Source organism: Mesoplodon mirus, assembly GCF_964341445.2.
Source record: "Mesoplodon mirus genome assembly, chromosome: X".
NCBI classification, from domain to species: Eukaryota; Metazoa; Chordata; class Mammalia; order Artiodactyla; family Ziphiidae; genus Mesoplodon; species Mesoplodon mirus.
In genome coordinates, this window is record NC_138981.1 from 41,537,326 (window position 1) to 41,609,414 (window position 72,089).

Consider the following 72,089-nt stretch of genomic DNA (forward strand, 5'->3'; position numbering starts at 1 on the left):
CTATTATATATAGGATGGATAAACAACAAGGTCCTACTGTATAGCACAGGGAACTATGTTTAATAGCCTGTGATAAACCAGAATGGAAATGGTATGAAAAAGAATGAATATAACTGAATCACTGAATCACTTTGCTGTACACCTAAAACTAACACAACATTGTAAATCAACTATACTTCAATTAAAAAAAAAAAAGAAAAAACAATTCTTCCCAGTCTCTACTGCCTGGGACAAACAAATGCAAAAATGCTTTGGAGGCCTATAGCCCAAGTCTGAGATGGACAGGATTGCACAGATAAAGCTCCACAGATGTGGAGTTTAAATTTCAAATTATAAGACATAAGAGAGAAAGATTCCACTGAGTAAAAATGGGCACATAAACAGCAGATCTATATCCCTAATATACTTTAGGTACTAGAATAAACTAATGCAGAGGATAAAATAAGTATGTTTAAAATGATTAAGGACATAAAACCAGCACTGTAATCCATAAAAACAAGTCACTATTTAAAACATAACAAGCAGATTTTGAACCAAACTAATCTCCTAGAAATTAAAGATACAATTATTGAAATTTAAAACTCAGTGCACTTTTAAATTAGATTTAACATTGCTGAAGAGAATTACTAAACTCTCTGGTGAATATATCTGAAGAATTTACTCAAAATGCAACACAGCAAGATGAAAAGATGGAATATATGAATTATGGAGTATATGAAAAAGAGGTTATGAGATATCAAGGATAGAATTAGATAGTCAAATATATCTCCAAAAGGAACTCCCCAAGGCAAGAATAGAAAGACTTTGAGGCTAGGAGGGTGATGGAGAATCAATATTTTAAGACATAATGGCTGACAGTTTTTTTTCTGTATTCATTAAAGTCATAAATCTCAGTTGTAAAAAGTACATCCACACCAAGAAGGAAAAATAAAAAATAAACCCTAACCTAGACACATTGTAAAGAAACATCAAAATACCAAACTTTGCTATTTACCAAAGTGAAATAGAAGATCTTAAAAGCCATCAGTGAGAAATAACAGAGCACCTTAGAAAAACAACAACAACAATTAAACTGAGAAGAGATATTACAACAGCAACAGTACAGGCCAGAAGATAATGGAATAACATCTTCATGGGGCTGAGAGGTGATAGCTGTGAGGCTGGAATTCAATACCCAACTAAACCATCATTTAATCAGGACATTTTCAGACATGCTGAGAGAGTTTACTACAAACATATCCTTGTGGAAAATGAAGCAAAAAAAAAAATGCTATCAGAGATGAAAAGGGACATTTCATAATGATAAAGGGGTCAATTCATCAAGAAGACATACATCCTAAATGGATAAGCACCAAACATCAGAGCTTCAAAGGAGATGAAGCAAAACCTGAGGAAACTTTAAAGAGAAATAGACAAATCTACAGTTATTATTCAAGATTTCAACACTCCTTTCTCAATAATAATTAATAGATCAAGTAGACAGAAAATCAGTAAGGATGTAGAAGACTTAAATGCCATCAACCAACTTGTCAAAATTGACATTTATAGAACACTCTACTCAACAACAACAGAATATACATTCCTTTCAAGTGCACATGGAAGAGTCATCAAGACAGATTATACGCTATGCCGTAAAAAAGTGTCAATAAATTCAAATGGATTGGAATCGTACAGTGTGTGTCCTCTGACCACAATGGGATAAAATTAGAAATCAGTAATAGAAAGATAACTAAAAAATTTCCCAAATATTTGGATGTTATAAAACATACTTTTAAGAAATCCATGGGTCAAGGAAGAAATTTTTAAGAATTCAAGGTGAATAAAAGAAAAAATACCAAATTTCTGAGATACTGGCCATTTGCAACCACGTGGGTGGACCTGGAGAGTATTATGCTCAGTGAAACAAGTCAGACAGAGAAAGACAAATACTGTGTTATCACTTATATGTGGAATATAAAAAATAAAACAAACGAATGTGTATAACAAAACAGAAACGGACTCACATATACACAAAACAAACTAGTGGATACCAGTGGGGAAAGGGAAGTGGGAGGGGCAAGATAGGGGTAGGGGATTAAGAAATACAAACTACTATATACAAAATAGATAAGCAACACAGATATATTGTACAGCACAGGAAATTATAGCCATTATTTTCTAATAACTTCAAATGGAGTATAATTTATAAAAATACTGAATTACTATGTTATACACCTGAAACTAATATAGTATTGTAAATTAACTATACTTCAATAAAGAAAAAAAGAAAAAATAATGCGTGGGATGCTGTTAAAGCACTGCTTAAAGAAAAATCTATAGATATAAATGCTTATTTTAGGAAAAAGAAGGGTTCAAAGTCAGTTATCTAAGTTTCTACCATAAGAAGCTAGAAAAAGAAGAGAGGGCTTCCCTGGTGGCGCAGTGGTTGAGGGTCCGCCTGCTGATGCAGGGGACACGGGTTCGTGCCCCGGTCCGGGATGATCCCACATGCCGCGGAGCGGCTGGGCCCGTGAGCCATGGCCGCTGAGCCTGCACGTCCGGAGCCTGTGCTCTGCAACGGGAGAGGCCACAACAGTGAGAGGCCCACGTACTTCAAAAAAAAAAAAAAAAAGAAAAAGAAGAGAAAACTAAATTCAAAGAAATGAAGAAATGCTAAAGATAAGAATAGAGATCACTGACTATCAGTAAACAACTGGAAATTGAAATGTTAAAAAAATACAATTTACAAATAGCAACAAAGAAATGAGATAAATTTAACAAAATGCGTAAAACTTCTACACTGAAAATGATAAAACATGATTGTAAGAAATTAAAGAAGACATAAATAATTGAACAAGATAAAAATGATTATGGTTTGGGGCTTCCCTGGTGGCGCAGTGGTTGAGGGTCCGCCTGCCGATGCAGGGGACACGGGTTCGTGCCCCGGTCCGGGAGGATCCCGCATGCCGCAGAGCGGCTGGGCCCGTGAGCCATGGCCGCTGGGCCTGCGCGTCCGGAGCCTGTGTTCCGCAGCGAGAGAGGCCACAGCGGTGAGAGGCCCACGTACCGAAAAAAAAAAAAATGATTATGGTTTGGAACATTCAATACTGCTAAGATGTAAATTCCCAAATTGATCTAGCCATTCAATGCATTCTCAATTAAAATCCTAGCTGGCTCTTTTTAGGAACTGATAAACGATTATAAAATTTATATGAAAATGTAAGAAGACCAAGAGTATCCAAAACAATTTTGGAAAAGAGGAACAAATTTGGAGGTCTTACAGGACTTATGATAAAGCTACAGTCATCAAAACAATGAGATATTGACCTGAGGACAGACATATAGATTAATGAAACAGAATAGGGAGTCCAGAAATACACCCATACATACATGATCAATTGATCTTTGGAAAAGGTGACAAAGTAATCCTGGAACAACTGGGTATCCATATTTTGAAAAATGGACCTCAGTGCTCACTACATAAAAAGAATTAAATGGATGATGGATCTAAATGTGAAAGTTAAAGTATAAACCTTATGGAATAGAACATAAAAGGGAATTCCCTGGCAGTCCAGTGGTTAGGACTCTGTGCTTCCACTGCCGGGGGGCTGGGTTTGATCCCTCCCAGGTTCGACCCCTTGTCGGGGAACTAAGATCCCGCAAGCTGCATGGTGAAACTGAAAAAAAAAAAAACAAAAACAAAGGACGTAAGAGAACATTTGTGTACCTTGGGGTAGGATAGGAAAGATGTATTAAGACACAAAAGCACTAACCAAAATAAATAAATAAATAAATAAAATTGATAAATTGGACTTCATCAAAATTTAAAACTTTTGCTGTTTGACACACATTTTTAAGAAAATAAAAATGCAAACCACGAACTAGGGGAAAATATTCATGATTCATATATCCGACAGAGGACTTGTAGCCAGAACACATAAAGAACTCTTACAACTCAACTGTAAGAAGAAAAACAAACCACATTTTAAAATGGGTAAAATATTTAAATAGACAAGGAATTCGACTCCTAAGCATTTATACAAGAGAAGGAATACTTCTATACAATGCCTTATACATGAATGTACACACTGACTCTATTCATAAGTGCCAAATAACATAAACAGCTCAAATGTCCATTAACAGGGGAACAGATAAGCAAATTATGATATATCCATGCCCTGGAATACTACTCAGGAATAAAAAAGATGAACTACCCATACATAACATAGCATATATGAATCTCAAAATTCTTAGGCTGAGTGAAAATAACCAGACACAAGAGAGTACAGTTCTGTATAATTCCATTAACATAAAATTCTAGAACTGTCAAATCTAATCTATATTGACAGAAAACAGATCAATTGTTGCCTGGAGCTGAGGGTGAGAGGGGGATTAGCTACAAAGAGGCACAAGGGAACTTTTCGGGGGGGATGGAAATATTCTATAGCCTGATTGTGCTGGTGGTTACTGGTTACATGGATGTAAATCAGTAACAATTGTCAGAGCTCATCAAATTATACACTTAAAATAGGTGTGTGTTATAGTAAATTACACCTCAACAAAGCTGATTTAAAAAAAAAAAAACGATTTGTGGTGGGTTTGTCATTTGTCGACTTAGCTAAGCTGAAGTACATTTCCCAGTATTCCCCTTCCTATACGTTTCCAGTTAGAGTAGCCCATGAGAGAGGTTCTTGGGTGACATTTGGAGGGCAGAAGTGAAACGGCAGCCATTTTGTAATTCACACACATTGTCACTTGTCTTCTGGCTCACCTTGTTGGTGTGAGGCAGTGACAGCAAATGCTCCATCAAAGTCAGCAGCAACAAGAACTAACATGGGTTTCAGTCTGTCCTCATAGGCTTCCCCTTGAGTTTGTGGTTCCGTCTTGCTCTCCCCTGCTTTTCGTCCATTTTCCCTTGCTGACTGCTTGCCCTGTAAACTTGAATTTCCAGCATGAAATGTGAAGACGACAACCTTACAGAGTCTATTTTACCAGCTCCTGCGATTGCATAAGGTTAAATACCTGTAACAAAACCATACATGTAGATATATTCATTCCCCATGGTTCTGCTTCTCTGACTGAACCTTGACTGATAAAGCCTCTTTAGAAAAAAAAAAAAAAAAAAAAACCTCGCTCAGCCACTGTTTTATTGTTATTATGTATAATATGTTCCAAAGGGGGGGAAAAATGTAGTACCACTGTAAGTCTATATTAGAGAAAAAAGAAAATAAATGAGCTCTCCACAGCTGGTTACTGCTAGAATCATTATTTAATTTCTACTTTAACTCTTTCCCCACCAGAATATATGAATTGGTTAACAAAAAGAGACAAATGCAATAATGGGGAAAACACTTGAGAAAAAAGGGGAGACCACAACTATGTCAATAATAAGGGCCACTATGGGATGGATGAGAGGGATCTAAGCTCCCCGATAACTAAGACCCAGAGGGAAAAAAATATATATATATGGCTAATATATATAAACTTATACACATTAAAATAAGGAAAAAATACTCATAACTATTTATTTTACTCCATCAAGGTCAAGAACTGACACAGGTTGCAGAACTCTCTTTGACATAAATCATGGCACTGTTTTTTTGGATTTGTTTCCTAAGACAGAGGATACAAAAACAAAAATAAATAAATGGGTCCTAATTAAACTTAAAAGCTTTTGCACAGCAAAGGAAACCATTGACAAAACAAAAGACGACCTAGTAAATGGGAGAAAATATTTGCAAATGATATGACTGATAAGGGGCTAATATCCAAAATAAACAGTTCATACAACTCAACATCAAAAAAACAAACAACCCCATTAAAAAATGGACAGAAGACTTGAATAGACATTTTCCAAAGAAGACATACAGATGTCCAACAGACATATGAAAAGATGCTCTACATCATTAATCATCACAGAAATGCAGATCAAAACCACAATGAGATATCACTTCACACCTGCCAGAATAGGTATCATCAAAAAGACCACAAATAACAAATGCTGGAGAGGGTGTGGAGAAAAGGGAGCCCTTCTACACTGTTGGTGGGAATATAAGTTGGTGCAGCCACTATGGAAAACAGTATGGAGGTTCCTCAAAAAACTAAAACTAGAACTACCATATGATCCAGCAATCCCACTCCTGGGCATATATTGGAAGAAAATGAAAACACTAACTTGAAAAGATACATGCACCCCAGTGTTCATAGCAGCATTATTTACAATAGCCAAGAAATGGAAGCAACCTAAGTGCCCATCAACAGATGAATAGATAAAGAAGATGTGGTATATGTACACAATGAAATACTACTCAGCCATTTGAGTAAATGAATTTTGCCATTTACAGTAACATGGATGGACTTGGAGGGTATTATACTAAGTGAAGTTAAGTCAGACAGAGAAAGACAAATACTGTATGATATCACTAAAATGTGGAATCTAGACAATAAAACAAACTAGTGAATACAACAAAAAAGAAACAGACTCACAGGTATAGAGAATAAACTAGTGGTTACCTGTGGTGGGGAGAGGGAAGGGGGAAGGGCATGATAGAGGTAGGAGATTAAGAGGTACAAACTTTTATGTATAAAAATAAATAAGTTACAAGGATATATTGTACAACACAGTGAATATAGACAATATTTTATAATAACTATAAAAGAAGTATAACCTTTAAAAATTGTGAATCACTATGTTGTACACCTGAAACTTATATAATATTGTACATTAACTATACCTCGATTTTTTAAAAAGGAAGAAGAAAAAAAAAGAACTGACATAGGTTTCAGTCCACCCTTGTGGGCTTCAGCTTGTGCTTGTGGGTTCAGCGCTGTCCTTGATCTTCCTCCACTTGACATCCATCTTCCCTTCCCCACTGTTTGCCCCTGGACTTCAAGCTCCAGCATCTGTTGGGAGGACAGCAGCCTTACAGCTTCTACAGTTGTGTATGGTCAAATCCCTGTAACAAATACTTATCTCCTAGTGGTTCTGCTCCTCTGATTGAACTTTGACTGTTACATGAAACATTATAAATACTCCCTTTAAACTTAAGAACAAGGAAAAATCCCCACTATCACTATTTTATTTAATATTATATTAGTGATTCTTGCCAGTGAATTAAGAAAAGAAAAATAATTAAAATATATTAGAAACAAAACTGTTGTCACTTGCAGGTGACATGATTATCTCTATGGAATTAACAAACTATTAGAACTAATGAGATTGTTCAACAAATTTGTTGAGTATAAATTTCAAATATAAAACCAATTGCCTCCTTCTATACCATCATCAAAAAATTATAAAATATAATTTAAAAAAAGATAACATTTAAGGTAGCAATAGAAACTAAGTTTCTTTGAAATAAATCTAACAAATTCAGAGCACATTTATAAAAGAAAATTATACAATTTTAATGAGAGACATGAAAGATGACAAGTAAATGAGAAGGTATACTTTACTTGTAGATGGAAATTCTCAACATCATAAAGATATAAAGTATGCCCACATTGACATATAAATTCAATGTGATTTCAGTCAAAATCTCAATAGGATCTTTCATGGAACTTGACAATCTCAAGTTAAAATTCATAAGAAAGTTGGACTTCCCTGGTGGTGCAGTAGTTAGGAATCCACCTGCCAATGTAGGGGACATGGGTTCGAGCCCTGGTCCAGGAAGATCCCATGTGCCTCAGACCAACTAAACCTGTGTGCCACAACTACTGAGACTGTGCTCTAGGGCCCGCGAGCCACAACTACTGAGCCTGTGTGCTGCAACTACTGAAGCCCATGCTCCTAGAGCCTGTGCTCCACAACAAGAGAAGCCACCACAATGAGAAGCCCGCCACCACAACGAAGAGTAGCCCTCACTTGCCACAACTAGAGAAAACCCACACACAGCAAAGAAGACCCAATGCAGCAAAAACTAAATTAATTAATTAATTTTAAAAATAATAAAAAAATAAAATTCATAAGAAAGAGGAGATAGAGGACCAAGAATAGCCAAAGCAATCTTAAAGAGAAGAAGGGAAATTTGTCTTTCAGATGTTAACACCTATTATGAAGCTATAGTAATTAAAAAGTATTGTTAATGGTGCAAAGATAAATTCATCATGGCCAAGTATAGTTTCAAATTTGATATTTAACAAAAGTGATATTATAAATAAGTCTGGAAAGGATGAACTACTCACTCAATGGTGCTGGAATGATTTGCTAAATAAGGCAAAAAAAAATTTTAAACATTGTAGTCATATCTCACTGTATACAAAAGAAACAATCTCAGTTGATTAAAAACCTAAATGAAAAATAAAACTGAAATGTCATATTAGATCATATTAAAAAATTTAAACTTCTGTATGAAAAAGATACAAAAACAAAATGACAAATCAATCTGTATCATTTTTCTTTTTAAAGTTTTCACCTTTTAAATATACATACTGAAATATTTATGGGCAAAATGGTAATGATGTCTGGGACTTGCTTCAAAACAACCCAGGAAGTAAGAGGAGGAATTGGTGGGGGTTGGGGTAAGGCTGGGGAGCAGGTTGGGTGTAAATCAAATAAGATTGGCCAGGAGTTGACAATTGTTAAAGCTAGGTGGTGGGTACATGGGGGCACACTATTTTCTCCAATTTTGTATATATTTGAAATTCTCCATTAAAACAAATTTTAAAAGGAGAGGAAAAAAGAGATGATATTTAAAAACAAAGTCAAGACAGAGACTGGGAGAAGACTTTTGTAATCCATATAACTAACAAAGGACTGGTAATCTTAACATATAAAGAGCACCTCCATATCAATAAAAAATGACAACCCATTAAAACAATAGCCAGACAAAGAAAGACAAATATCATATGATATCACTTATATGTGGAATCTAAAAAAATGATACAAATGAACTTATTTACAAAACAGAAATAGACTCACAGACATAGAAAACAAACTTATGGTTACCAAAGGGGAAAGGGGTGGGGGGGAGGGATAAATTAGGAGGTTAGGATTAACATACACACACTACTATAATATAAAATAGATAAACAACAAGGACCTACTGTATACCACAGGGAACTCTACTCAATATTTTGTAATAACATATATGGGAAAAGAATCTGAAAAAGAATATATATATATATAAAACTGAATCACTGTGCTATACACTTGAAACTAACACAACATTGTAAATCAACTATACTTCAAAAGAAAAAACAATGGCCCAAAAGTTTTAAAACGCAATTCACAGAGGAAGAAACCCAAGTGGGCAAAAAACATATGAAATATGAAATATGTTAAAAGACCAACTGCTCTTATAATCAGGAAAATGTGAATTAAATACCTTTTTACATATAGCAGATAGGCAAAAATTTAACATGTCTGAAAGTCTGAAAACACTAAGCAATGGTGAGGATCTGGAGCCTATAAGATTCTTCAGATGAGTGATCTGGAGAGCAGGTTGACCATACATAACAAAGCTGATTATGTGTCTACCCAGCAACCCAAGATTCCACATGTCAGTATCCACCCTGGAGCAACTCTCCCACATGTGCCCAAGTAAACGTGTATGTGTTTATTGCAACACTTGCAGTTGTGGGAAAAGGTGGAAGTAAGTTTCACTTCAACCAATTTAGGGATCAATAAATAAATAGCTGAAGTTAGTCATTTTTCAGTGGATTTATATATGTACAAGAGCACTGCACACCCACTTTAGCATACTGATTTTCTTCAGGAATGGAAAGGAGAGGAAGGGAACAGGATAAAGACTTAGCTAAAGCAGAATCTTATTCTTTTTTATTTTATTTCATTTTATTTTATGAGAATAAAGTCAGCAAGGTCAATGTTAATGTTTGTTTTTTTGTAGTAAAGGGTATATAAGTGTTGATTATTCTGTCTCTTCATATGTTTTTAATGTTCTGTAATAAAATATTTTAAAACTGACAAATCTTTATTCTTTTTGATTTACACCATGTCAAATAATAAATGGGACTTTTTGTCTTGTTTCCCACTAAAATAACTATTTTGACATAGCATAAATAGGTCCAAAGTCACACATCAGCTAGAACACTTGAACATTGTTGACTATTCCTTTAAAAATAATTCATTTAATTCACTTAGAAAAATAAAGCTACGGGCAATATCTTACTTTATCATCATCTAAACATTTGTCTTGGCATATATAAGAGCCTAGAGTCTTGTGAATGTGTGATTATAAAACCTGCAGAGTTTCAGGCCTGGATTTAGCATCTAGTTCAACATCCAGACAGGTGAGGAATTTTCCCAACAAACAGACCACAAACAAAAATATGGTTTGGAAAAATCTGGGGTAGAGGGTAGGGTGACATTTGTGGAGGCTTCCACTTTCCTAGGGAAAATCCATTTTCTCATTGCTGTTGCAAGCAGTTCTAAGACAATGCTGTTATTTTAATATTACTTTTGAGTATTGTCTTGCTTTTATGTTAATTTAAGAAATAATTCATTAGAATGGCTAGTACCCACTTGAAGAAAACACCCATGGAGAATACTGGAGCCACAATACCAGGTCTTAAGACGCCTATAGACTGAAGTAGCTGAGAAGACAGACTTCCAATACAATTACTATACTGTACAAATCAGCATCCTCAGGTAGGTTTAATTACGATCCCCGGCCCCCCCCACAGTGGATGAAAGATTTCCCGCACTCCCCACAAGCCCCAGCCCCCCACATGAAAACATGTGACCTAAGCAAATTTTGGCTTTGCAATATCAAGATCAAAAAACCAATGGCTAGGCCATGAAAGCATTATGTAGCATCCTAGGAATATGTCTATTTGCATCAACAGAGTTTCCCCCAAGAGCTCAAACCCCATTACAGACAGTGGAGTTGTTGTAAAACATGAAATACACATAGGATTGGCAAGGAAATAAATGTATCACGGGTTTTTCCTGCTTCAGAATTAAAGCTCTAAGTTAGACGGGGGAAGACAAATGCGACACGAGCTCTGAATTATTCTTTTTTATTTATACACTTCAGCAGTTCATTGTTGCCTTATCTCCTGGAGGTTGAAACTAATGAGAGTCTGAATAATTTCATGTAAGTCAAGAAAATGGAAACTGGGTATGTTTGGAACAGTCGTTACATAAAATATGGTTGTTTTTATTGCTTTTAACTTTTGCTCCGTAGACTATCTTGTTAATTCAATAAAAAAATTTATGAAGGTGAATGAGTAATGTTTGTAAGTTTCTTTAAGCTTCTTGGATGAAAGGGGCTATTTAAAAACAAAGTATACTGTGCTGCATTATTATTTTATTTCATAAGCTCTGCAGCATAAAATGTTGAAAATAAAATCTCTCAAGGTTTTCAGGAAGATGAACATTATCTTCCTAGTCTTGGGAATAGATGTTCAGGCTTTTGTGAAAGTGGCAACTCCTATTTTTTGTTGCTGCTCAAGTTTTGTGTGCTCAGAGGCAGATATTGACAGGTGAAGTTTTGTTGAGGTTGTGTGCATGGAGTGTGTGTGTGTGTACTCAGACGAGAAAGGGGTCACACACAGGATGAGTCAGACATTTGATTAGGCATCAGTTTATGATCAATATTTATTTTGGGCTGCTAGTGTGCACTGTTATTCTGAAATTGGAATATTGTTTTAAAAAATAGACAATTTGGGGGGCTCATTTTCAAGGTCCAGAAATTGACAAGAAAAATTTGTGCCTTGTCATCTTGTGACATCAGTGAAATTTATATGTCATGCTCCAGAATTAAATCACTCAACAAAGATAAATTGAATGCCGTTATGAAATTCTCACATCATAATGGCAAGCTGTGTTCGGTGAATTAGGAAATTTAATACAAGTTGAATACCCTGACTGAGTTCAGGAAGTGAGGAAAGGAGGCAAAGCAGATGGACATCAAAAGTTAAATAATTACAGTAGATGCCATATGTCAAAAGTTGCCAAATGAGTAACATGAGTACAGGCTACGTGTTCAGAGGCAAAAATGGAGAAGCCGCCAAAGAATCCGGGCTAAATGGGACAGCAGAGTCATCAGAGGGTGGGACAGTGGGAGCTGAGGTTCTGGCTGGAATGCAGTTTTTAGGGAGGGAATGGCAGAGGTGAAATTGCACATTTAGCTTGATAATATATCACATTGAAATAATATCATAAATTGTTCTTCATTTTCTTCCTCAATTATAATTATCATCAATTATTTATTTCCATTAAGCTCTCTCCCTTTTCAGTTTTTGTCCTTAAGTCTCTAAATATGAATATGTATGCTGTGTCTCCAAGACACAGTTGGTCTTGCTTCTTCAATAAGTGCAAAAGAACAGGTGGTGACAAGCAATCTTGGTTGATGATGATAATGTTTAAAATATTTTATTTTACATTGAATGTTTTCCTGATTCTTCATCCAACAGGCTTATGACACTGTTAGCAGCCCTGAAACACTTCATATGTTTGTTATATCTCTTTCTAATTCTTTCCATCTTAATAGGCTGAATCTGCTGTCAGCAGTCTTGAATGTCTGATTGAAAACAAAATCAAACAGATATGGAGAAATCAGAACCCTCATACATTGCTGGTGAGAATGTAAAATGGTGCAGCTGCTGTGGAAAATAGTTCGGCGATTCTTCAAAATGTTAGACACAGAGTTACCCTATGACCCAGCAATTCCACTCCTAGCTATACACCCAAGAAAATGAAAACATACATCTACACAAAAACTTGTACATGCATGTTCATAGCATCATTACACACAGTAGCCAAAAAAAAAAAGCAGAAACAACCCAACCCAAATGTCTATGAACTGATGATTATTCAACCATATGAAGGAAGAAGTACTGATACATGCTATAACATGGATAAGCCTTGAAAACATGCTACTGAGTGAAAAAAGCCAGTCACAAAGGATCACATATTGTATGATTACACTTGTATGAAATGTCCAGAATAGGCAAATCTATAGAGACAGAAAGTAGAGTAGTGGTTGCCTAGGGCCGGGGGAAGAGGGGGTTTTGGGAGGAATGGGGGAGGATGACTGCTAAAGGGTTTCTTTTATGGGTAATGAAAATATTCTAAAATTAGATTTTAGTAATTGTTGCACATTTTTGAGTGAATATACTCAAAACCATTGACTTGTACACTTTAAATGGGTGAATTGTATATTATACGATTTATATCTCAATAAAGCTGTTTTAAAAATCAAACACAGTAAGATTTTTTAAAAACCTTTTCTTGCTTGGTATTTTGGCTCTTCCTCTTGGTAGTCTCGTCCTCCTGCTGATGGCCATACAATAGCTGCTATTTTATGCCACATAATTTCCTCTATAATTTCCCTGGATCACATATTTTGATTCTAGACCCTTCTGGAACATTCTTGGTAACCTATCTCAGGGTTTGGCTTCTCTTCTGCATCAAAGGATTAAAAGAAATAAAAGGAAACAACTGCACTTTTATAAACTCTTCTTTATGCTTGGAAATTGAAATTGGTTTCTTACCAAATGTGGTATCAGGGAAATGACATTATTTTCACAATAGAAAACCCAATACTTCTGATAAAAGCTAAGAGTTTATGCTTTAAATGAGATAAGATCATAAAATTATATGTGTGTTTTTTGAAACAAGCCCACTAGAATGTACACTTCTAAGAGGATCTAGCACCTTCCAGCTAGTCTTTTTATGAAGCTTTTTATTAATGCCAAGATTGATGAAATCATTGCTCAAACACTTTTGAAACTCTTATTTTGTTAGGTTTGCCTCCAAATCATGATATGTAATTTTTAAAATATCCTGAATAGCAATACATTTCTGTCGTTTAATGGTGATTTCATTTTTGGCAATAGTCAAAAGCCACCAAATGTTTGATAAGTAGGTCAAAAGACCAACCTGAACAATATTTTTTAATGTCAAAAATGAAATATGACTGTAGGGTAATGAAACTTTTCTTTCCCCCGTAACTCAAACTAAATCTGAAGGCACTTTAAGAATATGAGTTTCAAAAAAATAATTTGAGTACTGACAGTATTATTGGAATGAGCCTCTGGCTTCTCACCAGATACAATGTCAGGGACTTTACACAGATTATTCCAATAAATCCTTCCAATAGTTCTGCAGGGGAAAAATTATCCCCATTTTACGGATAAGGAAACAAGGTCAGGGACTTCCCTGGTGGTGCAGTGGTTAAGAATCCGCCTGCAGGGGACACGGGTTTGAGCCCTGGTCCAGGAAGATCCCACATGCCGCAGAGCAGCTAAGCCCGTGCACCACAACTACTGAGCCTGTGCTCCAGAGCCTGTGAGCCACAACTACTGAAGCCCGCGCACCTAGAGTCCATGCTCCGCAACAAGAGAAGCCACTGCAATGAGAAGCTCGTGCACCGCAACAAAGAGTAGCTCCCGCTCTCTGCAACTAGAGAAAGCCCGCGCACAGCAACGAAGACACAACGCAGCCAAAAATAACTAAATAAATAAATTTATTTTTTAAAAAAAGGAAACAAGGTCAGAGAAGGTAAACAATGTGTCCAAATAAACCCAGCTCTCCTGAGGCAGAGCTGGTCCTCAAATCTCCAACCTGCTGATTCTCCATGGGGCCAACTGGATAATAAATGCTCTCGTATTAGTTTTAAAAATTATTCACTTTACCCTCCTACACTGTTGGTGGGAATGTAAGTTGGTGCAGCCGCTATGGAAAACAGTATGGAGGTTCCTCAAAAAACTAAAAATAGTGTTGCCATATGATCCAGCAATGTCACTCCTGGGAATATACCCAGACGAAACTCTAATTCAAAAAGATACATGCACCCCTATGTTCATAGCAGCACTATTTACAATAGCCAAGACATGGAAACCACCTAAATGTCCATCAACAGATGAACGGATAAAGAAGATGTGTTACATATATGCAATGAAATACTACTCAGCCGTTATAAAGAATGAAATAATGCCATCTGCAGCAACATGAATACAACTACAGATTATCATACTAAGTGAAGTCAGAAAGAGAAAGACAAATACCGTACGATATCACTTATATGTGGAATCTCAAATATGACACAAATGAACCTATCTATGAAACAGAAACAGAATCAGGGACATAGAGAGCAAACCAGTGGTTGCCAAGGGCAAGGGGGTGAGAGAGGGATGGAGTGGGAGGTAGGGGATAGCAGATGTAAAATTTTTTTGTTTTTGCTTTTTTGCTTGTCACTGTCAGCTTTTTCATGGCAGACTTTAGTAAGGGAGTTTCCAGGGAGAAGAGTGAGCCATCCTAGCAATGACATTTAGGAAGAAAGAGGAGTTCCTGTGGTCGTTGGGCCAGCTAGCTATAGAAACTGGTCCCGAGTAGTCAATGGCTTGGAAATGGGGTAGATGAATTGCAAAATGCCCACATAATACAGTTAAGAAGTATGTGGATAAAAGTTCCTGGAAGCTGAAGTCTTCTTTATGGACAGAATCAACAGAACGTGCGTGGCAGAGTTGACCACAACGTCCCATCATAGCACATTCTGACATTCAAATTAGACTTATTTATATGTGCCTCCTTGTGATTCCTTCAACTTGGTACTATGTTGATTATCTGTACACAGGGATTCTAAATTGAAACAACCTCACTCACATCACCACTATCACTCAGTTTTTGGAAACCCACAGCTTGGTCCAAATTTTTAAAAAGGTAATAGGCTAAAAGACAAAAAAAAGTCAACTAAGCTATCAGGCCTAATCGAGAATGGCTTAATATCATTCATTCTCTTCTTCGAACATTTTACTTAAGTGTTTTGTTAGCGCTACTAGCTCAGGGTTCCCACCACATGCATCGATTTGTTTATAGGCTTTAGATTCAAGCTCTTTAAGAGTATTCCGAGTGTATTCAAAAGAACCTACTTTCTCAAGATAATGTACACAGTATTTTTTAATATCTACGTTTTCGGTTCTATGGTGCAAGATATTCTGCACCTGGGTGGTTTCAGGCCTCAACCAGGTAGCATGAATAGTAGGGAATGAGAACTTTCCCTCTGTTAGATCTTCACAAAAGCTTTTGTTTTCACTATATTCTTTGGAGTGTAGATTAACATAATCATCCCTAATTTGGAAAAACAGCCCAGGTGTATTCAGCAGTGGTTTAAATCTTCTTTATAATCAGAGAACAACTGCATGAGACCTACTGCTAATCCAAATAGTCCTCCTGTCTTTTGCAGCACCATTTCTGTAGGTATCTAGGCCTTGTCCCTGATGGAGTTCTAAAAGCTGGCGAGTAAAAAGCTTTACTGCATCTGGGTGGTCAAGGGTTAAGACTTTCTCTAGGTCAAGAAAATGTACAGAGTTGGCAGAATTGATGACAGATGGAATTCCATAGATGCTGTGTGCCACTGGAAAGCCACATCGGAGTTTTGAGCTGTCTTCGACATCATCAATGAGTAAACTGGCATTATGCAACATTTCTGTCATTCAGTGATAATCTGCAGCTTGTCTTTGGGAACTTTTAGCCAATGATTAATTGCCTGTGAAAGTTTGGTTCTCACTTGTTTACCTGGTAACTGAGGTAAGTACTTGTAAGGTTCTAGAAGAATTATTTGGGCTGTTTCTTGAGTCTTCTCCATTCTTTTTAAATTTCAAAGCTGATGGTTCGAGGATGATATCACAACTTTCACGCTGCGGGTCCAGGAGTAGCAGTCCCCAGCATCAACTTCCCACCTTAGAGTTCAGAACAAGGGTCCCCCGGATGCCTACATGAATCCCTCCCCTCACTTCACCATAGAACTCTCTGCCCTGCTCAGCCACCAGCGACACTGAATTACTCAGTGCAAGAAAATGCGCCATCCCGGTCACACTCCAGATGTAAGATTTTATATATAGGATGGATAAACAACAAGGTCCTAGTGTATAGCTCAAGGAACTGTATTCAATATCTTATGATAAACCATAATGAAAAAGAATATTTTTTAAAAAGAATATATATATGTATAACTGAGTCACTTTGCTATACAGCAGAAATTAACACAGCATTGTGAATCAACTATACTTCAATAAAAAATAAAATAAATTCTGGTTTCAATACTTACTAGGTATGTGACCCTGGACAAATCACTTAACCTACCCATGTCATGATCTCTTCACCTATAAAATGGGGATGATGATAATGGCATGTACTGTACAACTATGAAGATTAAATGAGTCAATACTTGGCACATAGGTACTACTATTGTTATTACTCTTATTAATTCCAGGAATCCATGGCTCCAAAGTCAAGTGGTGGTTCAGCTACCCTCGTTGTGGCCCTGCTAAAAGATTTTAAGTATTGTTTTCTTTCTAAGCCAAACCTGCTTTCTAGTGGTATTCATTCAGGCAGTCCACGGGCCGATTACAAGAAGATGCTATTTGCATTTTACCAGATTACAGGAATCAACTCAATTAATAGACCTCATTAATTTCTGACTCTTAATCCATTTACACTAATATGCTTATTCCCTGGATGGACAGTTCCCCTAGCTATATTCATCGTTTTAATTTTATTATAGGTTTTAACATTATCTTCCTAATACCTTTCTTTGGCCCTGCTCCCTTAGGCTATGTTTTCTGATTTCATAAACCAAAAAGCACAGCGTTGCATGATGCGTGGCATGGGGGCCTTCCAAGGAGCTCAGAGAAGAAACATGGCAAACCCTCACAAATCTGGATTCCACTGACTCTGAACTTGTGATAATTTTGATGCAGGGTAAATGAGAAGTTTTTGGTATTATTAGAGGAGAAAGGTGTTGCGTTCAAATTTTGCCAAGTTGAACTTATTTTCTAGTTCTAGGTCTAAAATGAGGAGATAAGAACGGAAGCTTGAAAGGGCAGAAAAGCCCCATTTCCTTGAGGAAGACTTAGCCCAGTTTCAAGCTTGGACATACACACAGCAGGTAGAATTAGGAAATAAAAATTGTAAACCACTCTGAGAGGAAAGCCAAGTGACTAATTTTTAAAAAGGTATTTCTCATATTTTAATATAATGATACAACTTAGCATAGAAGGATAGATAGTTATTATGTCCTTACTGTATATCTTTTAAAAATTATTTATTTTTTTGAAGTATAGTTGATTTACAGTGTTGTGTTAATTACTGCTGTACAGCAAAGTGATTCAGTTATACATATATGTATACATTCTTTTTTTAATATTCTTCTCCATTATGGTTTGTCACAGGATATTGAATTTAGTTCCCTGTGCTATACACTAGGACCTTGTTTTTTATCCATCCTATATATAAAAGCTTACATTTTCTAGTCCCAACTTCTCACTCCATCCCCCCCAGCCCCCTGCCCCTTGGCAACCACCAGTCTGTTCTCTATGTCCGTGAGTCTGTTTCTGCTTCATAGATAGGTTCATTTGTGCCATATTTTATATTCCACATATAAGTGATATCATATGGTGTTTGTCTTTCTCTTTCTGACATACTTCACTTAGTATGATAATCTCTAGTTGAATCCATGTGAAACCAAGATTTAAAATGTGTTCTAAACCATTAAACTACACGGCCTCTCTTCATCTATGCTGCCTCTGTTGTGAAGCAGGCTGGCAAAGAGGACAGGGCTGGCAGTAAAGGACAGTCTCTTTTCCATGGTCAGAAAGATTTTGCCTGATGCTGTATTCATAAACCTATCTGGAAAAAAAAAAGGGTGAATCTTCAAACACAAATGGTTGGAAGAATTTGCCTTCTAATGAGAAAAAAACCAAAGTCTTTCTCCCCTTGTTAATTGATTCCCTCGTGGAGGACTGCATTATTCCATCACGTCCTCCCCGCCAGTATCCATATCCCTTGCCATGTAACTTTGCCGTTCTTCTCACTAGGGATGGCGTCTACTTCTCCTTTCCTTGACTTTAGCCTCAGCCATGTGATTCACTTTGGCCAAAGGGATATTAGCAAAAGTGATACAAGCAGGGGCTTGAAATGTATTTGCACAGCTGGGCTGCTTTCCTTTTCTTGGTCATCTCCATGAGGATAACATACTCTGGGGAGCCGGCTGGTCCAAGAAGGAGGAGAGACAGGCAGAGCAGACCTTTGAGCCAACCCCTCCTGAGCCCAGCCTGCAGATGTGTGAGTGAAAATAGACGATTGTTGTTTTAAGGCACTGGATTTTGAGGTGGTTTGTTTTACAGTAAGATTGTGAGAATAACTGATGGCTAACCCACTCATTTGCTTTTTTATTTTAGGTACCAATTCCTCCCACCCATGAAACACAGTCAGACACACTCACCTATATTTAATTATAGCAAATACAACCATCTTTCCCTCTTCCATCCCCTTTCTCCTTAATATGGCTTTATACCACCACACCCATCTTTTTTTTTTCCTCCTTAGTACTTCTGACACACTTCTGCCTGATCCACCACCACCTCTGTGATGGGATTGGTGGCACCGTGACCCTGGAGGTAACACAACAGATCACCGTTCCTCTCTACCCTTATGTACACTGCTGTCTTACTGGTAAAATAATTCAAACAAGTATCTTCAGAAGGAAAATACAGAGGCTAGTTTTCAAAAGCCAACTACTCACTGATTCTCTTAGTCTAGTTTATGAAGTGATTCTAAGGGACCGTACAAAATTTCCAACCAGTCTGAACTTAATCAATCACCACCTGTCCCTTTTCAGTAAATGTGCCTATAGCAGTCATGGACATTTTGGTGGAAACTTCAGTCACTCTTCTAAAAGGATATTGTGCTTAAGTTACTCTCCCAAAAGTATTTATATTCAATTTATGTTTAAATAATTTCAAACACACTCAGAAAAGTTGCAAGAATAATACAAGGAAATCCCAAACAACCTTCACCCACTTTCGGCAATTAACATTTTGCCACATTTGCTTTATCATTGTCTCTTTTTCTTTCTCTATTTTTTCCTGACCCTTTTGAGAGTAAATTGCAGATACCATGTCCCCTTGCCCCTAAATTCTTCAGTGTGCGTTTCCTAACAGCAAGGACATTCTTTTTTTGCATGATCACAGCTAAAACTTAATCTTGATTTCATGCTCTAATCTGATATACGATCTGTATTCAAATTTTGCCATTTTTCCCAATAATATCCTTTATGGCATATTTTCCCCTTCTTTGGATTCCCTGAATCCAATTCAGGATCATAGATGGCAATTAATTGTCACATCTCATCTCTTTAGCCTCTTTTTTTTTTTTATGTTTTTAGTTCTTTTATTTATTTATTTTAAATTTATTCATTTATTTATTTTTGGCTGTGTTGGGTCTTCGGTGCTGCGCGCGGGCTTTCTCTAGTTGCGGGCGAGCGGGGGCTACTCTTCGTTGTGGAGCGCGGGTTTCCCATTGCGGTGGATTCTCTTGTTGCAGAACATAGGCTCTAGGCTCGCAGGCTCTAGAGCGCAGGCTCAGTAGTTGTTGTGCAGGGGCTTAGTTGCTCTGTGGCATGTGGGATCTTCCCGGACCAGGGCTCGAACCTGTGTTCCCTGCATTGGTAGGCAGATTTTTAACCACTGTGCCACCAGGGAAGCCCTCTTTAGTCTCTTTTAATCTAGAACAGCTCCTTAGCCCCTCCTTGGCTTTCATGAGCTCGGCATTTTGGAGTAGTTCGGGCCAGTTATTTCCTAAAATGTCTTTTAATTTAGTATTATCTGAGGTTTTCTCATGGTTAGATTGGGGTTATGCATCTTTAGCAGGAATACTACATAGGTTGCATTTACATCTTAAATTCTGTTTCTAATTGTGATGAAAACAATATGCAATATAATTTAAAGACTCTAGCAGGTGAAGAATTATTACTGAGAGAGGGAGAAGTTGGCCATTCTCCCTCTATTTTAAGCCAGTATTATTCCTCTGTGGTATATTCATTGTGCTCTAGAAGAATAGTGCACTTTAACAAGAGCATACTGTAATTACTGTCCTGCAGTAATTACAGAAAGATTTTGGCTCTGTAAAAACTTTCTAAATGCTAGGGCCACAGGACGATGTTTTCAATTTTGTGAACTCCTTAACTCTGAACACCTCTGCTGAGGAAGGCAGGGATCCATGGTCAGTTAGGCATCAGACCAGGATAGTACTAGATGACCACTAAGGTGCTTTCTGACCCTGACATGTGTCCCAGGAAAGCTAAGGTCTGCATTCACTCTAACTTTCTAATTGCAGGCAAGGATATCACTCTTTGAATTAACAGGAATTTTTTTAGTATATTAAGAGTCTACATATCATATGAAAAGATGCTCAATTTTCTAAAAATTTTTAAAATGTAAATTAAAACTGTGCTAAGATGCCATCTTTTACCTATGAGATTAGCAAAAATCTAAAAATTTAATAACACCCTGTGTTGGTGAGGACATGGGAAAATAAACACACTCATGTATTACTGGTGAAAACACAAATTGGTATATAACCTCTCTGGAACGTAATTTAGTAATGACTATCAAAATTGTAAATGTATTTGCCCTTTAATGAGCAACTAAGTTTGGGGGGAATTTATTCTACAGCTATACTTGCACAAATGGAAGATGATATAAGTACAGGATTACTCTCAATGAAGCTCCATTTGTAATTGCAAAAGATTAAAAATAATGCAAATGTCCATCAGTAGGGAAATAGTTAAATAAATGTTTATTTACTCATCCAATGGAATACCATGCAGATGTCCAAAGAAAGGTGGTAGGGGGAAAGCTCGCTAGGTACGGATTTAGAAAGAGCTCTACATAGCAACACTATTAAGAGCCAAGACCTGGAAACAACCTAAATGTCCATCGACAGATGAATGGATAAAGAAGTTGTGGTATATATATATATATATATATATATATATATATATATATATATATATATATATATATATATATATATATATATAATGGAGTATTACTCAGACATAAAAAAGAATGAAATAACGCCATTTGCAGCAACATGGATGGACCTAGAGATCATCATACTAAGTGAAGTAAGTCAGACAGAGAAAGACAACTACCATATGGTATCACTTATATGTGGAATCTAAAATGTGACACAAATGAACATATCTACAAAACAGAAACAGACTCACAGACATAGAGAACAGACTTGTGGTTGCCAAGGGGGAGGGGATGGGGGAGGGAGGGATTAGGAGTTAGGGATTAGCAGATGCAAACTATTATATGTAGAATGGAAAAACAACAAGGTCCCCCTGTATAGCACAGGGAACTATATTCAACATCTTGTAATACACCATAATGGAAAAGAATATGAAAAAGAATATATATATATGTATAAATGAATCACTTTGTTGTACAGTAGAAGTTAACACAACATTGTAAATCAACTATACTTCAATTAAAAAAAGAAAGAGCTCTAAAACATATTAAGTGGAAAAATACAAGTTTTTATATGTAGCACCATTTTTATACTATTCTATCTTTGGTATAAAAGGGAGGGGACTCAAAGTCGATATGTATATTTGCTTGTATGTCCACATATAAACTAAGAACCTTAGTGAGCGGAGTTCTTGGCAGATGGTGGTCAAGGATTAGCAAGAGGCTTTCACTGTCTATCCTTTGTACTTTCAGGTTTTTGAACCACACAAATGCATTACCTATCCAAAAACTAAATTTAAAAAGAAATAAACAGAATGAACAGAAAATGGTAAAATCAAAACAAACAGAAAAGAATCTATGTTTCCCTTCCTGCTAACCTGGAGTTATGAGTGCCAGAGGCAACTTTCTAGCATTTAGGACTTTTTCTCTGTTAACTATGATAATGTGAGCCCCAGGTATAAAAGGCATTCTCAGCAGTGTGTGTATGTGTGTGTGTGTGTGTGTGTGTGTGTGTGTGTGTGAGAGAGAGAGAGAGAGAGAGAGAGAGAGCGAGAGAGAGAGTCTAAATTTATTTTCTTCCAGGAAACCAAATCCCAATTCATTTATATAAGCATGGTGTAGTCACCCCTGTTGGCGCTGTACGCAAATCCCCTTGGGATCCCTTTTATATTTTGAGAGCTCTCACCATTCCCAACTTCTGTGTGCTCTGCTTATAATGGCCTGCACCTGTGACACTCTTTGGAGACCTGCCCTTGGACTGGTCCAGCTACTTTGCTCTCTAGAGCAGAGAGCAAGAAACGCCTGGAAATTTATTTCCCCCGGGGCAGACTTAACTAATGATTTACCAGTGCAGGAGTATGAAATCCTAGCTCCTTGCCTCTGATCTGAACAAACATGGAGGTATAATCTATGTTCTAGAGCTCCTCACAATATCGGGCTGTGGCTGGGACTTTTTGCTTGAAACTGCACATTTCCTTGCTTGAAATTGCACATTTCCTTGGCTTCTTTCCCTTCCAGGCTTTACTTCTCCCACACCCTTACTGGTTTCTCCTAGGAATATTTTTTTCATAAGTCATTTGTATGTGAACCCATGTCTCAGGATCCCTTTCTGAAGAACATGACCAAAGACATATGATTTATTTGATTTGGAGTGGCTGTAACATGACACCAAAATTTGATTTTTCCCAACAAATAGATTTGAGAAATTGGGGTATCATTATTATAAATTCCAATCCCACATTTCATACATTGAAAATACTCCAGATGATACCTCATTATGCAATTATTTTATGACATAGAATAATTTAAATAACTTGCTTCTATGAGCAAATGGGTTTTACCACACACCTAATCATATTACCAATTTAGTTAACACAGTAGTCCTGCCCTTAGGGTCTAGTATTTTAAAAGACTGTAAATGGAATTTACAATGTTTCAGGAAGACCAACATGGAGGTAACAAAAGAAACAATTTCCTACATCATCTTGGGTTATCTGCTAACCTCCTGAAACATGAGATCTTATTACTCCTATCATTATTTTTGCCTGCCTACCTAAGGATGTCATGAAAGCTCAGAGTAGAACATGACTAATTTAACAACTGCATGTAAAAGCTTGTTTTCTCAAATATAACACATCTTTTCTCTTACAAAAGAACCAGTTTCCCGGACAACATTTTCTATTTCTCCCTTCCCCATAAACGCCACCATGGTATCTGGAATTTTCCTACATGTAAGGGCTTTGGTCAAATGTTTGACTGTTTTAAGAAGCATCCACAGTACAGCAAATGACAGAGAGAACATCCTGGTCCTTTACAGGCTTCCAGTCTGAAATAAGAAGGATTAACATCTAGATGAGAGGCCAGTAAACTACAGACTCCAGGCCAAACCTAGCCTACTGCCTGTTTTTGTATCACCCCATGAGCTCAGAATAATTTTTACATTTTTAAATCATTGAAAAAAATTCAAAAGAAGAATATCATTTTATGACAAAAACTATGTGAAATTCAGATTTCAGTGTCCATAAATAAAGTTTTGTTGGAACACTCCATCACTCACTCATTTTGCATATTGTCTATGGCTACTTTCAGTTGAGTAGTTGCAACAGAGACGGTGTGGCCCTCTGTGGTCGGGAAAACAGTGCCTTATCCCTGGAACCTGTGAATCTGTGAACTTACATGGCAAAGGAACTTTGCAGATGTGACTAAGGTTACGGATATATTTTTTTAATTGAAGTGTAGTTGATGTACCACATTATATAATTTACAGGTGTCCAATACAGTGATTCACAATTTTTAAAGGTTAGACTCCATTTATAGTTATTACAAAATGTTGGCTATATTCCCCGTGTCGTACAATACATCCTTGTAGCTTGTTTTATACCTAGTAGTTTGTACCTCTTAATCCCCTACCCCTATATTGCCCCTCCCTCCTTCCCTCTCCCCACTGGTAACCACTAGTTTGTTCTCTATACCTGTGAGTCTGCTTCTTTGTTGTTATATTCACTAGTTTGTTGTATTTTTTAGATTCCATGTATAAATGATATCCTACAGTATTTGTCTATCTCTGTCTGACTTTTGCTAAGTGAAATAAAGTTACAGGCCTTGAGACGAGGAGATTGTCCTAGATTATCTAGGTAGGTCCAATCTAATTATATGAACTCTTTTTTTTTTTTTTTTGCTGTACGCGGGCCTCTCACTGCTGTGGCCTCTCCCGTTGCGGAGCACAGGCTCCGGACACACAGGCTCCGCGGCCATGGCTCGCGGGCCCAGCCGCTCCGCGGCACGTGGGATCTTCCGGGATCGGGGCACGAACCCGTGTCCCCTGCATCGGCAGGCGGACCCTCAACCACTGCGCCACCAGGGAAGCCCTATATGAACTCTTAAAAGCAGAGAATTTTCTCCAGTTGGAGTCAGAGAGATGTGACAGGAGGGAAAGTCAGAGAGATTCAAAGTATGTGAAGGATCTGGTGTGCTGTTGCTGGTTTGAAGATGGAGGGGACAACAGAACAAGGACTGTAGGCTGTGTTAAGGAGCTGAGAGAAGCTGACAGCCAGCAAGGAAGTGGGGGCATCTAGCCATATTGGACTGGATTCTGCCAGCCACCTGAATGAACTGAAAAGCAGATTCTGCCCTCAGAGCCTCCAGGAACATGGCCTAGCCACCACCTTGACTTCTGTCTTTTGAGATGCTAATGTGCTGAGCTCCACAGTGCTGGTCTTTTAACCAAAGAGCTATGAGGTTATAAATGAGTATTAACTTTAAGCTGCTAAATTTTGATAAAGTAGCCAGATTAAGCCCCAGATGAAGTCACTCATGCTAAGCTCCATGTCAGCAAACCAAACTAACTTAACTAAGTTTCTATGCTCGGATCTTCTGGAAAAGGAAGGCCTAAGTCAGCCAATCAGCGCTTGCCTGCTCTGCACAAGATACCTGACCTGGTCCAACACTCCCCTTTTCACCATATAACCAATCAGCAAATGCCTAGTATGACTTCCTTGTCCCTGCTCACTTTGGTCCATAAAAATCTCTCACCGTGTACAGTACTTTGGAGCTCCTTTCTATCTGCTAAAGTGGATGCTGCCTAATTCATGAATCACTGAAGAAAAGCCTTCTAGATCAGTACACTGTCTGTGGAAAATTTTAACAGTTTGTAGTAACTTGTTTCAGCAGGAATAGGAAACGAATACTTCCTCAAACCCTAAAATATTTGCTATCTGGTGTTTTCCAGATAAATTTTGCCAAACATTGATCTGAATCCTTATTCTCCAAATTGTGGGTGCTCAGACCAGCAGCATTGGTATCACTCTAGAGCTTGCTAGAACTGCAGAATCTCTTAATTAACCAGGTGGAAGGGAATCTTTCACAACGTATATCAAATTACCAGAATGTGCACTTTAAATATCTTACAATTTTATATGTCAATTATCCTCTATAAAGCTGAAATTAAACAAATAAAAGTTAAAAAAATAAGAAACCTCAATACCCATATGATGTATGTCCATTATGTGAGTTCACACACACACACACACACACACACACACACACACACACACACAAAGGAAATGCAGAGTCTCAGACCTCACTGAGACCTACTGAATCAGAATCTGCATTCTAACAAGATCCTTAGGGGATTCTTTTGCACCTTAAAATCTGAGAAGCACTCATCTAGAGCTCATTTTGCTGTTGTCTTAGCTGTTACCAAGATGATCTTAGCTGCCTTTGTCAGGATAGAGTTGAGCAGAGATGTACACAGAAATAACGTTAGAGGAAAGCTGGAAGTTGGACTTGGCTGGCTATTTTATAATTATCACAGTCATCAGCATCCTCATCTTCATCCTCGGCATTATCATAACCACATTCATCATCATGCCAAAGCAGCATCAAGAACCCGCTTCTGGCACCTGCACTGCAATTATTGCCTATTTTACTTGACTCTTTCAACTTCCCAGAAAGCCACTTTATTAGTTCCTTAGGGCTCCTGTAACAAAGCACCACAACTAGATAGCTTCAAATAACAGAAATTTATTCTCTAACAGGTCTGTAAGCCAGAAGTCAGCAATCAACATGTTGGCAGTGTTGGTTCCTCCTGGAGACTCTAAGGAAGAATCTGTCCCATGCCTATCTCCTAGTTTCTGGGGTTTGCTGGCAATCCTTGGCTTTCCTTTACTAATACATGCATCACTCTAATCCCTGCCCCCACCTTCATATCATCTTCTCCTCTGTGTCTCCAATCTCCCTCTGCCTGTCTCTTATAAGAACACCCGTTTTTGGATGTAGGGGCCACTCTAAATCTAGAATACTATCATCTCAAGATCCTTAACTTAATTACATCTGCAAAGACCATTTTGCTAAATAAAGTCACATTCACAGGTTCTTGGGGGGTGGAGTGAGGGTTTTTGGATGTGGACATATCTTTTCAGAGGCCACCATTCAACCCGCTAAAACCACCATTAAGGACCATAAGTTGGCTAATCAAAGCTAAGGTGACTCACTGCAGTGAGGACAAACCCATCCTTACTGAGTCTTAATGAGTGTCTCAAAAGGGGGAAATGAGCAGAGGTTAGTTATAGGGTTTTAAGGTGTGGAGTGGGTGATTTTAAGAGGAGTCTTGCAAGGTGGAGTATTGATCGGGATTGGGCAGAGTTTTATGACATAATAAATTTGGATTGGAGAACACAGTGAGGAGAGCCTTGATGATCAAGCTTGTCACTTAACGACCTGAGTTTCCACAAAGATAAATTTCTTCTGGGCCTTAGGCTCCATCTTCTATACAATGAAAGCCTTGCTGGAAAGTATGCAGATGAAGCCTTTGCAGTCATTTATACCTCAACAGGGATGAGTTTGTCTGATAGCTTTCAGAGAGTTCAATTCGATAGAGTAAAATGAACTTCAACCATGATCCAGGCTAAAGGAGAAGGAAACCTTACAGATAGCCAGATCCTTTATTTGGTTATCCAGCCAGGCTACGTTTTTCCCTGCAGTAAAGCAAAATTCCAGTCTCTCAGTATTCAGCTGGTACTGCTCATATGTTAGATGTAACTGAGAAAAAAAGTGTATGTTCTATGCAGTTATGTATAGGTACCACTTTAAAAATAGAATATTAACCTTGTTTACTTATTCATTATCCATTTTCTTCTACTGGAACATATTCTTTCTTCATAAGGGACTTTGGTCTTGTTCATCATTCCAACCCTAGAACTCTTTCCTGGCACAAATGAAGTGCTTGATAAGTATTTGTAGGATAGATGAAAATAGACTATAGCTATTTGGATAAATACATTAAAATACTATAGGATATATATGGACAAAGGAGTCAGGCAGAAAATGTCTCTTGCTTGTTTATATCTTGAAGGTCAAATAAGTCAATTTCTAGTTAAGATACATTCAAATCCCACTGATTATGATAGTAGGGGTGTTTTGGAAGAGAAAGGTGGTAATAGAAGTTTGAAATAGAAATATGCAATTTGGTTCCTATTCTATTTTTAGAAGATTTAAGGTAGGGTGAACTATAACTGCATCTAAACTGCAGGATGAAGATAAACCTCTGAAACCAAATCAGAACATATAGAATCCAAACCGTTTTTCATTACAAAAATGGAAGTCAGTTTGTAGGATCCTCTTTAAAGCAGCTAGTATGTATTAAGGCAGAGGAAATTATTATAATGATTGATTTTAATTTAGTACAAGTCTGTCTTTAATAAATGAAATTTTCTCTCTCTTAAAAGAAATCTAAAATATCTTGGAGAGGTTGTCAAGAGACGAGAGAGCTAAGCTTTGCCGGAAAAAAAGAGAATGATGTTCTTATGGGGAATTCTGAAGAGTATTAAAATTGACTAATTCATTAGAAGAGACTTTTGTGAGCTTATTACAAGTTCTTCATTATTGCAGTTCTTCCAAAAGGGCTTAAAAGGCTTTTTAATGCAAAATGAACAGTACATCTTGCTTTGATGTTTCCTAAATATCTGACTTTTTAAAAATAGAATAAGTAGATATAAAAGCCATACATATCTTCAGTTTCCCCAATGATTTTAAATATTATTTTCTATGATTCAGATAGTTCATCAATTTGTTCATTGCTATTTCACTTTGTTCCATAAGATCTTTGTCGCATACACAAAATATTTGTATTAGTCTGTGCAAACATGCTTTGTTAACTTCTTTTTTTCTGCAGCTTTGAGATATAATTGACATACAGCACTGTATTTTAACATATACAGCCTAATAATTTGGTTTACATACATCATGAAGTGATTATCACGATAAGTTTAGTGAATATCCATTATCTCATATAGGTACAAAAATTAAAGAAATAGAAAAAATATATTTTTCTTTCTTGTGATGAGAACTCAGGATTTCCTCTCTTAACAACTTCCATGTATAACATACAACAGTGTTAATTATACTTATCATGTTGTACATTACATCCCTAGCAGTTAGTTATCTTATAATTGGTAGCTTGTACATTTTGACTATCTTCATCCAATTCCCCTCGCCCCCCTCCCCACTTTTAACATACTCCAAGTTTACAATAAAATTCAATCCTTCTCTGATATATTAGCACCATCACAATTGCCTCATTCTTTGACAGGACCATGGTTCATTGCAAAACTATGTAAATGCAAGAAAAGGATCTTCTTTTTCCTCACTGCTTAGTTGCTGTTGGGTCAACTCCCCAGGGATCTGATACACTGAAGGCTATTTGAAAACCTGCCTTGAAAAGATACTCAGCATCGCTAATTATTAGAGAAATGCAAATCAAAACTACAATGAGGTATCACCTCACACCAGTCAGAATGGCCATCACCAAAAAGTCTAAAAATAATAAATGCTGGAGAGGGTGTGGAGAAAAGGGAACCCTTCTACACTGTTGGTGGGAACGTAAATTGGTACCACTATGGAGAACAGTATGGAGTCTCTTTAAAAAGCTAAAAGTATAACTACCATATGATCAAGCAATCCCACTCCTGGACATATATCCAGAAAAGTTAAAAACTCTAATTTGAAAAAATACATGAACCCCAACGTTCATAGAAGCACTATTCACAATAGCCAAGACATGGAAGCAGCATAAATGTCCATCAACAGATGAATGGATAAAGAAGATGTGGTATATACATACATATACATATATATATGTATATATATATACATATATATATGTATATATATACAATGGAATATTATTCAGCCATATAAAAGAATGAAATAATACCATTTGCAGCAACATGGATGGACCTAGAGATTATCATACTAAGTGAAGTAAGGCAGACATAGAAAGACAAATATCATATGATATGATTTACATGTGTAATCTGAAAAAAATTATACAAATGAACTTATTTACAAAACAGAAACAGACTCACAGACTTCGAAAACAAACTTATGGTTACCAAAGGGGAAAGGGGGGTGGGGAGGGATAAATTAGGAATTTGGGAGTAACATATACACACCACTATATATAAAACAGATAAACAACAAGGACCTACTGTATAGCACAGGAAACTATACTCAATATTTTGTAATAACCTATATGGGAAAAGAATCTGAAAAAGAATATATATATATATATAATATATAAAACTGAACCACTTTGCCGTACACCTGAAACTAACAAAGCATTGTAAATCAACTTTACTTCAACAAAAAATAATTTTTTAAAGAAAGAAGTACCTTAAAAAAAAACAAGAAACTGTCTTACATGCAAACCTTGCATCTTCTCTTAAAAAGGTTTTGATTTATATGCCCCCAAATGATTTACATCCTCCATGTAGTCACTGTTCAGAAAAATTATACAAAATTTACAGACAAGGCAAAAGGGTAAGTGTCACATCCTTTCAATAGATTATGGAGAAGAAAGCTCACCGAAGGATTATCTATGGAAATGTACTTCATTTGCTCACTCTATCATTGATTGAAAGTCAAAGACTTCATAAAGTTACATAAAAACTTAAAGAATTTTGTCCAGGAGAGATGCAAATGATCTCTGTCTAGTGGAAAAAATAACTCCAAAGATTATAGGTTCTTTGCCCTGAAGGAAAGGTTTGTATCAAATGCAGCCATTTTATCCTAACATTCCTTAAGTTACCTATATATGCTGAGCTCTTCACATGCTCTTCAAACCAGTCTTAATATCCTACTGGTTCCTGTATTAATTAAGTTGAATAAAATGTTTGGCATATGTTTCTTTAATATATGCATAAGAGTCAGGATTTGACCTTTTTTGAAAATTATACCTTGGTGCCACTTAACACCTCACACCTCTACCTACAGGCAAGTAGGTTCTAGACTACTCCTGTAGGAAAGAAAGCAGATCACAGAGAACTTCAATATGAAAAACGAAATGAAATATTACTGAGGTAATGAAAAAATACCTTCAATCTTCGAAGAAAAAAAAATAATCACCATAGAAACCAACGTGGTAATGACTTTTATTCGGCCCTTATTCTGTTCCCTTTATTGGGAAAATGGAAGCCCTGGGTTCAAGCAGTAGGACAGGACAAGGGGATGCATTACTTGTAAATTAGAGGTATTTGATTCTCAGACTCGGCTACAGATCTTTTCTCTTCTCATTGAAATCCCTGGGATCCTTTAGCTAATATACTGAGAGCATTTCATTTCCTTTTCACTTGTTTAAAAAAAAATAGGTAATCATTCAATTTCCTGAGGTACAACGCTTATCTACTTGCCTATCCCCATTTTCAAAGGTCACTTGAGTCATATTTCAGGTTCGAGTAGCATTTGGTTATTACCCATCAGCGTCAGTCAAGTGGGGATAAGCCATGTCCCCCCCCCCCAAGGAAATCACAGTCTCAGGAAGAGAGGGCAAAGGAGAAGAGTGGATGCAGGTCAGTGGAGGACGGAATGATAGTCTGGAAGGATCTGCTAAGACTTGGCTATGACTAAGAGTGAGAAAAGAGTTAACCTCTTTTCTTAAGGGGTTCCACCTTAAGAAGTGTTCCACCTTAAGGCATTAAGACAGTGGGCTGAAGTCCAGATGCACTTTCAAGTCTAAGGAAAGAGTCACGGACCTATGGATTAGGTATCCTAACTTTTCAAACTAGGCAAGAGCCCTTAAGCCTTACACCATTTATTCATTTAGCAAACATTTTCTGGGAGGACCAAAAATGTGTGTTATTTTTAATTCTTTCATTTAGTGAGGAGTAATGACACACTTCTTTTTTTTTTTTTAAATAACACACTCTTAAATGAAGCAGTCTTATGTGCTAAACTTTGGCCTTGAACCAAGCCCCAGGGGACCTACCAGTGGGACGGCAGCTTTGGAGAGGAGACAAAAGCCAGGCCTCTCACGTGAAAGGAATAGAAAGCCTGGGATTCAGTCTGGGGCAAGAAATGAGAAACGTCCCTTTGGGACACAAATAATGTGAGTCCATGTATCAATGTTACATCCCCGCGCTTGTCTCTGCCATATACACCCTTAGGCTGCCCATGAGTGACTTCCTCCTGCTATTGCCTTGACGTTAATTTTAAGGAAACTATTTGTTCATTTGTTCTGATGTAAAAGTATACCAGCTAGGAAACAAAGAAAAACACAAAATAGCAATCACTCCATAATACCACTCACAGAGGTAACACTTAGTATCTTGGTATAGGTCCTCCTTCTGTGTGTATTTTTTACGTACCTGCATTAGTTTGCCACAGCTGCCGTAACAAAGTATCACAAACTGGATCACTCGGGCAACAGAAGTTATTCCTTTGCAGGTCTGGAGGCTAGAAGTCCAAAATCAAGGTGCCGAAGGAGTTGGTTCCTTCTAAGGGCTGTGAGGGAAGGATCTGTTTCAGGCTTCTCTCCTGGGCTTGTAGATGACCATCTTCTCCTTGTCTCTTCACTTCATCTTCGCTCTATGCATATCTGTCTCTGTGTCCAAATTTCCCCTTTTTATAAGGACACCAGTCATGGGATTAAGGTCCACCCTAATGACTCCATTTTAATTTAATTACCTCTGTAAACACTCCATGCCCAAATAAGGTCACATTCTAAGGTACTGAGGGATAGGACTCCAACATATCCTTTTATTTTTTTGGAGGGGGGGTGGATACAATTCAATGCATAACAGTACTTGACATATTGACTGAGCTGATTATTCTCTGTTTGCCCCCCATTTTCCACCTCTTGGTCTTGCTCTGTGTCCAGAAAGGGTGACCTTTACAAATGACAGCAATGGCCCCTCTCCCTCTGGCTTCCAGTTGTGTTGAGCCAACAGGAGGCACTGGGAGAAGATCAGAGAGCAGAAGGAGGGAGATATTTGGTACAGTAAGTCCCCTACATACAAACGAATTCAGTTCCAAGAGCACGTTCATAAGTCCGATATGTTCGTAAGTCCAACAAAATTAGCCTAGGTACCCAACTAACACAATCAGCTATATAGTTCTGTACTGTCATAGGTTTATAATACTTCTCACACAAATAATACGTAAAAAACAAACACAAAAAATAAAGAAAACATTTTTAATCTTACAGTACAGCACCTTGAAAAGTACAGTAGTACAACAGCTGGCATACAGGGGCTGGCATCGAGTGAACAGGGAAGAAGAGTTACTGACTGGAGGAGGGAGAGGAGGTGGGAGATGGTAGAGCTGAAGGATCGTCAGCAACAGGAGATGGAGGGCAAGCTGCAGTTTCACTCACGCCTGGCACAGGTTCTGGTTCCTTGCTGGAACCAGATGCACATTCACATCTTTGAAAGTTTGCAACCTGAAGGTTTGTATGTAGGGGACTTACTGTATTTATTTGCTCCATTTCTGCCCCTACTTGTCACTCCAGACCAAGGGGTAGAAAGGGTTTCCCAGCTGTTACTAGTGCCTGGAAACCTCAACATCTCTTTTTGGTCTTCTTAACCCTATCACATCTCTGTAAGTAGTCGATTAAATCCTTTAGTATGACATGAATTTCCTGTCAGGACCCTGACTAATACTTAGACATACAACATATTTTATATAGTTGACATACTATTTGTTAAGAAAAATATCCAAACACTGGAAATAAGGGAAAGGGGAGGAGACATGTCTTTTCCATGTCATACTGAGAGCATTGTGTAACAAAATTATTTAATTCTCTAGGAGAACACACCTGTGTTTGACTTTACTGTTTACTACTTGATTAGAGTCCAAACACTGTGAAGTTATATGTTAACTTGGGGATTATTTTTGTCTGGTAAAAAGGATAACTCCAAATTTTATGGCTTTATTGCCCTGTGAGTTATTTAATCAGTTTTGTATCTTACATAGCACTTATTCTGACATTCTTTTTTATTAATGTCTATAGATACCCAGTCCATTAAATGCTCTTTGAATGCTAATTTCACTCAACCATTCCCCAAATGTTGGAGATTTAGGTTGCTTCTCATCTTTAGCTATTTTAAATAAGCTTGGTTGATGATACTCACTTTTCACTGTACTTCACATGTAGGCAAATGTTTGTGGGAAAAAGAAGAGTATAGAGTTTGTACTGGGCCTTGACCTCCCATATTCAGGATGGTCCTGCCCTTGTTTTCTTCCCTGTCCTACTGTCATCTCACCTCACCCCCAATGCAGCCAGCAGGGTGTTCTTCTGGGACTTACAGTCAGTTTGGGGCATGGTCAGTTTGGAGCATGGCCTGAGAACACTCGTTGCTAACAATAGCACCTGACATCTAGAGAGTCCTTACTATATCCAGACATTGTGCTAAGTGTCTGATATGCTTTATCTCTTCTGGTCCCCATGACTACCAGTCAGTCAGTCAGGCCCTGTTATCATCTCCCTTTTCTTCCTGTGAAGAGGCTAAGTTGGGATTTAAATGCAAGTCTGACCATAAAGTCTGTGCTATTTAGCACTGAGATGGGAATTGACTGTACATGTATTAAATACGTGAGTGAACAAATAAATGAACGATGGTCAAAACACTCCTGAAGGGCTTCCCTGGTGGCGCAGTGGTTAAGAACCTGCCTGCCAATGCAGGGGACATGGGTTTGATCCCTGGTCTGGGAAGATCCACATGCCACAGAGCAGCTAAGCCCGTGCGCCACAACTACTGAGCCTGCGCTCTACAGCCCATGAGCCACAACTACTTAGCCCGTGTGCCACAACTACTGAAGCCCGCGCTCCTAGAGCCCATGCTCCGCAACAAGAGAAGCCACTGCAATGAGTAGCCTGAGGACTGCAACGAAGAGTAGCCCCCACTCTCTGCAACTAGAGAAAGCCCGCGGGCAGCAACGAAGACCCAACGCAGCCAAAAATAAAATAAATAAATAAATTTATATTTAAAAAAAAACACTCTTGGAAGGGCTCGGCTGGAGGGTCAGAGTAGCCGAGTATCACCAGCTGGGTGCAATACTGGCTGGGGATGCCTCCTCAGGCCTCCCCCGGCCCCTCTACATGCTCTGCTCACCTGCCTTCTAGTTGTTGACTTAAAAAAAAAAAAGCACAACCTAGAAGCTGAGAATTATGTTTTATTTGGCTGACTTGCTGAGTATTGAACCCTGGAAGTAGCCTCTCAGATACTCTGAGGCACTGCTCTGAAGAGGTAGGGGAGGAGCCAGGACATATAGGAGTTTTTGCAACAAAGACCACGTAGTGGGAACATTAGAAGAATAAGTTAATTAAAGGAAAAACAAACATCTCAATGTAATGAACTTAGCACTTTTCTTTGTATGGGAAGATGCAAGAATCTGGGCTCACTGAAATTGTTCCTTTGATATGTACCTTAACTATCTAGGGCCAGTATCTTTTTTCCTCTCCATCCTGAATGCCCTCAGGGTGCACACTTGGGGTGGCTGCAGTGGCTGGTGACTTGATGGCCACAACATCCTTTGTTTACTGATATGGCAGGCAACATTTTTCATCCACATATTTCAGGGGTTGGCAAACTTTCCTAAAGGGCCAGACAGTAAATATTTTAGGTTTTGCAGGTCAAGTATAGTCTCTGTCACATATTCTTTTTTTTTTTTTAAGTTTTTAAAAATGTGAAAACCATTATGTCATGGGCCATACAAAAACAGGCCATGAGTCATATTTGGCCCATAGGTTTTAGTGTACTGACTCCTGTTCCAGTGTTACCGAGTCCAAGCTCCCTCTGCTCACTGTACGACAGGTCAATAAATCGGGAGACGAGGTGTTGAGACAAGGAATAGTGACTTTATTCAGAAAGCCAGCAGACCGAGAAGATGGCGGACTAGCGTCCTAGACTACCATCTTATTGGTGTCTGGATGCTAGTTTCTTTTATAGAACAGGGCGGGGGAGAAGGTGAGGAAGTAAAGTAAAAAGGCCATAAATCTTGCAAAACAACTCCTGGTTTTGGCCAGCCTCAGGAGGCGATGTGTTAATTATTTCTTTTCTGCAGCCATTCACAGGTGGGCAGGTCAGGGTGTTTCCCTGTGAGCTGAACAAAGAACACTTTAGTTTAACATTCAGGCAGAAAGGTAGGGTTCCCTGAGGCAGGCCATTATGTATGCCTATAGCTATAGATAGAACAAAAGCAATGGAAAGCAAAGGTCAAAGTAAAAGAAACAGATCCAACATGGAGTCAGATTTTGTTCTTCCCTGTTACACTAGGTCACTGATTCTCCCTGCAGATTTGTGTAATCTTCTGTTAAATCCAATGACTGCATTCTTCATTTTGGTTATTGTACTTTTTAGTTCTAGAATTTTTATTTCATTCTTTTTAATAGTTGCCAGTGCTCTGCCAAATTCTTAATTTTGTCTTTTATCTCCTTGGGCATAGGAAAGATAATTATTTTATTTTATTTTTTTTTAATTTTTTTTTTATTTTTTTATTAGTTTCTGCTTTATAACAGAGTGAATCAGTCATACACATACATCTGTTCCCACATCCCTTCCCTCATGCATCTCCCTCCCTCCCACCCTCCCCATCCCACCCCTCCAGGCGGTCACAAAGCACCGAGCTGATCTCCCTGTGCCATGCGGCCGCTTCCCACCATCTATCTACCCCACGTTTGGTAGTGTATATATGTCCATGCCTCTCTTTCACTTTGTCACAGCTTACCCTTCCCCCTCCCCATATCCTCAAGTCCATTCTCAAGTAGGTCTGTGTCTTTATTCCCGTTTTACCCCTAGGTTCTTCATGCCATTTTTTTTTTTTTTAAATTCCGTATATGTGTGTTAGCATACGGTATTTGTCTTTCTCTTTCTGACTTACTTCACTCTGTATGACAGACTCTAGGTCTATCCACCTCATTACAAATAGCTCAGTTTCGTTTCTTTTTATGGCTGAGTAATATTCCATTGTATATATGTGCCACATCTTCTTTATCCATTCATCCGATGATGGACACTTAGGTTGTTTCCAGCTCCGGGCTATTGTGAATAGAGCTGCAATGAACATTTTGGTACATGTCTCTTTTTGAATTATGGTTTTCTCAGGGTATATGCCCAGTAGTGGGATTGCTGGGTCATATGGTAGTTCTATTTGTAGTTTTTTAAGGAACCTCCATACTGTTCTCCATAGTGGCTGTACCAATTCACATTCCCACCAGCAGTGCAAGAGTGTTCCCTTTTCTCCACACCCTCTCCAGCATTTATTGTTTCTAGATTTCTTGATGATGGCCATTCTGACTGGTGTGAGATGATATCTCATTGTAGTTTTGATTTGCATTTCTCTGATGATTAATGATGTTGAGCATTCTTTCATGTGTTTGTTGGCAGTCTGTATATCTTCTTTGGAGAAATGCCTATTTAAGTCTTCTGCCCATTTTTGGATTGGGTTGTTTGTTTTTTTGCTATTGAGCTGCATGAGCTGTTTATAAATTTTGGAGATTAATCCTTTGTCAGTTGCTTCATTTGCAAATATTTTCTCCCATTCTGAGGGTTGTCTTTTGGTCTTGTTTATGGTTTCCTTTGCTGTGCAAAAGCTTTGAAGTTTCATTAGGTCCCATTTGTTTATCTTTGTTTTTATTTCCATTTCTCTAGGAGGTGGGTCCAAAAGGATCTTGCTGTGATTTATATCATAGAGTGTTCTACCTATGTTTTCCTCTAAGAGTTTGATAGTTTCTGGCCTTACATTTAAGTCTTTAATCCATTTTGAGCTTATTTTTGTGTATGGTGTTAGGGAATGATCTAATCTCAAACTTTTACATGTCCTTGTCCAGTTTTCCCAGCACCACTTATTGAAGAGGCTGTCCTTTCTCCACTGTACATTCCTGCCTCCTTTATCAAAGATAAGTTGGCCATATGTGCATGGGTTTATCTCTGGGCTTTCTATCCTGATCCACTGATCTATCTTTCTGTTTTTATGCCAGTACCACACTGTCTTAATTACTGTAGCTTTGTAGTATAGTCTGAAGTCAGGGAGCCTGATTCCTCCAGCTCCGTTTTTCGTTCTCAAGATTGCTTTGGCTATTCGGGGTCTTTTGTTTTTCCAAACAAATTTTGAAATTTTTTGTTCTAGTTCTGTGAAAAATGCCAGTGGTAGTTTGATAGGGATTGCATTGAATCTGTAGATTGCTTTGGGTAGTACAGTCATTTTCACAATATTGATTCTTCCAATCCAGGAGCATGGTATATCTCTCCATCTATTTGTATCTTCTTTAATTTCTTTCATCAGTGTCTTATAATTTTCTGCATACAGGTCTTTTGTCTCCTTAGGTAGGTTTATTCCTAGATATTTTATTCTTTTTGTTGCAATGGTAAATGGGAGTGTTTTCTTGATTTCATTTTCAGATTTTTCATCATTAGTGTACAGGAATGCCAGAGATTTCTGTACATTAATTTTGTATCCTGCTACTTTGATAATTATTTTAAAGTCTGCATCTCATAATTCTAATATCTACCTATGTGGGTCTGTTTCTATTTTCTATAATTTCTGCTGGCTTTTTTTAAATGGTATCTTTCTCTCTTATGTGTCTCATTATTTCTCATCAAATGGTGGACATTGTATTTGCAAAATTGTTTGTAGAAACGATTTGATGCATGGATGTTCTCTTCCTCCAGAGAAGATTTATGTTTACTTCAGCGTGGTATCTGAGCATGCCAGCAGTTTGGGATGCCCAGAGTCACTAGCCAAGTTCAGTGACTGAGATGATTCCAGGCTGAGCTATAGCTCTTGGGAGAGTTTACCTCTGGTTATAGGATGTAACCCTTTGGGGTAAAGACCCAAGTCTTCTCCTATCTCCTTGACAGGTTCCTTAGCTTGGCAAGGCTGTGAAAAGTTCTGCTCAGCTTCTCAGCTTCCTTACTGGAATTAGTATAAATGCCCAGGGGCAAAGCAGCTTCCTGGGCTTCCTTCCTCCAGATCCTGTGCAAATAGCTCTAGTTAGCACTCTAGTGCCTTTACACAGACCATTTCTATCTCACCCATCTTCTCTAGTTGTCCTGAAGTTATGTACATGGGCCAAATCCCCTAGTCCACCATTCCAGAAGTGGGAATCCGGAGACAAATTCTCTATGCAAAGGAATTTGGACCTTATTATTGAAAGAGATAGTTGAGAAGAGGCTTATACTGTCCTTTAAAAATTCCAAAAAAGACAGAACAAACAAACAAATGAAAACCAACTAACACATACCTGCTAATTTGGTTTTTCCTCTGTAGCATATTTTAATATACTACAATTGTTGGAATCTTTAATAAATAAAAACATTTCTAGGTTATTATTAATTATCTATGTTATACTCTAAAATCAACAAGGATGGACTGTATAATTTAAAATTCTTGTTGAAAAATTAAACAAACCAAATGAAAACATTTTCCTTTGTGAAACATAAATTTTCAACTGTAATTTTAACCGAAACCTTCTTGAATTAAAAAAAAATAAGGATTCCATATTGAAGGTCATTTTCCTCTACTCAAGCGAATAAGGGCTATTCATATATTCTCCATACTTACTATGATGCTTGGGCAGGTTTTGCTTCATAAAATCTTTATTAGCATCCTGTTCTCTTTCTGTGCACAAGTGAAGTGGGCTGTTCTCAGGATCCAACAGACATAAAAAATGTTATACTCTCTAATGTTACTGGGAGAAAAAAAACCAAACACTTACCTTCACTCCTAAGTCAGGGTGAGGGCCTGATTATGGAGCAGTCTTAACCATATAGGTCATGGGCACTCTCCAGCCTGAGAAAGAGTACACCACAGCAAGGGTACCCCAGAGGCTATGGGAAGGAATCTACACTGTGTTGGTCCAGCAACAGCTAGCCTTGGCTTCTGTCCCTCTTTGAGGGAGACTTGACAACTGTGGTCTTGATCATTGGCTGGAAGAAAATCTCTTTGTTTATGAAAATAAAGGCTAAGATAAAAGGTAACCTCGGGCTTCCCTGGTGGCGCAGTGGTTGGGAGTCCGCCTGCCGATGCAGGGGACGCGGGTTCGTGCCCCGGTTCGGGAAGATCCCACATGCCGCGGAGCGGCTGAGCCCGTGAGCCATGGCTGCTGAGCCTGCGCGTCCGGAACCTGTGCTCCGCAACGGGAGAGGCCACAACAGTGAGGGGCCCGCGTACCGCGAAAAAACAAAAAACAAAAAACAAAAAAAAAAAAAAAAAAAGGTAACCTCTTTCTCCTCACCTAGCCCAGGGATTGGAGGGTGGGATGTGATGGGTGAAACATCCCAGTCTTCCGAGGACCATTTTAACTCACACAGTTTCTGCCTTGCGACTGCCACCTATCTGCCCCTCTTGTCCACTACCTATTATCTCTCATTCTGTGATACTGGCCAAAGTGGGTGGGTGTGGGTCTCGCCAGGTAATTTGGATTTGCCGAGCCTACCTTGTCCTACCCAAGCCACTCCTTCACCCTTTTTTTGAGAACCACTGGTGTGATTTTTCATGGTTTTTCCTTTATTGGGTGGTCTTTCTCCTGGTCTGTATTTGCCTGGTCATTTTAAGATGGGCAAAAGTTTTCTAAAAACTTCGCCTTTCTCAGCATCTGATGTAGGTCATACCATCTACCGCATAACACAGGCTGTTCTGTGTCTAGGTGAAGTGGATTTGCAAAGATGCTACTTTGGTAGACAAGAAGAGGCAGAACCTGAAGCACTGTTCCAAATCTGTTTTGTTTATTTAGTATTACTTAGAGTCCTTTTTTTTTCTATTTTAAAGATATGATTTATACAGAGCAAAATTCACTCTTTTTGGTGTACAGTTCTGTGAGTTTTGATAAACGCATACAGTTGTGAAGTTATACTGTAACTAAAATATAGAAAAGTCTCATTGCCTCAAAGATGCCCTCAGACCCCACTGTAGTCAACCCCTGCCCTTACTCCCAGCTGCTGGCAACTACTAACCTGTTAACTGCCCTTATATGTTTGCCTTTTCCAGACAGTCATAGAGATAGAATCATAGAATATGTAGGTTTTTCTGTCTGAATCCCTTCATTTTGCATAATACATTCCTCCAGGTTTTTGTATGTGTCAGTAGTGTTGATGAAGAATATTCTATGACATTGATGTACTCAGTTTGTATAGGTATTCATCCATTGAGGGATATTTGGATTGCTTATAGTTGTTAGCAATTATGAATAAAGCCTAGGTTTATTAGTGAACAAGTTTTTGTGTGAACATAAAATTTCCTTTCTTTATGGTCAACATCCAGGACTGAGATTGCTGGATCACATAGGAAGTGTATGTTTAATCTTTCAAGATACTGACAAGCCATTTTCCAAAGTGGCTGTATCATTTTGAATTTCCACCAGCAAATTACGAGAGTTCTGGTTGCTCCTCATCCTCAGCAGCTCTTGGCATTGCCATTATCATTAAGAATGTTATCTATTATGATAGGAGTGCAGTGGTATTTCTTTGTGGGTTTTATTTAAACTTCACTAATAACTAATGATGCTGAGCTTATTTACATGTGCTTATTTGCCATCAATGTATCTTCTTTAATGAAGTGTCTCTTTGAATTCTTAGGCCACTTATTAATTAGATTGTTTTTTTTCTTATTATTGAGTTTCCAGAGGTTTTTCTTTTTGAGAAATAAACTGCATACCATAAAACTCACCCTTTTAGTCTACAATGCAGTGATTTTTATGATATTCACAAATTTATGCAACCATTCCTACTATCTAACTTCAGAACATCTTCATCACCTCAACAAGACCCCTTAGCCACTAGCAGTCACTCTCTGTTCTCCCTTCCCTAGCTTCTAGCAACCACTAATCTATTTTCTCTCTCTATGGATTTGCCTATTTTGGACACTTCATATTAATGGAATCATACAATATGTAAGCATTTGTATCTGGCTTCATTCAATCAGTATAATGTGTTCATGGTTCAGCCATGTTGTAGCATGTGTCAATACTTCTTCCTTTTCATGGCTAAATAATAATCCATTATATGAATATACCACACTTTGTTGATCCATTCATCAGTTGATGGACATTTTGGGTTGTTTTCACTTTTTCACCATTATAAATAATGTTGCTATGGCCATTAATGTACAAAGTTTTTTACATAGACCTAAGTTTTCATTTCTCTTGTATATTTAACTAGGAGTGGAACTGCTGAATCATATAATAACTCTGTGTTTAACTTCTTGAAGAATCACCAAATTTTTCCACAGCAGCCTCACTATTTTACATTCTTGCCAGCAATGTATGAGGGTTCCAATTATTCCCCATCCTTGTCAACACATGTTATTATCTGTCTTTTTTATTATAGCCATCCCAGTAGGTGTGAAATGGTATCTTATTGTTGTTTTGATTTGCATTTCTCTAATGACTAATGGTAATGAACATTTTTTCATGTGCTTATTGGCCATTGTATATCTCTTTTTGGAAAAAAATGTCTACTCAAATCCTTTTCCATTTTATTAATTAGGTCTTTTTCTATTATTTAGGTTGAAGAGCTCTTTATGTATTCTTTTTTTTTTTTTTTTTTTTTTGCGGTACGCGGGCCTCTCACTGTTGTGGCCTCTCCCATTGCGGAGCACAGGCTCCGGATGCGCAGGCTCAGCGGCCATGGCGCACGGGCCCAGCCACTCCATGGCATGTGGGATCTTCCCGGACTGGGGCATGAACCCGTGTCCCCTGCATCGGCAGGCGGACTCTCAACCAGTGCGCCACCAAGGAAGCCCTCTTTATGTATTCTTGATACAAGTCTTTTATCAGATATATGCTTTGCAAGTATTTTTCCTATTCTGTGGGCTGTCTTTCACTTTCTTGATAGTGTCCTTTAAAGCACAGAACTTTTTAATTTTGGCAAAGTCCAATTTATTTTTTCTCTTTTTGCTTTTTCTTTTGGCATCATATCTAAGAAACCATTGTTTAATCTAAGGTCATGAAGGTTTATGTCTGTTTTTTTCTAACAGTTTCATAGTTTAGCACTTACATTTAGTTCTTTAGTCCATTAATTGATTGGTTTTCATATGTTGAACTATCCTAGCAGACTGGGATAAATCCCACTTTGTCATGGTGCAAAATCCTTTTTTGTATGTTGCTAGATTCAGTTTGCCGGTATTTTTTTTGTTGAGGATTTTTGCATCTATGTTCATAGGGGATATTGGGTCTGTAATTTTCTCTTCTTGTGATGTCTTCGTCTGGTTTTGGTGTCAGGGTAATCCTGGACTCATAGAATGATTTGGGAAGTGCTCCCTGCTGTTTTTATTTTTTTGTCTTAAAGTCTATTTTGTTTGATGTTAATATAGCCACTTCAGCTTTCTTTTGGTTACTGTTTGTGTGGAATAGATTTTTCCATTCTTTTGCTTTCAATGTATTTCTGTCTTTGAGACTAATGTGTGTCTCTTGTAGACACCATAGAGTTGAATCACCATAGAGTTGAAACTCTATGGAATGCCATTAGGCATTCTGGTTTCATAGTCTACTGTTTCAGCTTCCAAGTCATACTGCCTCCAGGTGTATCTGTCTGTCTGTTTATCTATCCATCTATCTATCAAATATCTGTCTATCTAACATACGCACAAACTACTGGATTTGGTTTGCTAATTTTCTTTTTGTATTAGGGGTTTGTATACCAGTCTTTGTAAGAGTGATTGGCATATACTTTTCCTATACTCTCTTTTTTGTTATTGTTATCAAGGTTGTATTAGCTTCATAAAATGAGCTGGGTAACTTTCTCAAACTTGCTAATTGTATGGTCCAAGTCTTCTATATTCTTACTAGTGTTTTATAGTCTTAACTTATTAATTTCTAATAGGTCTGTTAAAATCCTCCATTAGAATTGTGTTTTACATATTTCAAAATGATGTCAATATAAAAAAGAATGTAAAGCAAACTCCAAAATTAAAAATAAAGTGGAACAGATGAACCTAAGAGTATACCAAATCAGTAGCATTACCCATAGAGAAAAGAATTATTTTAAGTGACTTGAGCACAATACTCTGTACATTCTTGGTGGAATATATTATGAAGACACAAAAGACTGCAAACACATTTTAAACCTTCCTCAGTCATTTTATTTTCAGAAGTAATATTGACATTGCAATTTTGAAACTATATATTATAGGGTAAAGTAAAATATGTAAGTATGTCCATGGTATTAAGAATCAAGACTTTCGGTTAAGAAAATAGAGAATCAAATATAAAAATCAAAGGTGTTAAGAAAACACTTGAAGTCCAGTTTGAATTAAAAACATAATCATGGGGCTTCCCTGGTGGCGCAGTGGTTGAGAGTCCGCCTGCTGTTGCAGGGGACGCGGGTTCGTGTCCCGGTCCGGGAAGATCCCACATGCCGCGGAGCGGCTGGGCCCGTGAGCCATGGCCGCTGAGCCTGCGCGTCCGGAGCCTGTGCTCCGCAATGGGAGAGGCCACAACAGTGAGAGGCCCGCGTACGGCAAAAAAAAAAAGAAAGAAAAGAAAAAAAAACATAATCATGGAATGTTATTATTACAAAGTATAATTCCTACATGTTTACACCAGGGTTGGCAAACTTCTTCTGTAAATGGCTGGATAGTAAATAGTTTAGGCTTTGCAGGTCATATTGTCTCTGTTGCAACTATTCCACTCTGCCCTTGGTGCATGAAAGCAGCCACAGAAAATGTGTAAACGAATGAGTGTGACTGTGTTCCAATAAAACTTTACTTACAAAACCTGTGTTCCAATAAAACTTTACTTACAAAACCTGGTGGTTCAGTGGTTGAGAATCCGCCTGCCAATGCAGGGGACACGGGTTCGAGCCCTGGTCCGGGAAGATCCCACATGCCGCAGAGCAACTAAGCCCGTGCGCCACATCTACTGAGCCTGCGCTCTAGAGCCCGTGAGCCATGGCTACTGAAGCCCGCACACCTAGAGCCTGTGCTCCGCAACAAGAGAAGCCACAGCAATGAGAAGCCCACGTGCCGCAACGAAGAGTAGCTCCTGCTTGCCGCAACTAGAGAAAGCCCGTGTGCAGCAACAAAGACCCAATGCAGCCAAAACTAAATAAATTAATTTAAAATAAAATAAAAATTAAAAAACCAACAGTGGTTTAAGGGCCACAGTTTGCTATGTTTTCTGACCCCTGGTCTAGACTCCATGCCTGTGTCCCCAACAGCAGTGAGAATATTTAGCACCTACATCTTGGTTTCTGAATTCCATTTCCCACTAAAAGGAATCAAGTCTTCTTGGAGAGATGGTTGATTCCAGATCTAAGGTGGGAAAAGTTTAAGATAAGCCTGGGTTGCCTTGTGTCTGAAAACAAAATAAAAACAAAAAACCTCTAAGATTAATGGAGTCATTTCAAAAGGATATTAGCATCATACTGAAGGGGTTCCCACTGGCCAATTTGACTGAGCAATTTGAGCATGAAATAATGATAATGATAATTGTTGGGAGGTGGAGATACTGAATAATATCCTCCAAAATGGGAAGGAACTTTGAAACTGAAAAATGAAGCAGGCTACTCCATAAAGTGCAATTGTGAAGTTTATTGTGGGTAACTTACATACAGGCAGGACTGGGCGGATGACGATCCAGAGGCATTTGGAGCTGCACTCCACACTGATGAAAGGGGTACAGGGGAATTTAAAAGGGCCAAAGCTAAGAATCTGACTACTAGAGAGAAGCACATCTGCATGGATGGGAACTGGGGGGGTGGGGGGATGTTTCCTCGCCCCGGGGGGGGGTCTCATGACCATCAACCATCTGTTTCAGCAAAAGACACTCTTCCACTTTTCAGTTCAGATGAAGGTGTAAAAGGTGATAGGGAACTTATCTGGCTTGAGTGCATTCCTCATGAGTAAGCGCAGTTATATGGAAGGGGTTGGGGGTAGGACTGCAGGCCTAAGGTGGAGCTGACAAAATGGAGTCAGTGTGGCTCAACCACACATTAATAATGATGATGATGGTAACAATAATGAATATAACTGATTGTTGGGAATTCCTTGGTGGTCCAGTGGTTAGGACTTTGTGCTTTCACTGCCAAGGGCCTGGGTTCGATCCTTGGTAGGGGAACTAAGATCCCACAAGTTGTGTGGCGTGGCCAAAAAATGTTTAAAAATAAAATAAAATAAAAAATAAAGATATATAATTGTAAATAAATAAATAAAACGAATAAAATTCATAAGTTTTTTTAATGTTTTATTTATTTTATTTTAATTTATTTTTGGCTGTGTTGCATCTTCATTGTTGTGCGCAGGTTTTCTGTAGTTGTGGCGAGCGGGGGCTACTTTTCGTTGCAGTGTGGGGGCTTCTCATTGCGGTGGCTTCTCTTGTTGCGGAGCATGGGCTCTAGAGCTTCAGGAGTTGTGGCTCTCGGGCTCTAGAGTGCAAGCTCAGTAGTTGTGGTGCACGGGCTTAGTTGCTCCGCGGCATGTGGGATCTTCCCGGACCAGGGCTCCAACACGTGTCCCCTGCATTGGCAGGTGGATTCTTAACCACCACGCCACCAGGGAAGCCCAATTCATAAGTTTATATTGATAATAAAAAAGAAGAGAAGAAAGGGAAAGAAAAACTCTCATTTGCCAATATTGAAGATGATTTTTACATCAACTTTTTCTCTGGAGATTTGTAATTAGAAAAAATTAAGTATTTCTCCTGTTCTAACTGAAGAGAGAAGCCCCTTCTTTACAGAAGAATTACAACTGATAAATGTAAAGGATGATCAAATTAGAAAATCACCATTGTACAAACCCTAGTGACACAGTTGATTCAGGAAGGGATTATCAATGGATGGCAAAACCATTAGGTGTCAGGCTGTTGGTGAACAGGATGCCAACTTGTCACCTCAGAGATAATTTGCTGCTTATAAAGGAAAAAGCATACCTTTGAGATGGACAAATCTGGTGGTTGTCACTTTAACTCAGGAATCAAGCTTAACGACAGTAAGAGTGTGACAGTCTGACATTTTGTACTCCTAGTATGATACAATATGAGATAAACAGCATAATCTGTGACATACTGTTGTCTTCCAACCTTTACATGGAATACAGGGGCTAGAAGAACAAGTTAAATGATACCGCACGGAAATCGTCAAATCCTGAATGATGGAAGACATCCTACAGGACTACAAATTGACCTTGCCTCTTCAAAGTCATTGAAATGCAAATTAAAAAGACGTGGAGATAGTTCTAGGTTAAAGGACACAAAAAAGAAATTACGGCAAATACATTTCATAAACTTTGGATCATTTTTTTGAAATAAAAGTAGTTATATAAAACATATTTGGACAATTGGGGAACTTTGAATATGGACTACATAGTAGATATTTTAAGGAAATGTTATTACTTTTCTTAGGTATGATAATGGCATTGTGGTGATATAAGAAAATGTCCTTATTCTTGGGAGATGCATGTTCAAATATTCAGGTGTGATATCATGATACTTGTATGTAGATAGAAAAGGTAATATGGCAAAATTTTAACTCTTGAATCTAGTTGGTAGATATATATATGTACATTATACTGTTCTTTCTACTTTTTTGTATGTTTGCAAAGTTCTAAAGTAAAAATTTTGGGGGAAATTTTTCTCTGTGTAGGAATATCTCTTGCCTTCAAATTTAGGCCAATTATTTTCCAAACAAACCGGCTTTCATTTAAATAGGCAGAATCCCAAGAATGGCTCCTTCAAGGTTCTATGCCCTAATCCCAGATCCTGTGAATACAGTAAGATCACTTCCCTAATTATGTTATGTTACGTAGCACAGTTGGCCCTAAAATAGGGAAATTATCTGAGTGAGCCTAATCTAATCACGTGAGTCTCTTTAAACAGTTTTTTTCTGGTTGTTGGCAAAAGAGGAAATCAGAGAGACCCCAAGCACAAGAAGAACTTGATGCACTAATGCTGTTTTTGAAGATGGCCAAAAGAAAGCTGCAAGCCAAGAAATGTGGATAGTCCTAGGTGACAGCCAGCAGTCCTATAACTGCAAGAAACTGAATTCCACCAACAATACCAGTGGTCTTCGAAGAGGAATATTCTTCAGAGCCTCCAGAGAGAAATGCCACCTGGCCACCACCTTAATTTCAGCCTTATGAAACCTAGAACAGAGAAAATATCTGATATTGCCTAGACTTCTGACATACAGAATGGTGAGCAAATAAATGGTGTTGTTTTAAGCCACTAGGTTTGCGGTAATTTGGTATGGCAGCAATAGAAAACTAGTGTAGTATCTCAGAAAGATCCAGGTGCTGGAAGGAAAATGTGCAGGGAGTTTAGAGTTTGGGTGCATTAACTTGTTGAATTCTGTAAAGTACAAAATGAAGATATGGGTTGTTTTGCTCTGCTGTTGCAAAATGCTCCTTATTATTTCTGAATTATATAAAATTTATTCTCTGTTCCTATTTCTTTGTATCTCCTAAATTTGCCTGCCTGTTAAGGTGTTTTCGGTTTTATTTTTCCAGAACAGAAAAGTAGATAGCTACTTTAAAATTTCATAAAAAATAAATATTTGACAGATTTTCTTTCATGGGCAGTTAGGTAAAAAGCAGATTTGGAGGAATGACATCCATGGGAATGGTGGAGTAAGGACGTCCGAACATCCACTCCTCCATGAGAATACTGATAAAAACTGGCAAAATCAACTTTTTTAGAACTCTGAAAGTAACCAAAGGCTTGCAACAATTCAAGGAATGTTTATTCAAGAAAAAACAGTGGCGTCTCAGTAATAATAGGGAGCTTTGTGGTACTTTAACCTGCCTCGTAACATCTTCCTCTTCCCAGCTCCTCAGAAGTCTTGAAATCCAATAGTGTCACAACAAAAGGAGCTGTGAAAATTAGCAACCTAGCAGCCACTGGGGACAGAAGAATTTTGGAGCTCCCCACAAGCCCTAGTCCAGGAGAATTGCCATTTTCTGAGTTTTTCTGGCAATTCCCTGGAAACACTCTAATCAAAAGGCAGAGATTAGCAGAATGGATAAGAAAAATGTGATCAACTCTATGGTGATTCAAAGTGTTCAAAGAGACACTTTGAATCTCAAGCTTCACTAATTACTGTCTGTATAAAATGGGGTAAGTCATTTAATGTTTCTGTTCATTAGCTTCTTCATCTGCAAAATGGAGATAATAACAGTACCTACCCCATAGGGTTGTTGTGAGGCATCAATAAATCAGTGTATGTAAAATATTTCACATAGAGTTATATAAGTGTTAGCTGCTATTATTGTTTCTGTTTTTATTATTGTCCATAGAGTGGTTGCGGCTCACGGTTTCCACCCAGAGTTAGCCATTCTTGAGGTTAAGGGCACCAGTGGTGAATGAGGGACATAAGACTAGGTTAACAGGCCTGACTTGAACACAGAAAAATGATGGGAACTTCCCACAGAGTGCAGTGTGGTAGACCCCACCTCCCCAAATCTGCCTCATCCACTTATAGGGACAACACTCATATGACGACAGCAGGCTGAACAGATGGAGCATGTCACCTGAGTGCCCCAGCCAGCGCCCCGTGTCTAGAAGCAATGGAGCATATTGTTTAGGAGAGAAAGTTCTGGATTCCGACTACCTGCGTTTAAAACCTGGCTCTACTGTATTCAAAGCATCACCTACTGCAAGATTCTTAATTTTGCTAAGCCTCAGTCTGCGCATCTCTAATATGGGAATTATATTAGTATATACTACCTCATTGAGTTGCCAGGATTAAATGAAACAATACATGTCAATCACTTAAAACAGTGCCTGGCACTCTCTAAGTGTTAGCTAGCATTATTGTTCTCTACATTGTTTATGAACTTGTCCTCGTGGAGGCAGGCCTTTAGCAATGAGGACCAGTTTCTTCTCTCCTGGTCCTGAGGAAGCCAGTGGCGGACAATAGGAGAGATTTCAGTAGCCTGCACCGATTCAGAAAGTTAGAACTGGAAGGGTCCTCAGAGAGCTGCCCTCCACGCTCTCCTCCCTGAGCTGGGATGGCGCATGCGGGCCAATGCGCTCTCCAGGCCTAAGGGGGCGGGGCGGGAGAGTAAGGCTGAGCGTTAGGATTGAATTGCTCAGAAAGGGGAAATCTGATAAGGCAGATTGCTCCATGGACTCCTATTACAGCCTTGGCGGTCTTTTCTTCCTTCTGTTAGGCAGCAGCTCTTCCTTTCAATCACGTGGCTTGAGAGATACCAGCCCCTGATTAGTTACACAAACAGGAGCTGCTTCTCGTTTTTCTTCTCTTGTTATCCACGTCAGACCCTCAGTATTGCAGTGGGCAGCTCAGAGGGGCCGCAGAGATTTCCAGAGTTCCCTGTGCTTGGCAGGAGTCTTAGCTGCAGATGACAGAAAGCCAACTGAAAACGCTGATGCCAGGGAGGATTTGTTGAAAGGACACTGCGCTGTGTAGCTCCTAGAATCAAGCGATTTTTGCTAAACAAACAAGAATCTCAGAGGCAAAATCAGGACAGCTCCAGGGACCTCATCGGTTGGAAAGTTCTTCAGAAACAGTGTGCTGTCTCGGCACCTGTCCTCTATGCTTCTCTCTACATCTGTGACGTTCTCTCAGACGAGCTTTTGCCCAGAGGCGGAGACCAAGGCCCTGGCAGCTTCTGGGCTCACATCCATTCAATTTCACCACCTAATGGGAAAGTGGTCTTTTTCTTTTTTTCTAATTAAAAACTCCTGGAGGACACAGGTCTGTCTTAGGTCACAAGCTCATCCCTGAGTCCCATCACTATGACCAGGGATCAGGCCTGTTTAGTCAGGTGCCACCTCTAGCCAATCACTGTGGTCGAGGAGGTGGGGTCTGTCAGAAGATGACAATTCCCCTTTGACCCTAGGGTTAAATGAACAACTCCCAGAAGAAAGCAAAGTCTTGCATCAGAAGAAAAGAGGGCACTGGGCAAAAGGAACGAATAGATAACCCTACAGTCTCATTAGAGACAAAAATCTAAACTTTGAGACCTCATACTAATCAACATGATTTCCACAGTCATTTCAGATGAATATTCATAACACAGCAAGTCCTGATTTAACAATATATGAGAAAATGTTTCCACATAAGTGATTTTTCTAGGTAACTGAATGTTATCACTTTAAGTGCTAAAACGTGTTCTTTTAGATCATTTTCTTTAGGCTCTTTATAATATGGCGGAAGCAATTTTTTCCCTGCTTTTATAAAAAGAGTGTCCTGAACAAAATTTAACCCTTACTTGTCACCAAGTAAAGGTTATCAATGATTGGATATCAATGATTGCATATCAATGGTGTTCTCCTGGACCACTGAGGCCTGGAGAGCTTATTTGCCCCTATGCCATGGGCACCAGACTAACACGTGTTGATTTCTGAGGTCATTTCTTAGTTTTTGTTCTCATGTTCTCAGACGTTATTCCCCACTGCTGTCACTGCACCTATCTCTAGCGTCTTTTCCCCTTAAGCACCTCCTTCCTTGCTTATTTGCTAATTGTAATCTACCATGGTTTGGGAAATCAGATGACCAAAAATGTTACAATATTGTGTAAAATATTTGCAAATTCAGAAGCTAGAATTTACTGCTCTGCGAAGAAATAGGCTCTGAGAGAAAGCTGGGGAACTCATCCATGAATAAGTTATGAGAGTTCTTTAACACTCATCCAAGGTATTTCTACACACTTGTCATTTTCTTCCCCAGGTTCGCTTGTCTCGGTTCACAGAAGTATACTAGGTGATTGAGTTACCAAAAGTATATTTTATAAGAACTGAGGTATTTTCGGACTTTTCTTCATATTATCTCTTTTCTAGATTACATTCTCTTCTTTCCATTTTTAAATATCCATTTGTCTGTGAGTCCTCACTCCACTATTTTAGGCCATTTACAAGAAGTCAAAAACATGGACCCCTCCCCGCCTTAAATCAGCAAATGAATATGCAGGAAAAAAATAGCATTAAAATGTACACTGTCACAGAGAGAGAAAATTATATACAGATGACTTTTTCTGTAAATAAATCACTATTAAATGCTGTGATTTCAAAATGAACAGTGGGCAGTGCTGAATTCAGGAAATGGATGAAAACATTTCCTTGTGGGAAAAGAAAGCTTGCAACAAGCAAAACTGACATGGAATTGAGAAAAGGTCTGAATTCAAACACACAGATCTTGCTTTTCCCATAGATAATAAAAAGAGGGGGGAAAATCAGCCCTCTTCACTGCTACTAAATGAGAGTTGATTGAAATATTATGGCCTACATGCCCCAGATATGAAGATCCACTCTGAAAACTTCATATCCAAAAATAACAAGTCTGGCTCTGTTTACACCTGGCTAAACAAGTCAGATTGGTGGATTCAGGGGAAAATAAAACAGATTCTATGACAGAATTAAGTAGGTATTCCAGTTCCTCAGCTGTGTAATAAATCACCCCAAAACTTAGTAGTTTAAAACAGCAACATTTATTTTGCTTACAAATCTGCAATCTGAGCAGGGCTCAGCAGGGACAGCTTGTCACTGTTCTGCTCCGTGTCAGCTGAGGTGACTCAAAGGCTAGCTCCACTTGGCATTAGCAAGGGCAGCTCAAAGGCTGGGGCCCGGATCCATCCAAAGCTCACCCACTCACACGTCTGGAGGTTGATACGGGGGAGACTCACACAGCTGTGGACTGAGACAGCTGTTGCTCCTTGGGCATCTCTCTCAATCTCTATGTGGTCTCTCTAGCATGGAGGCGTGCGGCAGCCAGACTTCTTATGTGATTGGTCTGGGATCCCAAGGCAAGTGTCTCAAGAGAGCAAGAGCCTGGCAGAAGCTGTATTACCTTTTATGACCCAGCATCAACAGTCACTCAATGTCACTTCCTCCACATTCTATCCATTGGAAGTGAGTCACCATAGGCCAGCTCACATTCAAGGGGAGGTGATAGAGTTCACCTTTGTAGCTGTAGTGTCCAAGAATTTGTGAGAATGTTTTTTTTTTTTTTTTGCGGTACGCGGGCCTCTCACTGTCGTGGCCTCTCGCGTTGCGGAGCACAGGCTCCAGACGCGCAGGCTCAGCGGCCATGTCTCACGGGTCCAGCCCCTCCATGGCATGTGGGATCTTCCCGGACCGGGGCACGAACCCGTGTCCCCTGCATTGGCAGGCGGACTCTCAACCACTGCGCCACCAGGGAAGCCCTGGTTTTTTTCTTATAATTTTTAAAAATAGAAGTACAGTTGATTTACAATATTGAATTAGTTTCAAGTGTACAACAAAATGATTCAGTTATACATATATATATATTCTTTTTCAAATTCTTTTCCCTTATAAGTTATTACAAAATTTGAGTATAATTCCCTGTGCTATACAGTTGGTCCTTGTTGTTTATTTTATATATAGTAGTGTGTAGATGTTAATCCTAAACTCCTAATTTATCCCTTCCCCCCTTTCCTCTTTGGTAACCATAAGTTTGTTTTCCATGTCTGTGAGTCTATTTCTGTTTTGTATATAAGTTCACTGGTATCATTTTTATTTTAGATTCCACATATAAGTCATATCATATGATGTTTGTTTCTCTCTGTCTGGCTTACTTCACTTAGTATGATATTCTCTAGGTCCATCCAAGTTGTTGCAAGGAACATTTTAAAACACCAGTCGAGTGGGATAGGGAGGGTGGGAGGGAGACGCAAGAGGGAAGAGATATGGGGATGTATGTACATGTATAGCTGATTCACTTTGTTATAAAGCAGAAACTAACACACCATTGTAAAGCAATTATACTCCAATAAAGATGTTAGAAAAAAAAAAAAAAACAGTCGGTGACTCTGTCTGCCTGAGGAATGGACAACAGCTATTGCTAGATCAAGCTTTTTCATACTGCAACTCCAGACCTAATTCCATTCCCTCCTAATTATTCTAGCCAGTGAGCAACTCTTCCTAGCATCTCCCCAAAATGCATCAACTTTCATATATGTGCTAACTAGGCGCTTATTTGGGGATGAATCTCAAACGGAGGAAGAGAAGTGGTGACTGGGCTGAGTTAGGGACTAGCCCTTCCCAGAGGCCTGGCAGTGAGGCAGCTCTGCTCAGAGCAAGATCCCCAGAGCCAAGGCCTACATGGAAGCCACAGTGGTGATAATTTCAGAGAACCCAGGGAGGAAGTGAGAAGGCTCAGGTCTATAAGTGCCCCAGAGTCCCCAAGTGGTCCCTTCATAGTCATTTATATTCATGATGCAGGGGTTCTTAAAAATAAGAGCAATCATAATAAATACCTTAGAGCTGTAAGTTACTGTGGGCTTTGTAAAGTATATCCACATAAATCCTCTCATTTTCTGCTCTGTTATGGCAGAAATTTGATTACTTCTCCCCTATCAAATGGCAACAGAGGCCACTATCAAGTTCATCTTTAAGGAGGAAATTGGATCATTCTTTGAAAAGATGGCTTCCTGTGTCAGGGGAGGCTTGGGTAGCTGCATGCAGTGGTGATTTCCGTTGATCAGGGTGAGTTACTAGTTTTTCCATGAAGCTCTCTCAGTACCGAAGCTAGAAGTAACTGCTCCTCTCTCTTCACTCTCATAGCACAGTGATCACAGTTTTATTTCACATTTATTCTCTTCTGGACGCCATTTTAATTAGCTCTTTTCACATCCCTACCATCACTAACAACTGTGAACTTTTGAGCATTAAGAATCGTTTTGTTCCATCTTTATTCCCTAAAGCACCCACGTGATGCCTTGCATGCCTATGTTTGTTGAGGAATGAATGTATAAGTGAGTAAGTGAACGGTCATGAAAATGTATTAGATGGAACCTTAGAACATAAAAAACGTGAAGATGTTTATTCAGCCATAAAGAATGAAGTACTGTTACATACCACAACATGTATGAACCTTGAAAACATTATGCTAAGGGAAAGAAATCATTCACAAAACCCTACATATTGTATGATTTCATTTATATGAAAAGTCTAGAATAGACAAGTCTTTAGAGATAGAAAGTGAATTAGTATTTGGTTAGGGTAGCAAGAGGAATGTATTGAGGGGAAATGGAAATTGTAATGAGAATGGGGTTTCTTTGGGGATGACACAATTGTTCTAAAATTGATCACAAGAATGGTTACACAACTCCGTGAATGCACTGAAAATCACTGAATTATACACGTTAGATAGGTGAATTGTATGGTATGTGAATTATATCTCAATAAAAATCTATAGCGATAAAATATGTGAAGATGTATGAATATCACACTCATAAACATGGAAGATGTCTCTTCTAACTAGAAAAGACTAAGAAAAAATGAAATAAAAGCATATCATCTTGTTGATGTATGGTACAAAGAAACAGTTCAATATCACCATCCATCTGGACCTAGATTCTCCTACTAAGTGAAGTAAGTCAGATAGAGAAAGACAAATATCATATGATATCACTTACATGTAGAATCTAAAAAATGATACAAAGGAACTTATTTACAAAACAGAAACAGTCTCACAGAGATAGAAAACAAACTTATGATTACCAAACGGGTAAGTGGGGTAGGGGAGGAATAAATTAGGAGTTGGGGATTAGCAAATGCAAATAACTAAATATAAAATAGATAAACAACAAGGTCCTACTGTATAGCACTGGGAACTATACTTAATATCTTGTAATAAACTATAATGGAAAAGAAAAAAAATCACCATCTATCTTTTTTGATAAGCATGTGCTTGGTGTACCTTAGTGGGCCTACATCAATATTTGCACCATTATCATCAACAGAGAACAGATTTTTAATATTTTATAGCAATTTTATGACCATCTCATTTGAAAATTGCATAGATATTATGAAAGACTCATTGTTTTAATAAGAGGGATTTATGGAAGACATTTCTAGTATCAAATGAAGAGGAGCCTCATCATACTTTCGTCGTAAATGACTTTTCGTATTGCCAACTCAGTTATTATGGTTCTGAGACACTGAATCCAGAAAATCATCTCAGAGTCAGGAATGCTTGATTTGTAAGATGTGAAATGAATGAATGTCTCTACATTGAATTATTGTGAAAACCAAAGATAGACAACCTATTAACTTTTGGAGGGAAGAAGACTCAAAAGCCAATGAAATTGAGACTAATTCTTCACCTCATGGGCAAAGAGCTGATTGTCCATGTGAAAAAGCAAATCGTAGTCTCATGACAGGGACAATGCCACTCACTCTATAAGCAGAATAGGGGACGGTTTGACTTTTTCGAGGTAATGGGGCCCTGAGTGCCAGCTGGTGTAGCCTGGAGCAGGGAGAAAGAGAGTGGGCTTCTGTGCACCTGGATCCTAGCAATGTCCATTCTAGCTCAGTGGGGGTAGGGCCACAGTCCTCTCATTCCACTCTCCTGGAGCCAGCCTGTCTGCTTTCTGATTTTCAATGCACAGAAACAGTCTCACTCAACTACCATGCAAATAGAAGGATCCCACCTGCTATAAAGAACATAAGGTTTTGCTCAGAAGTAAGCGCCTCTGGGAGAAAGGGAGAGGGCAAAGCAGATGTCATTCCTCTTCATCCTTGGGGAGAAGTGGGCCCTGAATAAATAGAAAGAAGAAAATGGGAAGATCATCCTCGATTTGAGGATTTGTTCCACACGTAACTTGCATTGGGTTATGCACCCCAAAGGAAGAAACAAGGTTCATTATGGTGAGGAATAACGGTCACACTCTAGACCCTCAAGATTCACTGGAATCCTAGAACTACTTCTTTCCCTCCCTGACAGTCTGAGGGTCCTTGGAGACCCTACTTGCATCCTGTGAGTTTCCTTCTCCTTGCTATCTTTCACTCTCCATCTTCTCATGGCTTGCTGACACTTGCCAAGCCAAGCCCCAGGTACTCCTCCTGGCCCCTAGGTTCTTGCTTTCCTATCCATGCTGTGCTGCATCTTCACCTGAAAGGTGGGGAGAGGGCCCATCCCTCCCCAAGGTGTCTTTGTTCAGGGGCACAAGGCAGAGCCCAGCATCCCTACCCCCAGGCTCTTCCTGAAGCCCTCAAGGCAGAGGACCACCACCTCCACCAGTCTCTCTATTTTCCCTTAGAAACCTAGATCAAGTCCCTTGGGAAGTTCCATAATGGGACAGTGCAAGGGGCACTGCTTATTGCCAACAGTGAATGTCCTCTCTGCATTATGTGCCTTGCCTCAGGCTGTGCCCTGGCTCTCTCCCCTCATTGTGAACTCCTGATCCATCCATTCCTGTCCAGGACATTAAGAGGTGCTTGGTAGATTCCAGATTTGGAGTCTTATAGCCCTGAGGGCTGGGAGGGGGCAGATCTCAGAAGCCATTATCACCAAGAGATAGATATATTGCACCCACCCAGAGCAGACCATTCCAAATGGCCAGCTGACATGAGCTGGGTGGGATTGTGCCAGCATGCAGGAATGTAAGGGACCCAAGAAGGAAGATCTCAAGGCCTGAGAAAGCCAGAAGGAATCCCATTCAAAGTAGTCCAGCCAGACATGTGGTTCTGGGGTAGGGCTTCAAAAGCAGATGTGGAAAGCCACAGGTATGCCTGGGAAGATGAGCAAACACTTGGAGAAGAAGGATGTGAGCCTGGGGACAAATAACACAAGTCGTGGCCATATGTAGGTATAACATAGTAGGCAAGGCAGAGCCCAATTCAGGACTTGGTCTGCAGCGCCTCTTTCTTCTGGGCTAGGGTAGTGCTACAGAAGGGTGTATGACAGCTGTCCTTGTTCAAGTTTCCCCAGTGGCAGAGCTTGAGACAAGGATTTGTTTGCAGGTAATTTATTTGGAAGGTGAGCCCAGGAAAAAGAGTGAGGGGGTGAGAAGAGTGGGACAGGGAAGGAGAAAAAGCTAAAGAAAGGGTGCCATGAGCTGGTTACCACTGTGGACTCATTTTCACTGGGAACCACTGATGAATCATATAAACTGAGCCTCAGCATTATCCCTCCAGAGGATAACAGGTGAAATCATTTATCCTTGGACTTCAGTCTCCCCCTGGTTGGTGGATGCCCCTGGGGCTTTACCTCCTTTGAATTTCTGGATGCTTTATGAGCTGAGTCAAGTTCACTAAGCTTTGGTAAAAGCCTTAGAGAAGCTAAGAGGCCCTGGAGCTCAAGGCCCCTCGGTGCCAACTGCAGCTGAAGTCAGATAGGGCCTAGGGGATGTGATACAAGATACAAAAAGCAGCTTCCTATGCAGCCTTAACAGGCCAAGCACACCTAGCCCAGAAGTGGCTCAACCTGCTGAGCTCCCAGTAGCATACAGTTGACGTGCCCACTCTGGCCCTGCTGCTCGTTACAGAGGCCAAAGTTTGCCAGTGGAGGGGTTTCCCACCTCCTCCTCGAGGAGATTGTGTCCCATATAGTCTTTTTGGTCACTATATCAGTGAGAGCTGCCTGGATCAGCAGGCATCCATTGGGCAATCTGGTCCCAACTCATTTATTATTTTCTTTTGCCTGCCTGCAAAGTTTTGGATAAATGTGCTTTTCCTCTGGAATTTGTAAAACCTCGTCATTTCTCCTATTGTTTAGCCTGCCTAGTGTGTAAATTCCTTGTCAACAAGCGTAAAATAGCATCTATCTTACTCATCACTGTATCTTCAGTGCCCAGCTCAGTACCCGCCTGCCACTTAGTAGATTCTTAGTAAATATATGTTGAATAAATGACTCCCTTACTTGCCATTTCTAATGCCTTGAACATCCCCCTGGCTTCTATCCACCTTATGGAATTCTTTTTTTCCTTTGATATTTTCTTCCCAGTGTTTGGTCCAGTTTCTGCCACCTCACCCCAGGACCTGAGTTCACAGTCAACTGACACTTGGGAACAACGAACTGGAGTTGGGGAGTTCGCTCGAACTCAGAAGTTGGGCCGAGGAATACAAGACCCAGGGAGGGCATCACAGCGTTGAAGACCTTGGGTGAGAGAACAAGGAAGGGGGCCTCTGATGCCTGCCTGAGGATGACTCTGATATTAGTTGACTTGATAGCAAAAGTAAAACATTGTTTGGCCCCATCGTCTAGACTCTGTGCATATGTATGATGATCTGGGATCTTCTTCTAATTTATTTTTATTTTTATTTTTATTTTTGGCCAAGCCACATGGCATGCATGATCTTAGTTCACTGACCAGGGATCAAACCACTGGACCGCCAGGGAATTCCCTGGGATCTTCTTCTAAATCACACAACTTAGAAAAGTGATTCAAGTGATCATTTTCTCAATTCTCCTAAAGATGGTACATAACTAATTTCATTCTAGAGAGATTGGAGAGAAATTCATTTATTACATACAATGGATGCCCTAGGGTTTAATTCCCTCACAAGACTGCAGCTGAGAAAATTTGGTCTATACTAAGATTTCCTTTCTGGTAATAGACAGCGGCTTCTCACCTTTCCAAATGTGACAGGCACAGCTAAGTTTATACACAAATCCAGGTGACCTGATTGAGATCACATAGGCCACACCATTTCTGCCACCCAGTGCCCTACCATAACCACTCCCCAGGTCATGAAGAACTCTTCCAAAGCTTAGCCTTCAATGGCTACACAATAAATATTACTTCACATGGATGAACCAAAGTTCTTCCAATTACTTTCCTGCTATTGGACATCCTGACTGCCTCCAATTTTCCACAAAGCTTTTTTTTTTTTTTTTTTTTTTGCCTTTTTTAAATTAAAGCAAGCCCAGCAGCAGTATGGAGTCTGGACTGGATGAGAGAGAGACTCAAGACCACTTAGCCAGTTATTACAATGGCTAAGAATGAGATCTTGACTCCAGGTGGTGGCAGAAGAAATAGAATAGGATAGACCAAACCAGATTTGTAAGAAAAAAGACATTTGGGCCCTTTGAGATAGTCAGATGTCTCTTTTACTCCACACCCATAGCTTTCAAAATTTAGTTTTATGTCATGGCCACTTAACCAAGTTCTACTTCTTTCAAACCTGCCTTCTTGATACTTAGCAGAGAACCCTGGTTTCTGGGCCATTGCTTCTTCTCCATTTTCCCCTTGAGCAAATGCTGGCTTCTGACTGCTGTCCATGGCTCACTGACTCCTTGGGGGTCCTCTGCCATTGGGTGTCTGCCCTGAGGACAAGTGGTCGGCTGCGTACCTCTGCTGGAAGCCAAGGCTGCCAGAAGTGAAACGCTCTCATTTTCACCAGAACTATTCACATCACTAAATGGAGAAAAAGAAATTATCTTTACATTTTATGATTTTTCTCCACAAAAAGGCATCACTCTTACCAAGAGAGAATCTAATAGCTTAGGCATCTGAATGTTTTCCTTAAGAGAATACCTTCAGATCTAAGAGCTGAGAGTCAAGAATCTGGATTTTGGATAAATTAATTTGACTTTTTAATAATACCAATGTTTTACAATTCAAACTTAGAGATGCTGACTCCTGATGTTTTGGTTATATATATATATATTCAAAGTAAAGATACTTGTGAGAGCACCACACGTGATATTCACCACATCCCTGCACTGGCAGTCTACGCAAGATTCTAAAATGTGTCTTAACACCTTGCCAAGCAAATAACATGAGCCTCATGGCGAATTCAGAAATCTGCTTTGCTCTCTTACGGGTGCACGCTTCAGTCAAAACAGATTGCTTTTTTCGAACATTCTAGAATTTGGTTGCCATCAGATTCTCACTTAGGTCTTCAGCCCTGAGACCTTCCCTCAAAGTAGCAGCTATATGCTGGAAGGAAAAAACAATCCTTCCACTTATTTTCTATGTTAATTGTATCACCTTCTTTCCAGGAAAATTTGATAAAAATTGATTGCCCTTATTTTCAGGTGTTTGAGACAACAGAAAATTCTCTCAGCCCATGGGATGAGTTCTAAAGAAATGTCCAGCTCCAAGAGTCTGTGGTTTTTCAAGTCTACGTTCAAGTTGTTTTTGGAAGTAGATTTCTTAACCAGTAACGAAAGTAAACTCTGAATTTTCCTTCTACAGCAGTACTGTACTCCCTGAATTAGTCAAGGTCAAGGTCAACTGTGAACTTGATACCAAAGCCACACTTAATATCTCAAGTCCAAGATGGTCACAGCAAAGCAGAAACTAGGAAGATTGCTGAAGCAGCATGGCAGAAACTAGAACCAGAGAAAGTGTTTAGCCTTTTGATTAAGGAATAAGAAAGAGGGTATGAAAATCAGGGGAGCAAACTGTGTAATGAAAGCCGAACACTTTATTTGGATCAGTGGAGTAGAAACACAACAAAATTTGAGGGAACATGAAATTCACTACCTGGGCCTACAGAGAGCTACTGCCAAATATCAGTGAATGTTGCCATCTTGTTTTGTCTGCATCGCTGTGACATGGGGTCCTCGCAAATGCTGTCTCAGCAGAGAAGCCCTCTAGCTCTGACTGGCATGAGCCTATTACGGGGATCATTGGCCCTTCTTCGTGTTGTTCCCTTCACATGCCCTTTCTGACTTCCTTAACCTTCCTTGACTCTACCGATCCCAGTGCTGCAAAGCAATGTGGCCTGGTGGGAAGGACAATGACATGAGAGTTAAGAATCTTGTTCTAGCCCTCCCTGTGCTAGAACATGGCGTGTAATCACGAACATGTGTCATTGGCTTTCTGGGCTTTGGTTTCCTCTTTGGTAAAATACAGGACTTGGTCTAGTTGATTCTATAATTATTCCTCTCTCTCCTGCATAGATGTCACTCTGAATTTAAAACTCAGGTTCAAGAAAGGAAATGAGATTCTGAACTATTCAAAATGGCTCTCTGTTGGGTAAGAGAGAAGGACAGATATCCACATCCAGCCCAAAGCACATGTGATTCACCTGGCGATGTGTTAAATCCCATTCTGGGAATGGGCCTGGTAGAGTCCTAATGGGCAGCCATGTGTCACCTATCTGTAGGGTGATCACTCACCCTATTGTCCTTGAGCCCTGGATGGGAGTCCAAAGCTAACTAAGACTTCCTTAATCTGAACATGCTAACAATCTTAAATATTAGAGACAAGAGCCCCCATATACTTTCAGGGCTCATAGCAGCCAGCAAGGCCCCTTGGAAGTAGGCAAGATATTCATCTGGTATTCCCTCCTGACCCTAGTAATTCACGATTCCCTAACATCATCCTTGTCATAAGCAGCAGGAAATGTGGACTGGGCCATTGAATAATGGAAGCTGTCATTCACCAGGAGCTTACTCTGGGCCAAACACCTGCTGAGCACTTTATAGCAGCCCCTCAAGGCAATACTGTTATCCTCAAAACATAGAGGAGGAAAATGAGTGTCAGGGGCCCAATAACTTGCCTACGGTCATATGACTGGTAAATGTCCAAGCTGGGATTCCAATCCACTGAGCCTGATACTGCAGTCCACACTTCAAAAACAACAAAAACACATAAACAAAAACTTTCATTTTGATATAATGTCAGACTTCAAGTTGTAAGAATAGTAAAGAGAATTTCATACACGCTGTTCTCAGAATCTCCAAATGTTAGCATTTTATCATGATTTGCTTTAAACTTCTCTTTCTGTCTCTATATGTATTAATATATAATGTACATATATAATCATCATTTTTGGAACCATCTGAGAGTAGATTGAACACATGAAGTTTCTTTACCCCTAAATACTTCAGTGTGTTCCTTAAAAACAAGGACATTCTCTTATGTAAACACGGTATAATTGTCACTGTACTGCCCATTAACATTGAAACAATAATATTATCAGATCCTCAGATCTTACTTCGATTCTGCCGATTCTTCCGATTATGTCTGTTATAGAAAAAAGTCTTGTGGTTCAGCATCAAATCTTTGATCACACATTGCTTTCAATTGTCACATTACTTTAGTCGCTTTTCACCTGGAACATTTCCTCAGTCTTTCTTTGCCGTTCATGATCTTGACATGGCTGAAGAGTATAAACCGGTTATTCTATATAATGTGGCTCAATTTGGTTTATCTGATATTTCCACAGGTTTAGATTCAGGTGATCTATTTGGGGCAAAACTACCGGAAAAATGATGCAGTGTCCTTCTCTGTGCATTCAATCAGGAGGCACATAATGTCAGTTGGTTCCATTACTGGCGATGTTAACTTTTATCACTTGGTTAACGTGGTGTCTGCCAGCCCAGATCCCCCTTTGTATTGACTCTTATGCAGACAGAGCCCACACTCTTAACCACTGTGCTAAATAAATAACCACTCTAGGCAACTGGCACTGTGGTAGCCATTGAAGATAAAAGCCTTGGAAGAACTGTCCTCACAGAAAGCTTACAATGTTATTGGCAAGAATGTTGTATGATGTATTATTTCAGCATCCGTCCACTAATTGTTCTGTGAGTCACCCAGACAATTAGAGTCAGAGGCTTTCAGAAGTAGAAGTGACTTTTGAGGCCTAAGAGTTCGTCAGGGAGGAGAGAGTGGGAAGCTGCTCCGGCAAGGGACTTAGAAGGGAGAATTGGTGAGGCCTCTGGGCGCTTCAGTGCTGTGCAGAGCCTTAACCAGGAGGTGGGAAAGGTCAGAAATAGTCTGGGCACTGATTTAAGAGGGCCAGAGTATCATGTTCTCATACAAGTGGATCCTGATAGCAATTCTGGGAAGCTGCTGGCAGGGCCAATGGGGCTGAAAGAAGTTGGAATTCAAGACCTCCTGGGAATCAGAGGATGTGGTCAGACGCAGGGGTAGGATGGCTGACCCAGAGAAGCTCTGAAGACTCTGGCTGAATAGCTCCCTTGGTCCTGGGCTCTTGTTTCACCAGGTGCCTTGACATATGTGTCCTTGGGAAGCGTTCATGATATTTCCAGTGCCAAGGCAAAGGACATTTGGCCAGAGCAGAGGTTCTCCATGGAGGAATAATGTGAGCTAAGGTAGGAGGGATAGATGAGCTTGATTGATTGGGAGATAATCAGGTGCTTCACTCAGGAACTGTTTGCATCGTCTTAACATAGGATTCTACCTTATGTACATACAACAGAGTGATGGAATGAGAGGTTAAAATTATATATCTCATTTCACTGGCTACTTCTAAACTCAAATTAGAATCTTTTCAGAACGCCATCTTCACCTGCTTCTATAGTAAGAATAGGAACTGGCGCTTCTCTAAAGTACCCTTTGCCTCTAATCTGCCTCAGAATTAAAGTGTTCTAATTAAATGGAGACCTCATTATATTCTGCTCTAATCTGTAGCACAATCATAATGCAGTGATTACCTTGAATTATTATTACACATACTTCCGCCCACTTATTATTATATGTCTCTGTACTTTATGTTTCAATGAATATAATTCCATACACGTCAATACTTAAATAATATTCCCTTTAAATATAACTGCACGCTGATAATTCACTATAAGTGTGAGTGCTTTCATTGCAAATAATGAAAATTTGTACCACTCTGGAGGCTGAAACAAACTAACCTATGCCTGAAAGAAATCAGTTGGCATTTTAATAGAACTTTAAAACAATGAAATTTGTTATCAGTTTATTTTTTCAAAAACACGTTAAGAGGGTGCTTTTTGTAGCCTTAATAAAAAGTCTTTGAAAGGAAATAGTAATTCTCTAGAAGCTTTTGTTGCCTACAGACCACTTCACCAGAGAGTTTGCTTCCAGTGGGGAATCTACTTTTTAAAAAAGATTTTGCACTGAGATTTAGTATTTATTTATTTTTTTGTATATATGTGTGTCTGGATATATGTATACATATATATTATATATTATATATATTATATATGTAATATATAATATATATGATGTGTCAAAGGTGAAATCTCAGAATCAAAAGCCAGGTAACTGGAGTGAAGGTCTTCTGCCTGCTCTATCCATCTGCACATGCATTCTTATTATCCAAGAAAAGGGGTGATATTAATGTTTAGATTGTTTCTGGAAAGCAATCTTAGAAAACCATATCCAGTCATCCGTGATATTCACAGGGGATTGGTTCCAGGACTCCCCAGTGGGTATCTAAATCCATGGATGCTCAAGTCCCTTATACAAAATGGGGTAGTACAATCTGCCCTCTGTATCCACGGGTTCCACATTCACCAATTCAACCAACTGCGAATCTGGGGTTGGTTGAATCTCTGGATGTGGAACCTACGAATACAGAGGGCCAACTGCACTCTCTTATTTCTGCCGGGATATGTCTCAGAGGAGACTTTGTCTTTGGAGATTTTTGGCATTCTGTTATATTTACTAGTATAGCTACAGTAGCTGTAGGTGCTTTGGTTGGTATTTATTTCAATTTATTTTTAGTCCAATAATAACTTGGACTAAAAAGTAATCATTTGTGAAAAATTAATTCATGATCTCATGCCATAGGACAATGCTCTCAAAGAACCAGAGAAATGGTAATCCTGTCCTTCCTTTATAGTCTCTGATTTTAAAAATAGTGTATGAGCTAGAGGCCTCAGGAATAGGTTTGTTAAGAGGAGAGAAAACTAAAACAGAATGACATTTTGATCATTTTTGATAAGGAGTAAACACTGAGTAGGTTTTATAAACCTTCAGGCTAGGTAAATCCTACAAGTTCAATTTTGCTCCCCCATTGCAAACTATTCAAAACTCATTGTCCAGGAAGAGTGTCCTGCCATTATCACTGCTGGAAATAATTCATGTTATTAAAATAACAATTCTTCCTGAAAAACATATCTGCAAAGTTGGCCATTCAACAAGTCCACGGAATAAGTCAAACCATTATATAAATTGGTTACTAAAGTTTTATCTCAAAAGGAGGGAAATAAAAGGTGCAAAAAGATGCCAAACTGGGACTTCCCTGGTGGCACAGTGGTTAAGAATCCGACTACCAATGCAGGGGACATGGGTTCGAGCCCTGGTCCGGGAAGATCCCACATGCCATGGAGCAATTAAGCCTGTGTGCCACAACTACTGAGCCTGAGCTCTAGAGCCCACGAGCCACAACTCCTGAAGCCCGTGCGCCTAGAGCCCATGCTCCACAAGGGAAGCCACTGCAATGAGAAACCCGCGCACCACAACGAAGAGTAGCCCCCACTCACCACAACTAGAGAAAGCCTGCAGGCAGCAACAAAGACCTAACACAGCCAAAAAAAAAAAAAAAAAAAAAGATGCCAAACTGGGTGGTTATGTAAGAAGTAAAGGAATTGAAATTTTTTTTAACCTTTGTGCTGAGTCAGTAATTGTGGATCTGTTCCCTCATGGGTGCATTTGGCCTAATAGTGACTAAAGCAACTCAATCAAATACTCTAAACACATCTTCTACTCGAAAAGAAAGAAAGTGTAGCCCATTGTGACACAGTGAGTCAATCACCCAGATACTATGTTCTGTATATGATTCTCTTTCCATGTTAACCGGTTAGTTATGGTTCCTTTCTCATGGAAATTCTTCAAACTGATCTATTAGTTTATCGAGGTAATTGAGCCTATAGTGTTATTTCACACTGGATGCAATTCATTACCTTAACTTTTGCCTAAAGGAGTAAATACATAAAACAAGTAATCATGGATTAATGTCAAAATCAAAGGCAAGGATTATTACTTCTAATCCACACAGAACCTTCCCCAGAGAAATTAGTGAAACATTTTTTTTAATGTATTTCTCGACAGACCCTTCCCCAGAGAAATTGGTGAAACACTTTTTTTCAATATATTTCTCTTATTTATTTATTTATTTATTGGCCATGTTGGGTCTTCGTTGCTGCGCACACGGGCTTCCTCTAGTTGCGGCGAGCAGGGGCTACTCTTCATTGTGGTGCGTGGGCTTCTCATCGCAGTGGCTTCTCTTGTTGCAGAGCACAGGCTCTAGGTGCTCAGGCTTCAGTAGTTGCAGCATGCGGGCTCAGTAGTTGTGGCCCATGGGCTTTAGAACACAGGCTCAGTAGTTGTGGCACATGGGGTTAGTTGCTCCATGGCATGTGGGATATTCCTGGACCAGGGCTCGAGCCCGTGTCCCCTGCATTGGTAGGCAGATTCTTAACTACTGCAGCACCAGGGAAGTTCCGGTGAAACTTACTTTTAAAAACACTCATTCAAAGCCTCTGGTAATAGTCCTAAGGGCATACAGCAAGTGAAGAAACATTTATTTTAAAAAATCTACTAAAACTTGGTAAGGACAGATAGAGTCTGCGGTACTTGGACCAATAATCTGCTCTCTTCTTCCCCCTTCCCAGCTCAGCAAGATGGAAACTCCACTCTAGGCTGCTGTAGCCAAGTATACAGGACTCTCCCCAGCTCATAGTCAGAGGGCTAGTTAGCATTTTGGAAGGGGCAGGATGTGAGAATTTCTCACACTGTCCCCAGCTACCTACTGCGGAGGCTAAGTTCTAGACAAGTACAGCCAAGAGGTAGGGACTTTCTTCTTTCATCAGCTCCCATTTGTGGGATGGAGGTTGTATTATGGAGGCAGCACTGTTGAGAATACTGGGACCCCAACTGCCCTTGCCCCAGCTTATAAAGCAGAGGTTCCATGGAGGGAGAGGCAAGCTGAGGAGACCTGAGGCTACTGCTCTCTTACACCCAACAACTCCAAAAGTGGGGATGTCATTCAGGGAGAAACACAGCATTGTTTCTACCCACAATTCTAGAGCGGTGGCTCAGAAATTTTCCCTGGGGGAGAGATAAGCTACAAAACAGAGAGCTCTGAATCTCTTCCCAAAGGAGTTGACTTCATTTGTAACAATGTGGAAGGTTCAAGCCTAGGGCAATCTCAAAAATAGTGGAAGTTGTAGTAAAATTAATTGGAAGGAAATCGATAGAATCATTGAAGATCTAGGCTAAACTGTAGTCTGGCTAATTTCCCAGAGAGAACCAGGGGAGGAGACAACTGGGAGGAGCTCTTCTAGGATGAGAGCAAATCTCAAGCACTGACCTCAAGAAGTATACTTTCAAATGATACCGAATTTGATTGGATCAGTCTGTGGAGCAAATTTATACGCCAGGACATTGTTGAAAACAATAAAGAGTCAGCTGGCAGGAATTCCCTGGAGGTCCAGTGGTTAGGACTCTGCACTTCCACTGCTCGGGGCCTGGGTTTGATACGTGGTCTGGGAACTAAGATCCCGCAAGCTGCACAGTGCTGCCAAATATATACGCATAAAACTCAGCTGGCAATTAATGGAGCTTAACAGCTGGGCACAGTGAGGGAAAGACAGTCAAAGAGACTCCTGCCAAAACTATTGTCATCATAGGATGACTTTGAGCATACCATTGGCTGCACTCCCTGAAGATCAACATCAGAGACTTCACATAGCTGGGGGAGGGGGGGTAGCATAAACTTCACTAAAATAATCCAGTCAGTCAGTAAAAAAATAAACAAGCAAATAACAATAACAAGCAACAAGCTCCTGAGTTTGGGGTGGGGACATGGAACCTTATTTAAAGTGCTCAAAGAAAAAAGTGTCAACCAATAATAGTATATTTAGTAAAGTTAATTTTCTAAAATAAAGGTTAAAAAAAGATATTCCCTAGTAAACAAAAACTGAGAAAATGTGTTGTGATCAGGCCAGTCTTACAAGAAAAATCAAGAAAGATCTCAAATCAGTAACCTTACTTTGCACCTCAAGACACTGGAAAAGGAAGAGCAAACTAAACCTAAAGCAAGCAGAAGGAAGGAAGTAATCAAGATTAGGGTGGAAATTAACAAAATAGAGAAAAGAAAAACAATAGATAAAATCAATGAAAACAAAGGCTGTTTTTTTGAAAAGATTAACAAATCTGACACATCTTTAGATAGACTGACCAAGAAAAAACTACAGGAGACTCAAACAGCTAGAATTGGAAATGAAAGAGTGGATGTTAATACCAACTTTACAGAAATAAAGAGAATTATAAAGGAATAAGAATAATTATATGCCAATAAATTAGATAACTTAGATGAAATGGAAGAATTCCTAGAATGACACAAACTACCCATATAGATCCAAGAAGAAAAAAAATCTCAGTAGACCTATAGCTAGCAAGGAGATTGAATCAGTTATCAAAAAGCTGCCAACAAAGAAAAACCCAGGACTAAATGGCTTCACTGATGAATTCTATCAAACTTTTAAAGAATAATTAACACCAATCCTTCTCAAACTCTTCCAGGAAATGAAAGAGGAAGGAACAATTCTTAACTCATTCTATGAGCCCAGCATTATCCTGACCCTATAGTCAGGTAAAGACACTACGAGAGAAGAAAAACCACAGACCAATATCTCTTATGAATATTGATGTAAAAATTCTCAACAAACCAAATCCAGGAACATATAAAAAGAATTATACACCATAACTAAGTGGGATTTATCCCAAGAATGCAAAGTTTAACATCTAAAAAAACAATTAATGTAATAATACACCACATCAATAGAATAAAAAACAAAAACCACACGATCATCTACATAAACACAGAAAAAGCTTTTGACAAAGTCCAACACCCTTTCATGAATTAAAAAACCCCCCCAAAACACATAGCAAACTAGGAATAGAAGGAAACTTCCTCAACTTGATAAAGGGCATAATAAAAAACCAACAGCAAATATCATATTTAATGCTGAAAGACTGGCTGCTTTCTTCCTAGGATCAGGAACAAGAAGTGGCTTTAGCCACTTCTATTCAACATTGTACTGGAGGTTCTAGCAAGGGCAATTAGGCAACCAAAAGAAATAAAAGCCATCTAGATTGGAAAGGAAGAAGTAAAACTATGTACGTTCACAGATAACATTATTGCTACAAAATTTCTTAAAGAATCCACTAAAAAACTATTCTAACTAATAAATGAATTCAGATAGATTGTAAAATACAAGGTCGATATACAAAAATCAGTTATATTTTTCTACACTTGTAATGAACAACCTGAAAATGAAATTAAGAAAGCAGTTCAATTTATAATACCATCAGAAAGAATAAAATGCTTAATGAAGTAAGTCAGAAAGAGAAAGACAAATACCATATGATATCACTTATATGTGGAATCTAAAATATGACACAAATGAACTTATCTACGAAACAGAAACAGACTCACAGACATAGAGAACAGACTTATGGTTGCCAAGGGCGGGGGGTGTGGGGGTAGGGGAGGGATGGATTGGGAGTCTGGGCTTAGCAGATGCAAAGTATCCATTGTCCCCGCCTCCAACATGAATCCCATCACCCGTGAGGCTCTGTCGAAGAGTCTAACCAGTCTCCTGTCTGAAGTTTCTATTAAGTGCAACCACTGTCATTCAGTGAGAGGTGTAGTCTAGAAGAATTATAAACTAAATGCCAGGAAGGCATGGACTCAGAGTGATTGATATGTCTTGGGAGGAAGGGAAGTGGGAGCTGAAAAAAGCTTCACAGAGGAAATATTTGAACCTTTACAGAATTTTTGTTTGGTTCAATGATTTGAGAATCATTTTTCTAATAATAAAAGTAGTGCATAAAAGTAGTTTAATATTGGAAATTTGGAAAATACAGAAAAGAAAATAGGAGAAAATTTAACAGATGATTAAAATGTAGACAGCTGAAAAAGTCAGGAAACAGCTTCTACAGCCATTCTTTCCTGAAGTCTTGTAATCAATTTTTCCAACATTGGCTGCACACAATCACTCAAGCACAGACCAAAAATTCGCTGATATATCAAAGAGCGCTGAATTCAGAAAGAGGCAAAAATTTAAGCTTTGGCTCTTGAGGGAGTCACTTCTGAGTGTAGTAGACCTTTTACCTCAGTTTTGCTCAGAGCGTAGCTCATAGACCCACCTGCATCAGAACCATCTGGGACAACTTGTATGAAAATGCAGATTCCTGAGCCCCACGGAAGACCTACTGAATGAGAAGGTCTGGGGTGAGGCGAATAATCAGCATTTTTAACATACCCGTTGGGTTATTCTTATCCACAGGAGAGTTTGGCAACCACGTTTTAAAAAGCTTTTGGGGATGATAAAAATGGTGATTTGGTGATGTGAATGTGGGTACTTTAAAACACATCTGAAGAAACTGGACCCCCTGCGCACAGCTGGTGGGAGTGTAAAATAGTGCAACCATTGGCAAAAATGATATGGCAGTTCCTAAAAAAATTAAACATAGAATTACCATATGATCCAGCAATTCCACTTCTGGGGATATGCCCAAAAGAATTGAAAGCAGGAACTCAAAGAGATATTTGCACACCTATGTTCATATCAGCATTATTCACAATAGTCAACAGGTAGAAGCAACCCAAGTGTCTATCAACAGATGAACGGATAAACAAATGTGGTGTATATGTACAATGGAATATTATTCAGCCTTAAAAAGGAGTGAAATTCTGACACGTTACAACATTTGCAGACCTTAACGACATTACGTTAAGTGAAATAAGCCAGTCACAAAAGGACAAATACTGTATGCTTCCACTTATGTGAGGTACACAGAGTAGTCAAACTCACAGAGACAGAAAATAGAATGATGGTTGCCAAAGGCTGGGGGACAGGGAATGGGGAGTTGGTGTTTAATGGGTATTGGAGAACCTGAAAAATTTCTGGAGGTGGATGGTGGTGATGTTTGCACAGCAATGTGAATATACTTAAAGCCATACAACTGTACACTTAAAAAATGGATAGGGGGCTTCCCTGGTGGCGCAGTGGTTGAGAATCTGCCTGCTAATGCATGGGACGCGGGTTCGAGCCCTGGTCTGGGAGGATCCCACATGCCGCGGAGCAACTAGGCCCATGAGCCACAACTACCGAGCCTGCGCGTCTGGAGCCTGTGCTCCGAAACAAGAGAGGCCGCGATGGTGAGAGGCCCGCACACCGCGATGAAGAGTGGCCCCCACTTGCCACAACTAGAGAAAGCCCTTGCACAGAAACGAAGACACAACACAGCAAAAATATATAAATAAATTAATAAACTCCTACCCCCAACATCTTAAAAAAAAAAAAAAAGATTTGTAGAACAATTTAATATTTAAAAAAATGGATAAAATTATATACTTTATGTTATGTATATTTTCCCTAATTAAACACACAGACATACATACACACCTAAGACCAGTGATTCCTTTGCTTTGTCTGAAGTGGAAATCAAAAAGGCTCTCACCAGGGGACAACCACAGAAGTCTGGGCCACGTTCAAGCCCAAATGCAGAAGGTTATAATCATCTCACAAAATGTCCAGCCTTATCAGAAGACAAGGGCTTCCAACTTGCTTCTGGGTGTGACTTAAAGTGTTCATCTGGGGCTGCAAATCTAGATCTGGTTAGTGAAAAGTCTCCAATGTCCCTGACTGGCCCAGCAGGGTGAGAAATTACAGCCCTGAGTTCAACAGCACAGGGAGATCAGCTGGGTGCTTTGTGACCACCTAGAGGGGTGGGAT

General features: G+C 39.1%; 1 pseudogene across 1 annotated transcript; it reads right to left on the reverse strand.

Moving 5' to 3' along the window:
- Nucleotides 1–15,416: 15,416 nt before the first annotated feature.
- LOC309797111 (geranylgeranyl pyrophosphate synthase-like) lies at nucleotides 15,417–16,613 on the reverse strand (annotated as a pseudogene). The gene has a single exon. The product of its transcript is annotated as a geranylgeranyl pyrophosphate synthase-like (transcript).
- Between the last annotated feature and the right edge of the window lie 55,476 nt (nucleotides 16,614–72,089).